The sequence below is a fragment of the Gossypium arboreum genome, chromosome 3, assembly GCF_025698485.1.
Source record: "Gossypium arboreum isolate Shixiya-1 chromosome 3, ASM2569848v2, whole genome shotgun sequence".
NCBI lineage: Eukaryota > Viridiplantae > Streptophyta > Magnoliopsida > Malvales > Malvaceae > Gossypium > Gossypium arboreum.
In genome coordinates, this window is record NC_069072.1 from 123,063,198 (window position 1) to 123,135,286 (window position 72,089).

At 33.0% G+C, this 72,089-nt stretch overlaps 2 protein-coding genes and 2 long non-coding RNA genes across 4 annotated transcripts; 1 reads left to right on the forward strand and 3 right to left on the reverse strand.

Moving 5' to 3' along the window:
- The first annotated feature begins 16,289 nt into the window (after positions 1 to 16,289).
- On the forward strand, positions 16,290 to 17,871 carry LOC108475734 (uncharacterized). Its single transcript, XM_017777723.2, has 3 exons — positions 16,290 to 16,751; positions 17,356 to 17,480; positions 17,559 to 17,871. Exons 1-3 carry the CDS (start codon positions 16,353 to 16,355, stop codon positions 17,713 to 17,715), a joined length of 681 nt encoding a protein of 226 aa, XP_017633212.1. The 5' UTR covers positions 16,290 to 16,352; the 3' UTR covers positions 17,716 to 17,871.
- A 1,004-nt stretch (positions 17,872 to 18,875) lies between these two features.
- On the reverse strand, positions 18,876 to 21,949 carry LOC108474617 (UDP-galactose transporter 1). The gene is made up of 5 exons (XM_017776599.2): positions 21,404 to 21,949; positions 20,583 to 20,832; positions 20,282 to 20,489; positions 19,551 to 19,782; positions 18,876 to 19,285 (listed from the first exon to the last, which is right to left on the reverse strand). Exons 1-5 carry the CDS (start codon positions 21,512 to 21,514, stop codon positions 19,061 to 19,063), a joined length of 1,026 nt encoding a protein of 341 aa, XP_017632088.1. The 5' UTR covers positions 21,515 to 21,949; the 3' UTR covers positions 18,876 to 19,060.
- An 11,718-nt stretch (positions 21,950 to 33,667) lies between these two features.
- Positions 33,668 to 34,943, reverse strand: LOC128290092 (uncharacterized). The gene is made up of 3 exons (XR_008279734.1): positions 34,816 to 34,943; positions 33,856 to 33,897; positions 33,668 to 33,775 (listed from the first exon to the last, which is right to left on the reverse strand). It is a non-coding gene; the product is annotated as an uncharacterized LOC128290092 (long non-coding RNA).
- A 14,860-nt stretch (positions 34,944 to 49,803) lies between these two features.
- On the reverse strand, positions 49,804 to 50,160 carry LOC128290093 (uncharacterized). Its single transcript, XR_008279735.1, has 2 exons — positions 50,098 to 50,160; positions 49,804 to 49,933 (listed from the first exon to the last, which is right to left on the reverse strand). It is a non-coding gene; the product is annotated as an uncharacterized LOC128290093 (long non-coding RNA).
- Positions 50,161 to 72,089: the final 21,929 nt, after the last annotated feature.

The following is a 72,089-nucleotide window of genomic DNA, read 5'->3' on the forward strand; positions in this document are numbered from 1 at the left end:
ACCTCATTTTCGATTCTAATTATTTTAATATATATATATTTTAGTACACTATTCACTATTTCAAAATTTTTCTTAACTTCACATTTAACTTATACTAGCTAAATTAATAATATTTCCTACTCATTTTTTTGGATTTAGTGATCTCAATTCACTGTTCCGACACTACTAAAAATTAGGCTGTTACATTAGGTATTAACATAACATAGAAAACATAAACCTAACGAATTAAAATATTACATGTATTTGAATTAAAGTTTAAAATGTAGCACCCCAAACCCGGCCCAGACGTTATGGCTGGATCCGACATGCCACATCGAAGCGTTAAAAACATTTTATATTGTTGATCCGAAAAACCTACTTAGTGTTTTAAAAGATAATTTCATTATAGGTTAAAGTGAATGGAAGTCGGCACCGTAGGAAACCGGAAAGAGGTGGTGAGTCCATCTGATCGCTAAGTACCAAGCTCCTTCGGATCCAATCCTAGACATGCATACCGCCATTGCCACACCTTAACGTCATGGATATTTCTAGAAACCGATTTGATTAAGTCATTTTTAGGAAAAGTGATTAATTTTGGAAAATACTTTCATTATGGAAGCTTTGCTTGTTGTCGTGTTATTTTGAAATCAACTGTTGTTTTTGAAAACGCGCCTAAAGCTATCCAATTTCAACAGTTAAATATAAGTATTACCTATCTTAGTAATACATATTAAAACCATAAAATAATTAAGCGGCCTTATTACATTTAAAAGCCCCAAAACTTGAAACGTAAATAAAAGGATGTCCAGCTCACCGTAAGAAAATCAAACTTTCGAGCGGTGGCCACTCCAATTCCCTTACGACTCCAAGCCCACTATGGTTGGGGATTTCTGCGTGGATGAAAATAAAAGGGTGAGTTTGGGGAACTCAGTGTGTAAGGAAAACCCATTCAAAGCCCAAGTCACTCAAGCCTATTGGGCCTAAGCCCATTCAGTAATAATGGTATGGGCCGAGCCCTTTCAGACATAATAAACCGGGCCTTAGCCCCTTATTCAGATAATGATGGCCCATAGGCCCATTTCAAAATACATGCAACATCAATAACATATGCAAACCCATTTGGGGAGACTACTCAACCCACCAACCACTACACTCCATCCGTACCATCCATACACTCCATGTGGGATAGCTCAACCCACCCAAATTTAACACTCCACAATTGCAAGATTGCCGCTTTCGATTATCAAAGAATTGAGGCAAAGCCTCCAAGACGTGGACAAGCCACTTTCAGTACTTCCTCCGTCAATATCCCAAATCCATGCATCGATAATAACAACATGGCATGCAAGAAATAACAACAATCAAACATGCATTTAAGTCAATTTAACCTAGGGGTATTTGGTAATTTATCTCCTAGGGGTAAACCGTAAAATTTCTACTTTTAAAGGTATTTCAGTAATTTATCTATTTTAGGGTTTTTCATGCATATTCCTACTTTTCACGTACTAATGTAATCACGCATCGAGGGTTCTTATCGAATTGGGCTCATTGGCCCATCATTCCAATTTTGGCCCATTAAGCCCAAAAATATCGAAGGCACGTAAATCATGCACTTTGCAGTCCAAATTTTGCAGCTTACCAAAAACATTAATCGATTTACCTCACGAGCATTCGCTTTTCTCGCAAATCTACAAAATACCGGTTTTCGGCATTTCGCTTTTCGACTTTTGCCGATCAAGACTAAGAAAGAGGGTGTTAGTTACACACATGCTTATGATTTATATCTTGACGAGATCCACACACGAACCGCCTACAATTGGATTACTAACACGTTAATCTAACTATTCAAATACAAACTACGAATTAACCCCTTACAATATTCGGTCAACCACACCTACAGATCATAGTAAGCTTATAAGAAATCAATAAGCAACTCATTAACAAATTTTTGTCAATGTTTACCACATAATCATAATTTCACTGCAAGCTGTCTTTCTGAGCAACAGTCACTAAATCATTTATAACTAGAGCTACGAAACTCCAAATCAAGTGCCGTTAATTTTCCCTGAAAGTAGACTCATATATCTTCTATCCATAAAATTTTCATAATTTTTGGTATGGCCAATCAATACCAGATTTTTCTTAAAGTTTCCCATGTTTCACTGTTTGACTAATCTGACCACTCTTCATTACGAATCAAATTTCTCATTGTACAGAATTAAAAATATGTTCTAGTTTATTTCATTTGAAACTAGACTCATTAAGCTTTAATTACATAATTTATGCAGCTTCTAACTCATCTCCCACAATTTATGGTGATTTTCCAAAGTCACGTTACTGCTGCTGTCCCAAGCAGATTTATTACCAAATCACTCTTTCATACACCTATCTTGCATGCATGTTATTTAAACATGTATATCACCAATCAATCATCACATATCTATGATTTTTACTTAAGCATAATCTCCATTTCATCATTTTAAAGCACAACATGTTAGGCGATTTTTCCCTTTAGCATCTAAGGCACATGCATGCTCATTTGTTTGGCTCAACTTCACATATCTTCCATTTTTCATCAAAAGAACATGAAACAACAACCATTTCCTTCATTTTAATTCATGACCAAATGCTCACAACACAACTAAAAATCAAAATATACTTCAAGAGTTAAGGTAAAATCAAGAAGAACTCATGAACCTCAAAATAGAAGCAAGGTACCAAGAACTTACCTTCAATTTTCCTCCTCCTAATGACCGAATCTTCAAGAGCTTTCTCCTCTCCTTTCTCTTCTCTAACTTTCAGCTATGATGAACAAAGATGGACAAAACTTTGTTCTTTTCACCCCTTTTCTTTTAATAAAACTTCATATTTCATCCATTTAATTCTTTAATACAAAAGACATGAATTTCTTATCATGAAACATTTACCTAAACCATTATCATGAAACATTTACCTAACCCATTATCATGGAATATTTACCTAATCCATTATCATGGAACATTTACCTAACCCATTATCAATTTGTATCAATTTGTCTACAACAACATGATGGTTGGCCACTTCATGTAAAATGGGAGGTTTGTCATGCAAATCCTCCTATTTTGCACTCCTATTTATTTGGCCACTTCAATTTAGCCTATAGCATTTTCAAACATTTTCACATAAGTCCTATTTCATAATTTCACTCCCTTTTTCTTATGGAACAAAAATTAACTAAAATTACCGGGTTCTATCTTAAGCTTGGGCTTTCTAGAGGCCCACTAACATAATTAAACCTATGCCAACATTCACGAAATTCCCAAAATTGGGGCGTTACACTAAATCACTCAACCCACGAAATAGAATAAGTTGGCCTTAGCCCGAATGTAAATTCGAATAAAGCCCATAGGCCCATAATGAAAAAAACAGATATTACATGTTTATGCGTAAACCCAACCCATTCATCCATAACACCCCTGCATCACCCTTTACACCATGTGGGAGACTACTCAACCCACCCAACCGCTACACACCACGTAAATAACAATGAGGTCCAAATATTGTGACGAAGTCACCAGATACAGATATTGTGGCAGAGCCACCAGAACAGATATATGTGGCAGAGCCACCAGATCAGATAATCGTGGCATAGCCACCAGAACAGATAATTGTGGCATAGCCACCAGAACAGATATATGTGGCAGAGCCACCAGATCAGATAATTGTGTTATAGCCACCAGGACGCTTCCTCCATAATATAACCCATGTCCCCATGCAATAGATATATAATCATGGCATACATCATACAAAATCAGATGTCATGCTTTTCAGTCAAAATTAACCCTAGGGGTATAACGATAATTTTGCACCTAGGGGTATAACAGTAATTTTCCATACATAGGGGTATTATAGTAATTTAGCTGCTTTTAGGGTTTTCATGCATATCCTAACTATTTACGTACTATCGAACACTTATCACAAGATACTTACGCATTGGGCCGTTGGCCCATGAACCCGATCTTTGGCCCATTAAGCCCAAATTATCAAAATGTACTAAATCGCGCATCGCAGTTTATTACTTTAGATTACAAAATATACAAACCCAACTATCTTACGAGCATTCGCACACATCAAGAAATTCCCAAAATACCGACTTTTCGGCATTTCGCTTTTGCCAATCTAGTCTATGAGAGGGTGTCGGTTACACACTGCTTATGCGACGATATGTTGATTTAGATCCACACACTAACCGCCTACAATTGGATTACTAACACGTTAATCTAACTATTCAAATACAAACTACGATTAACCCCTTACAATATTCGCCAACCACACCTACAGATCATAGTAAGCTTATAAGAAATCAATAAGCAACTCATTAACAATTTTTGTCAATGTTTACCATATAATCATAATTTCACCGCAAGCTGTCTTCCCGAGCAACAGTCATTAAATCATTTATAACTGGAGCTACGAAACTCCAAATCAAGTGCCGTTAATTTTCCTGAAAATAGACTCATATATCTTCTATCCATAAAATTTTCAGAATTTTGGTTTAGCCAATCAATACCAGATTTTTCTCAAAGTTTCCCATGTTTCACTTGTTTGACTAATCGACCACGCTATCGTCTTTGTCCCAAGCGATTTATTACCAAATCACTCTTTCATACACCTATCTTGCATGCATGTTATTTGAACATGTCTATCACCAATCAATCATCACATATCTATGATTTTTACTTAAGCATAATCTCCATTTCATCATTTTAAAGCACAACATGTTAGCCGATTTTTCCCTTTAGCATCTAAGGCACATGCATGCTCATTTGTTTGGCTCAACTTCACATATCTTCCATTTTTCATCAAAAGAACATGAAACAACAACCATTTCCTTCATTTTAATTCATGACCAAATGCTGACAACACAACCAAAAATCAAAATATACTTCAAGAGTTAAGGTAGAATCAAGAAGAACTCATGAACCTCAAAATAGAAGCAAGGTACCAAGAACTTACCTTCAATTTTCCTCCTCCTAATGACCGAATACTCAAGAGCTTTCTCCTCTCCTTTCTCTTCTCTAACTTTTAGCTATGATGAACAAAGATGGACAAAACTTTGTTCTTTTCACCCCTTTTTCTTTTAATAAAACTTCATATTTCATCCATCTAATTCTTTAATACAAAAGACATGAAATTCTTATCATGAAACATTTACCTAACCCATTATCATGAAACATTTACCTAACCCATTATCATGGAACATTTACGTAACCTATTATCATGGAACATTTACCTAACCTATTATCAATTTGTATCAATTTGTACCATAAATTGTGGATATCAAGTGCACATTTTGTCTACAACAACATGATGGCTGACCACTTCATGTAAAATGGGAGGTTTGTCATGCAAATCCTCCTATTTTGCACTCCTATTTATTTGGCCACTTCAATTTAGCCTATAGCATTTTCAAACATTTTCACATAGGTTCTATTTCATAATTTCACCCCCTTTTTCTTATGGAACAAAAATTAACTAAAATTACCGGGTTCTATCTTAAGCTTGGGCCTTCTAGAGGCCCACTAACATAATTAAACCTATGCCAACATTCACAGGATTCCCGAAAATTGGGGCGTTACATAAAAAATGGGTAATACTTATATAACAAATATAAATATTAAAAATTTTACATTAACATTTGCACTTTAAAGTGAATTCATTAAATTAGAAGTTATAGCATCTCTTGTTAATTTCATTTCAAAACCACTTGAATTGTTTGACTCATCATCATTAGCATCATTTTCTCCATCATGCACATCTTGTGGATCAATAATATTCTCATATGTTCTGTTAATATTTTCGTATTCCGTAAAATCCACATCATTTCGATAGACATGTTTTCGGATAAAATTGTGTATCGCCAGTGTAGCAACAACGATCATCGTTTTCTTTTCAAAACTATAATTTGGCATATCCCTTAAAATGACCCATTTTTTTTCAAAACACCAAAAGTTCGTTCAATCACACTACATAACGATGAATGTGAATGATTAAATATTTCTTCTTTACTAGCTATAGGTTTACCTCTATGAAAGTTAGGTAAATAATATAGTTGTCCTATATGGTCCAAGATAACCTTTCATTTGAGGATATCTAAAATCAATAAGATAATATTTTCCTACATGTCGAAATATGATAAACAATTAATTCAAGAGTTTTTTTTTAATTATCAATTAAAGAACTTGCACTTTATTAGTTTAAAAAAAGAAATAAATGAAATATCTTACCATTTGGTGGGTGCGGAAATTTGTATTTTGGATCTCTAATTTCATCAAGAAATATTCTAGTGTCATGTGTCGATCCTTCCCATCCAACCATAACAAAAATGAAACACATACTACTATAACATTCTGAGTCGAGACACCTTTTCTTCCAATGTAGGAAATTTGTTCATTTGGTAGAATAATGGAGACAATATGAGTACCATCAATTGCACCTATCCAATCCTAAACAAATAATCATATTAGTCTGATGCATATTTTTAATCAACAAAAAATATTAAAATATAATAATATAATTTTAAAATTTAACCTTAAAATGCATCATATATGTAGAATCATTACGTATTTGTTTGGGTATTGAGCTAAAAAAATGATTATCAGGAGCAATTATGGTCATCCTTGAAACTTTCTCAAGCACAATTACAAAGTATCGACTTATTGTTGCTCCAGACCTTTGAAATCTTTCTCGATATTGAAAAACTTTTACATTGGTGCCCAAGATGTACAAAAAAAATTCCAACATTTCACGAGAAGATATGTGTCTTGAAGTTTGCAAATTTTTTCTTATCTCCAAAGCTCTCAACAAATTGTGAATACAATTTTTGAAATCCTAAAATTAATCATACAACGTGATTCATGACCATCAAGAATCTCTAGGATACATGCCTCACTTGACTATTTTGAATCCATGCATGGTTGCTTCAATATATATTTCTCATAATATAATTGCACAAAAGAAGATGCAACAACAAATAACTTGTTAAATTATTCCATGAGTTGTAAAATCTCTTTCTTTTCCCTTTCACATCACCTGTTAACAAATTTTATATCTAAACTCAAACATAAAAAACTATTGATAAAACTAGATTACACATAAATAAGTAGAACATAAGTTCAATATCCAAAAATCAAACATAAACAACTATTGATAAAACTAGTTTAGCATTGTTGTTTAGTCATATAGTAGATATCTCTAGACCCTAGAAGACTAGAAAATTTTCAATTCTCCTCCATTTATGTCTTAAGCCACAAAGCTATAATCTTGGGATTAATTGATAAAAACATAATTCACTTGTCTTTATTGGAACTTCCTCCGACATGCTATCAAGCACTATGACTACTTGTAGAATACCATATGGATGCATAGCATAAACCAAACTACATGTGGCCTGACTCATATTGTCAACTACATTGCATAATTTTTCAATTTGATCGAATAATCTTGTAACCCCTCCAATTTGCTTTAAGGATTTCTTCCTTCCCATTTTAAAATGTAAAGTAGATATATTAGGTGTTTTTCTTTTTTGACCGTTTCTATCAATGTGAACATCATTTGCAATGTTTCTCTTTAATTATGTCATTGTTAACATCCTCAAAAAATTCACTACAAAGTGTACTAGAAGAAGGTGTCCATGCTTTATCATCGGTTGCAACTACCCCCATGAACATCTAGTCCAAACTCCTCTTCGAGTTCAGGATTAATGCCTGATGTTCTAAATTTTTGATCTTCAGGCACAACCTATATATAAATTGGAAGTTTAATAAGAAATTATCAATAATCTCATAAATAAGAAAAAACAAAAAATGTTAAAAGTTATTAATGTAACTTTAGCATACTCTTTTTCCCAATCTCAAGGCTTGTCTCTACCTCCAGCGAAGGGCATATTTCCTTCAGGTGACCATAATTTCCACATGAAAAGCATATGGTTGGCGAGGGTTCATACTCCACCCGTATCAGCTCTCATTTTACCAATACTTGGGACACCAATGGTTTGTTAAGATATACAAAAACGACCATTCTAGCAAATCAACATTTAGTTTTACTATCACTGGTGAAATCAAGTTTGGCCACTTTGCCCACCAATTTTCCCATAGATTCTAAAATTCTCTTCTTGTAAATAAAACCCAGTAGACCTGTCATTTTGATCCATGCCAAAACTACATTGTAAAACCCCTAATCTGAGTTTGTCTCCGGAATAAGGTTACAGAGCATTACCGGAGTTTACAAATTAAACAAATAAAAAATGCAAATATTTCATATCATATAACATTCATATCAAAAACCAATCAAAATTATTCATATTTTCCCTTATACAAGCCCTCGAGGCCCAAAATACACATTAGAAATAAATCGGGACTAAATCGGAAACTTAGAGAATTTTTTGGAAACATTTAAAATTTTCAAAATTGCAGGGATCACACGATCGTGTGGTCAGGCTGTGTGACTCACATGACCAAGTGACACGTCTGTGTCTTAGGCCGTGTGGGCATTCGAAATAGGGGCAGACGGATGTGTCCCAGCCCGTGTGAGTATATTGACTTGGGTCACACGGCCAAGTCACACGCCTGTATGCTAGGCCGTGTAAACATACTGACTTACAAACCTTTACAAGCTACAGGGGACACACGACTGTGTCACTTAGCCGTGTGTCGCACATGGCTGAGACACACGCCCATGTCTCTGCCTGTATGGACGAAAATAGGCCATTTTACAAGCCATTTTTATCATCCAACAAGGCATGTACCTACAATTAACATTATGCATATAAACAAGTCATATTATAGCATCCAAAACAGATAAAATCAAGCCTTAAACATGTAGTATATTCACATACAACCAGTATGCCCTTAAGCACCTCAAATGAAAAATATAAACATGTTTAACCATATAATCCATGTAACCAAGTAATCAACCAACTTTTATATATAATTGCATTAATGCACAACCTATAAATCATTTACCAAAACTTACCATTTGGTACCAATTGTACCTCTTATTCAATAGCATCAAATACATATACACTTACTATAGTATAGTACCAAATCACACCGAGTTATAGCATATACCATAAGGCACATATACCATATACATACTCAACTATCATTTCATCTTCTATCATTCAAACAAACAAGCCAAACATTAACCATAATAAGGCTACTCACATAAATGCCAAACTTTGCCATTATATTATTAAGATACCAAAAACCCAACCAAGTCAAATGGCCATTTCAACATTCAAACACATAGACTGACATTAACCAGAATACCTTTATATGCCACTATAACCAAAATCAAAACATCCGAAAGTACTGATAGAACAGATGGATAGTGTGATGTAGCTTCGACAAGCTTCCAACCCGATCAAGCTTGCGATAATCTGTAAAGTAAAGGAAAAACAACTACGTAAGCAATGAATGCTTAGTAAGCTCGTATAAACTTTAAACATAACATTCCATTTCATCAATGAACTTTATAGATTAAATATAAACCTATACCAATGCCTCAAGATTTGTCAACTACATAACCATCAACTTATAAATGAGTAAGTATATCAACATCATATATATATATTTCATTCCTAACTTAATAGGATTTTATAAACATTATACACCATCATTAACCTTTTCATAAAACTATGAATTACTTCCTTTACTTACATAATTTCCATTCCATTCAAGAAGCATAAACTTAAATAACAACATCAACTCATTGATTAGTATATTTATTCACATCATAGGTAAGTTCATCCATAATATACGTAATTTCTCATATATAAGTACATTATTCAATTCATCAATCCCTTTTTCGACATATCATATTTCAATAATAAACTTACCGTTTCATTACCTTTTTTACCCGTTTCATTTGTATAATATTAGATATAAGTATAAACATCAATCATGATCTCAAGCTTGACATAAGCCTAATCATCATTATCAATACACAAGTTAGTGCATTTAAGTATACAACTCATTTGGAGTCCAATCACATGATAAACCATTTTATAAGAAAATTCACCTTTTGAATGATACCAACTTTTCATGAATACAAGCATATTCTCATTTTTTTTCATTTACCATTTCATTGTATATCATTATTATTAAACATGATATAATGTAACCATAAGCTTACCATAAACCTAAGCATAATCTACAACCTCAACTATTGAATTCATTTATGTTTAGATCAATATTAAATAAATAACAAATCTTTCAAAATTCATTAAACAAATTACCTTAACGGGATTTTCCATTCAAAGAACGACTTAGGATAAGATTACATCACCAACAGAAGTTCATAGAGCTGGTCTACCAGAACACGCCAATAGAAGCTCGTGAGAGCTGAACAGATGCTTGTAAGAGCTGATCCACCCAAATCACTCCAAACAGAAAGTAAAACGTGAGAGTTCACAACAAATGCTAAACCCCGGTTCATTTGGGTAATATGTCGATATCTCCCTCAAATACCATCTCCACTCCAAACCTTCGTCATACACCAAAACGTAAATGTACTCAAATCTCGCATTTAATTCAAACCGAATATCCAATTTAATATTATAATTCAAACAATATTTCATTTCCAACAATAGAATATATATATATATAATACCAACCACCAGTTAATACAAATCTTAAATTTAACCGTACGAACTTACCTAGCTAAATTGCAAAAATGTCAAAATATAGAGGCATTTTGGTAATTTTTCATTCTCCTCGATTTTCCACTCGACCTTGATATGCACTATAAAAAGGATGGCCGAAACTTGAAACTTCCATGTGTTTTTTTTTTCTTTTTATTCGTGAAGAAGAAGTCACCGTAATAAATGCAAACATTTTAGTTTTATTTTAATTTAATTTAATTATCAAATTACCATTTTGTCCTTGATTAAATAAATAAATAAACACCAAAGTCATGTCCATATTTTTCCATCACATAAATATATGGCATAATTACCATCAAAGGTTTAATTTCACAATTAGTCCTTCAATTTAATTAAATTCTAACCAAATAAACTTATTTACAATTTAATCCCAAACTAATTAGGACTAAAAGAACAATTAATTCAAAAGCTCGTGGATTCAATCATAATACCACCGCTTGGAAACTTTAACCATGGTTTAGTTACCATTTAAGTCCCTTTTACTTTATTCAATTAACCATTTAACCAAATAGTGATTAAATTTTATATTTTTTTATAATTTAGTCTTTTTTATTAATTAACTATTAATACATTAAAATTTTTCAATGAAACTTTAATACCACCTTAATGACATTCCGTAAATATTTATACGTCTCGGTTTATAGAAACGATGTCTTGATACCTCATTTTCTAAAATCCCTTGACATTAGGGTTTTGCCACTTGAACTTAATAAATCGCTTATAAAACAAAAATCACTATATCAAAAATCTTTTCAAAATCACAATTAACTCGTAAATATTAAATACAATATTTACGAACTTACACGTTAGATTTAGTGGCCCTGAAACCACTGTTTTCGACACCAATGAAAAACAGGCTGTTACATACACTTGGGTAAGGTTTCTTGGGATTGAAAAATTTTGTCCATGGCTGAACAGTGAGATATTGACCATAAATTATCCATGGTCATTGCGTAAGAACTTTATTATAATCTTCAATGTACTGAAATTTAACTAAGGAATATCCATTCTCAATATCCATTAGATGGAAAGGTTTACAAGGATGCCATAGGTTATTGACTCGATTAAACAAGAAGGTGTATCCAATATTTTTCCCCAAAAGCTTCACCACAACTGTTGTTCCATATCCTTGAAAAGGAGCTGTTGGATACGATCCGAAAACTCTATCGCCGAAATTCCATTCACTATGGATTTTTTAACATCTCCTTGAAAAAAATTCCAAATCTTCAACGATATCAATTGTAGAAGATCGAGACCCTTCCTCATGAACTGAACCCCTTTCCCCATTAACATCTGTTTCCAGGATACTTTTGGTAGGGAATCCAGATCCACGACCATATTAGCATGATCTTCACCATCACCTTCTTTAAATTGGACTTTTTTCGTTTCTCGGTCATCAGCTGACCGAGATTTAGAGAGCTTATCATTTTCTAGAGAAATATCCATTTAAATATATTCAAATTTTCGGTCTTGTTTTTGAAATTTGAATCAATATAGCTTCGATGTTTTAAAACGTCTCATGCTAATTTAATAATATGTTAAGTTAATAAACAACTTACCAACACAATATATACAGCATATTCTTAAATATTCATAGGGGCGAAGTCAGAACAAATTTTTAGGGGGGTCGAATAAAATTTTAATTTTTATAGTATCTTTTTATAATTATTAAAAGATTAAATAAATTTTTATAATTTTAGGAGGGGCCAAAGTACAATTTTACTTTTAATAATTTAAATTTTAAAAAAAATTCAAATGCTTAAAATGAAAATTTTCATTTTAAGGGGGTCAGGGCCTATGCCAACCCCTATATCGGCCTCTGAATATTCACGAGGGGTCCGATCCTCCCACGTTTTTCTGCCGTTTCTTTTTTTTCTTTGGGTACAGGAATTAATGGCTGTTAATTTATTTTAATAACTACAAGTAAATTATTTTTTAAATTTATTGGAAACTAGATTTATTAATTATGGCACAGGCCATTGACCGACGTCTGGAAAAATACTAATTAAATTTTCGTTCGTTTTACAATTTTTTTTTAACAAATGTACGAGTTTCTTTCTTTATAAATTAGTGCGTAAAGATATTTTAAATTATTAAAATACATGTAGAAAATAAGATATATAATTATGAGATTGTTTTTGCCTTTTTACATTCTATAAATTAATTAAAAAAATCAATCATTATATGATTTGAACACACGGCATCAAGCTTGTTAAACCTTCACGGCTAAATGATTCTGCTCTCGTAATTATAAAAAATTATAATTTCCTCGACCTGTTTAGTTGATTCAGTATAATTGTATCTCAGTTTTCTATTTTATATTTAGTAGTATAAATTTTAATTATACAATTACATAATTTATATTTTTAAAAAGATTAATTATTATAAAATTATTAGTATGATAAAATTATTTTTAAACAAGTAACAAAAATTAAAATCAAATCATCATATGCATTATGTTAGTCTAAAAAATAGTTGACAATATGATTACTAATAAAAATAACAAGAAAAATAAACATAATATGCAATTTTATCTAAATTTTCTAGTGCATGTTGGATTATTACCTCTTTAATATTTAACGTATGCTCCTTATCATTATTTGTTGGTCCTTGATGGAGTTCGTCGTTATCTAAATTTGAATCTGCATCATTATAATATTCATGTTCTCATTCTTCTATGGAGTTTTCGAAGTATGGATCATATTAATTTCACCTATGATGAAGTTATGAAATAAGCAACTTGTTAATTTGATCAAACCTTGTTTTTTTATGCTATACTAAAGTGATATTAATATGGGAAATATATTTTTAGAACAACAAATGTCTTCTCAACCACATTTCAAGTTCTTGAATATCTCAAATTAAAAAGTTTGCAAGCTGTTTATGGTGTTTGTGTCTGACACCATTCTTTCAAATTGTATCCAATCCCATGATATGGTGTAAAAAATTCTTTTGTATTTTGCATAATTATCACCGACCTTATAATATTTTGGTTTGCAGTCCAAATAATTTGTAGTTTTAATTACGAAAAACTTATATAAACTTAATTTGGATAAAGACTTATGCTAGATTATATCATTTTTATAACACATAAATTAAGTAAAAGTAATATAAAATTTATAAATAAAGTTTTATAAAATTGTCCGATAACTTTTATAACATTTCTTATAAATAATATAATTTTTGTCGTAACTTTATGAAATTATTTTTATAAATAAGTTATGATAAAAAAAACTATAACATTTTCTTTAAATAAGTATATTATTTTTATAATATATAACATGAATATATAAATAAGTTATGTACATATTTTTTGTCATAATTTTTTATAAATAAATATATTATAGTACTTTTATAACATTTAAATTATTTTTATAATAAACTTTTTAGTCATAAATTTAGAAATTTGTTAGGATTTAAATGATAATTTTTGTTATAACTTTATAAAATACATACTATTTTTACAATATATTTTTTAGAATTTATAATATAAGAAATTTTTATTGTAACCATTCTAAACATTCATTCATGTCATGCTTATAATATAATTTTTATTACTTGTATAGAATTATTTTTTAAAATTGGATTTGGATATAATTACTTGCATAATTACTTAAATTTTCACCATCCCCTTAAGAATTGAAAAGTGTAATTAGGGTGCTCCAATTACACCAAATCGGTAGGACTCACCAATTATAATGGTTACCCAAATATGTCATTCTCATGTAATTACAAGCAATTATGCCTAAATCCAATTACTAGGTTGCTTTTCAAACACTACCTTAATTTTATCATTTAAACCAAATCATCATTTGGTTTTATATAAACTTTTAATAATTATATTTGTTACATAAATTTTTTCACTTACATTATGGATATGCTAGAATTTAGTACTTATATTAAGCCCTTCTTTCTGTGTCAATTAGGTACCAACTCAATTCAAAAATTGATAAAATATATTGTTATATATAAAATAAGTTATACTATTATGAAAGTGTTTTTTTATATAAAATAAATAAATAATTAATCATAGTAAAATTTGAACTCAAGACAAAATAGATTTTAACTTTTTAACTCTAATATTTCAGCTAAAATTTTATTTATTTTTAATATAAACTTTTAATAAATATATTTATTACATAATTTTTTCACTCATATTATAAACATGTGTTTATATAAAAAAATAATGTTTCGTTTGAGGATTAGAAAATTTATAAAGGTTATTTATATAAAAAATACTAAATTTACGTTATTTATAAAAAATTATTATTTTGTAACTCAACAAGATATAATATATTAAAAATAATGAAATAATTTGTAATTAATGTATCACAAAACAGTCATTAACCAAGCAAACTACTTATAGTACTGGGTTTGAAATGATTAAATTAATGTTGTTTATGAGGTTCTTTAAAGAGTTAAATTAGTTGAGACAGTCCATATTTTTTAAGTAAATAATGTAATTTTGTCCTTTTGCTATATAAATGATAAGACGGGTCAACTTCAAATTTAATGCTTTATATATAAAGATTTTGATGTAATTTATAAATATTAAATTTAAGTTATAAAATATGTTTAGTATATTACTTAAAATTAAATATAGAATATATTTAGATTGTTCAATAAAAATAATATAATTTTAAAATAAATAAAATAAAAATAATTGAATTTATTCTCTTTTAAGCCATAAGTAAGTCTCTATCTACTTATCATTTTCTACACTTTTTTATAGAAAAAAATTCTATTTAGCAATTTTCATTGTGGGTTATCAAACATATATATTTTTAAATATTAATTTTCAATTAATTTATTTTTAACACTTTATCAGTAGCTAGTTAACTTTTTATTTATTTATTAATATCTTAGTTGTATTAGCTTTAGTCCGGTCGGGCCCAATCAAAATTTTAAACTTGTTTGTTAGGCCCAACTTGCCCGTATTAATTTTTTATATTATTTATTATACAAATTTTCTTAGAAAAATATAATAAATCAAACATATTAAAAATATTAAAATAAATATTTCTCAACAAATTAAAAATAAATTTATATGTATACTTAAATAAAACTAAGATATGTGTAATTTAACAAGCAAATGACTCTAAAATAGTAACAAAATAACAATACAATAAGAGTTATACAATATCTAAACAATAATAACAAAATAGTGCTAACATATTACTGAAATGATAGTAAAATAGTGAAAAATAATAAGAAAATAGCAAAAAAAAAAAAGTAAAAAAAAGCAAGGAAAAGCAATAGTATTTTTTTTGGCATATTTAGGCCGGGCCAAACTAGATCTAGACAAAAAATCTTACTCGAGACTCGGCCCATTTTCTAAACGAGTATTATTATTTTGCCTAAACCCAATTTTCAAACTTATATTAGTCTACTTGGGACTAATGTATTTATAAAAAGAAAGATAATTAAAATTGTACATGTAATCTTTTAGAAGATTTGTTAGAAGAATGGATCCCTTTTTTAACTCTGAAATTTTATAAAAATACGTTTACATATTTCTGATTGCAATAATAATAATTGTCATAAATAAATACTTTAACAATCTTCTCTCAATATTAAAGGCCCCCAACTTCACCTATAACTTAGAAATGACCTGTTATTTGTAATCACTAGTCATTGCCACCCAATTTAAGGTGTTTGAAGTGAGAGGAAGATGGCAAGTTCATCTTCATTTTTTAGGCAGCTAAGTGGCAAACAAGGTTGGAAATCTAAATCCTTGCGTTGGGGAGTGAACAACAAGAACAATATTTGTGGTGGATGTGATACAAGCTTAAAAGCTCATCAAATGGAAGGTCTTGACATGTACGGCAATGGTGTTGCTGGTAGTGGTGATGATGGGTTGGTTTTAAGGAAGAGAGTGATGGTTTTAGTGGACAAAAGCTCACATTCTAGGCATGCAATGATGTGGGCACTCACTCATGTAGCTAACAAGGGTGATTTGCTTACTTTGCTTCATGTTATCCCTCCAACCCCCAACTGTTCACACTCCCCTTCTTCTTTTACTTATCTTGCTAACTCTCTTGGCTCACTCTGCAAAGCTTGTAAACCCGAGGTACCTCAAACTATTCTCACTTCTTGGGTTGTTTTGCTTCATTTCTTTTCTTTTTAGAAAAGGGGGTGCATCCCTCTTCTCTTCTCTTCTCGTTAAGGGAGACAATAGGGTCGCAATGAAATGAAGCAAGTGGATATTACTAAATTTACCATTTTCCCACAGTGAAAATACTTTGTATCGCCATACTTTGCTCAACCATAGGTATATCCATCCTTAAAAATCACTATCAACAACGCATCCATCTTTATTTCGCTCCACTCCACTCCAATTTGATTTTTCTTTTTTTAATAATTAGACTACACATTTATTTATTTATAATTCTTGTTTTTAATTAATAACTTTTTGGATAAAATAATAAATATAGAATTATATGAAGAAAATGTACTGTTTCATTATATTAAATATATTTTATTCTTTAAAAACATTAACGATATATATTTTTATATACCAGCCTTGAGAAAAACAACCCCCCTCCCCCGTCTCCATTGTTCAAAAATGACCAGCTTTATTTGGAGTAGAGCAAGTCTAAAATTTATTTATTTTTATAGTATTCGGTGAAGATTGATTGGATTTTCCATGGGAAACCAATACGAATGAAAAACAGGTAGAAGTAGAAGTATTGACAATCCAAGGGCCGAAGCTGTGGACAGTGAAGAGCCAAGTGAAAAAGCTAGGGGTTTCAGTGTTGGTAGTGGGTCAGAGAAGGCAATCTCCATTGTTAACCTTGTGGTGGGTCTTTATAAACCCCTGTTTTGAAAATTACACATTTCTCCATCTCACTCTCATCTTTCATGGTTGGGTTTGCAGTCTAGGTGGGAGCAGGCAGAATGATGAGTTTGTTGAGCAATGTATCAAAACTATAGATCGACATTGCCTTACCATTGGGGTTAGGAGGCAGAGGAATGGCCTCGGTGGCTACCTTATCACCACCAGGTGGCTCAACAACTTTTGGCTTTTGGCTTAGTTTCACACAACGTTTGCTCAATAAAATATGATTTGTTGCTTATGTTCATGATTTATAATTGGTTGATTTCTTATTTATTGTAATGAATTTTATGCTATTTGTGACATGAAATATATAATATCACATTTCTAATTGAAATGGTCAAATGTGATAAAATTTTGAGTGATTCTGTTTGGAAGATACATTAAAAAATCAATTTAATGAAATAATTTTTAATTATTAAATAGTAATTTAGATTCAGTCATATTTTCATATAAATTTGTTAGTCTTGTGTTTGATTTTGAAATGATGCTTTTCAATTGTTTTATTCAATATTATTTAAAAGTATGTGAAGATAAAAATACTATAATAACAATATTAATTACCTTTTAAAATAAATAGTATTTTAATAATTTTACAATTGAATTGATATCAAGTCGACTCATGACACTAACTCAAATGAACCATTTTATATATAATATAGATATATACCAAATATTAAACTAATTACTCACGTTAATACACTAACTTTTCCTCCTATGGTATAATATATATTAGAATGATTTAAGTTTTAAATGTTTTCACGCTATAAAAATTAATAATTTACATTCACTAATAATTAAAATTAAGTTAACTATATATAAAAATAGAATTTCACACATAATATTTATATTTTAAAAATCAAAATATTGTTTATTTTTTCGTTCACAATTATTTAAATTCATTCTAATATTAATTATTATATTTTTAAATTTAAAGTTTTAATTTAGTAACTATATCGTTAATGAAATATTACAAATTTTATTAAAATTTTAAAAATAATTAAATGTAATTTAATTAATACATACAAGTGAGACTCAACCTTACTTAAAACTCAATTAAGTTTTGAGTTTGATTAAAATACAAATTAAACTGAACAAGTTGATTTGATTAAGCTTATTTATTACAAAAATTAATTTAATTCGCGTACTTGATTATTTTTGTTTAGTTTGAAATTATTTTTAAATAATAATTAAAATAAAATTTAACAAAATAATAAATTTCAATTAAACTCGAAAACCTTTCGAAGTCAAGTATTAAAATCAACCTAGAACTCAACGTTAACAGTAATATAAATATATATATATATATATATATTGAGTAAAATCCAAAAAACTTGCAAGGAATCAAATAAAGAGATGTATGAAACTTTATGATTTTCAGTTCATTGAGATGAAAACTACGTTAAAAATTTTCCAACTATATGAGAAATCAGAATCTAATGTAAATCCTCACATGGTGACTCAGAGCATCCTCTGCAAACTATGCCATATTTCTTTTATCCCTTTCTCCAAAACCCAACAACCCCAGGTAATAACATACATAATCAAACCTTATCATCTAACTTTTCATTATTTACAAGGGGAAGTAGTTCCATCTTCTTCCTAGGTGTCCGAGGTGTCCGGGGTGTTCCTGGAGTCTGTTGAGAGAGCATATGCCGCACGTATCCGTAAAATGTACATCCCAACAGTGTGATACCACAGCCAACAGCATTAAGACCCGAGATTGGGTTCCGGAATATCAGCCATGAAATCAACACGGCAACTGCTACCTGTATATGAAAAACATAAGAATGTTGAATGCTGAATTCGAAATGATAAACCGGAAATCTTTGAGGTGCCAGAGGTCTGCAACTATATAATACAAAACAAGATTTTCCAGATACTAAATGATATATGCAACAATTAGACAATGAATTTTGCATAAAGTTCGGTATAGGACAACCACAAATGGGCTCGAAAGATAGAGTGAGAGTAATGAGTAATATAACAGAACCAGAACGCAAGATGGATCTATTTTCACTCTACAAATCTCACCTTGAGGTTTCCGGCGACGTTAAACGTGACAGCAGTAGTTGAGTGAATCACATAAAAAATGGAGAAGTTAAGACAGAAAGCCAGCACTCCTGAGCTGAAAATAATGATGAGGGCTGCCCACGGGGCAGGGTGAGCATGAAACCAATCCATTACCCCATTTCCTTCGAGTAACAGTGCTGGTACTGCCAAGATCATGGTTGCAAAAGGTGCCATGTAGTAAACCGTGTTTATGCTACAAGAGTGAACAAAAAACCAAGGCCAGAAAACATGAGTTAATATATTCGACCGAAACCTTCTCCAGCAGTAAATAAGACAAGAGTAGCTATGATTCTTAAAGATACAAAGGGTTTATACTGCAATCAAGGGAGACAAAGGGTTGTGTCATCCATAAGTGAAAATCCGGGCTATCAGATGTTATGACGGCCAAAGTAATGCCAGTCATTCTATTAGTTAGCCAAAATAGCATAACAAAATGAGAAAATAGGCATGGTTGTGTGAAATGCAAACAGTGGACCAAAGGATGACCGAGAAGTATCATAAAATTATATTGAAACAACACTCAGTTAAATGCAGAATTATCTAAATTTATGTGTTAACATTATAAGAATTTCCAAGCCTCTATACATTGAATCTGTCCTTAACTTCAACCTAGTTTTTCTTAATATAACCTTTTTGAAACTATCAAAGATGATCAAAAGGACAAAAAACAATCACGAGAATAACATAATTACCTGTCGAACTTGTATCCGTGCAGTAGAGATTCAGCAAGGATAGTCTTTGTAGAAGTAGCTAAACATCCAAATAAGGCAGCACAAAACCCAAACATGTTAAAACTAAGTTCTGTAACAGATGTTAGCAGAATTCCTCCGACAATAGGAACCAAAGAGGCCCAAATTCGCCTGTCAAAGTACTTTCTCCAAACTAGCCACTGCAGAAAAACTGGTAAAATGTACAAAGATCAGATATGGTGATGATATGCAGTCAGTTGTAACAAGGTAAGGTGCCCAAAAGTGTATAATCTATAAATCTCACCGGTGGTTGCTGGAGTGAATGATTTGATAGTCTGCATGAAAGAAACCGGGATATAGCGTAAGCTAACATTTCCCAACACTATGTTGATACAGAACACGAAAGACATAGGAAATATCCGTTTCCAGCGATCTTCAGGATCAACCGCTATTAGAGGTTTGAGCTTTAGCACTTTGATTACCAGATATGCTCCGATCGACGAGCATATGAAGTGAACGCATGATACTGAAAGGGGAAACTTGAAATCCAATTTCTGTGAAAGAGGGGAAAAAAAAAAGCCATGTCCTCAGACCTTCGACTAAAGTACAAAAAATAATCAACCAACTCAATCAAAATGTAATTGTCAAGACACAAATTGAAGGTTAATGTTCAATCCACACTACATAAACGAAATAAACATTATAATACCAATATATGAGGAACCATACATATATATGTATGTATGTTTGTATTCCTAGATCTGCTATAATGCACCTAGACAGAACTCAAAACTGAATCCAAATTCCTCTAACATGAACAAACTGGTAGACTAGTCATGACTCATGAATCTTTCTTCTAAGATGCATCATCTAAGTTCATAAATAATTGAAAGAAATGATAGAGATGGATTGTTGATATTATTTAATTCACAAATTAAATTATAACATTTAACCCTGGAAGCCTGTTCAAATTTTAAAACTTTTATAAAACGTATTATTAGCAAATTATTGAGCTTAGCAACACAACTAAACAGAAATCTGTACTAATGAAATAATTAGATTAAAGAATAAGAGAATTCAGCTAAAACCCAATGTCAAAATCAATAAATGAAGTTAGAAACAAACCTGAAAGATCCATTTGTTCATGATTATAACAGTAACATTGAAACCCCACCATTGGAGAATCGCTAGAAGAGATCTGAAAACACCCCACTGGAGGAATCTCCCTTCTTCCATCACTCTCCCCCACCCCTCTCTCTCTCCCCCTCTGTCTCTCTCTCTCTCTGTCTCTAGCACAGAAAGAACAAAAGCCCAGATCACCAAATTCGAAACCCAGCACAGAAATTTTGCTCTTAGATTATTGAAAGGTTTATATAAATAGAGGGAGTTTAAAAAAGAAAGCTAAAGAAACTGAGAGAGAGGTTGTAACGGTGGAGAAAGGCCTTCTTCCATGTGATTCTCTCTCTCTCTCTTTGCCTGGATTGAAGTTTAAACGTTATATATTGCCATGGAAATTTCGTTTATGATTTTGAAATGAGGGTACTAGTCTTCATAAGAAAATGGGATAAGAGCAGCCATTCGATGAATATACTTTTATTTTGACTTGTGACGTTGACTAGAGTTTCTTACATCCATATATTGTCTAATCATACAACTGGTCTCACTTTGATCAAACCTCGTATCAAAAACCATTTGTCAATTAAATTTATTATTACCATAAACATCACAAATGAACTCTTTTGCACGTAATTTTACTTAAATAAATTAAAAATGAAATTAGGTGTGAAGTAAGTAAAGATGTATCTCCTTTAATGCAAATTAAGTTTATAGATATAACAGTCCTCCCCTTAAAACTATTAATGAATATCCTTTTACTTTTCATTTTATTTTCTAAAGGAGAAGTAAACAAATATGAAACTCTATATTTTATTTTTAAATGAGAATAAAATTAAATTACTCCCTTTTTTTAGACAAAATATTCCTTCGAATAACCCAATTAATTTAATTTAATTTATTTTGAATAATATCCGAAAAACTTACCTACACATGTCTCTTTTATACCATAATCTGAAAAATTATGACTTTTTATGCTCTATTCGTATCTCTTATAGGTATTTATTTATTCCTTTTCTATTATTTGTTTCATATTTCCTTTTAAATATCAATCCAAAAAAGAAATTTCCCATTTTAGAGATAATTCAAATAACAATCCATCAAAAGGAATTTTCCATTGAGATAATTCATTGGAAATTTAAAAGATAATTACTATTTTTTTAAACGAGAATTTGTTATATATATATATTTTTAAAGTATTTGTTATTCATTGAAATATAGGTTTAAATTGCAAAGTGGTATTTAAATTATATTTTTTCTAATTTTTTTGTCTCAAATAGTATCTAAATTGTATTCCATTATTTAAAGTGATATCTAAATTATACTCTATTACTCAAATTAATCCAACTGTTAAAAATTTCTTAACTAATCATTTCATGACATGTGATACTTTTATATTAAAATTAATTTAATAAAACTTAATTAAATTAAAACTTTTCTATGTTTTTTATCCTCTTTCCCTCCTCACGATTCTTTATTATCTTTTAATGCATTTTTTTTAACTGTTAGATAACGGTTTTTGCAATTCTCTTGCTCTTTTGTCTTTTTCCTACTTAACTTGTCCAGGTATTTGGATTTCATGTTTTATCAAGTTTTTTCTTTTTTTAATAATAGAGGATCACTCAAAATTAAGATGCAAACTATATAGAAAAGAACGAAGAAAGTTATTTTTAAGAAAAAAATGCGTAGGTTTTGAATTTGGGTGAGAAAAGTATTGAAATCAAGATTTAAAAAAGAAAAATAAGCTTGTTGAAAGTAGGGTTTGGATGAGTTTTTTAACAAGTTCTTGAATTTTCCGTCATCGGAGTTCTTAGATGAAGAATAAAAGAGATGAATCTGTTTATAATTTTTAAAAAAATTTAGAAAATAATATTTAATGTTTTTGAGTTTTTTAAGTTAAAAATTGTTTCGTGTCACAAAATGATTGATTAATTTAGGTAACGAAGTATAATTTATGTATCACTTTGAATAACAAAATATAATTTAGGTGTCACTTTTGACCAAATAAAAGTTCAGATTCCAACTTGGGAAAAAGTGAATAATTTAGGCACGACTCTGAGTAACGAAGTCTAATTTAGGTACTACTTTGATAAAAAAAAAATTAGATATCAATTTGAGAAAAAAAGGTATCGATCAAATACAATTTTGTGATTTAAGTGTAAAATATATAGATGGTAGATTAAATACACGTTTTGTGATCAAGTACATGCAAAGAGTGTTCTCTCTAGCCACTTCAACCTCCCATCCAACTCTATTGTTTTTGCCTCTAAGCCCTTGCAACTCAGGATTCTTGGGAAAAAACAAATTCTTTTTTATCCTCCCCATCTTTTATATTAATACATGTTCCCATCCTGTAACACCCAAATCCACCCTAGAAGTTGAGATCGAATCTGGAGGTGTTACACCAACACATTGAAAAATTGCTTTCAGTAAGTATTCAAAAAACCTTCAAAAGATTACTTGATTAGTAGGGAAAACCTTTTCAGAGTTTTAATTTTGAAAACTAAAATCCATTTTTTCAACTTGAGGAATTTTGCAGTTTCACGGTTGAGAATATCCGTTACCAATGAATTAATAACAACCTAAAAACGAGTTCAGAAACAGATTACAAATCTAAAGTTCAAACTAAAATAATTACGAAAATGATCGCATTTTCATACTTGCGAAAACAATCTAAGCTCCCACATGCCATCCGTTCCTAGTCAAAGGGTTACCTAAACAACCAAGAACAAACAAAAGAGTGATCTATGATGCTCAGTGAATAACCCAAATCAAATGAAGACCAAACAAAACACAACATACAAATCAGAATGATGCAATGAATTCAAAATGATCATATAACCAGAGCGAAACAAAATAGAAGATCACAGAGATTTCCATAACAGTTTTATAACTGAATAGAAGATGTATGAGTATGCCAATCCAGTATTCTTCATAAAAACATAATGCAAATTTTTCAGAAAATATCCTACCCAACTCCGCTACACACCAAAGTAGAGTTTCCCTTGAACTCATCCAACCAAAACACACTAAATAGGTTAACCCGAGTTGTCTGGCAATGATGACCCGCTACCCCAGGTTGCCCAAAAATGATGACGCATCACATTGCAGTTAAACTGTCATATTAGATACAAACGTGGTCAAGCCATTATGTTATAGCCTAGTTGCCAGAATAGATATTATGGATAACCTACCAAATAGTGCAAATCATTAAGCTGCTAGAGCTATCTCCTTTCACATTATCCCAAACCCCATGAAACGTGTCATGGCATACAAATACAGAATCAGAGTGATAAGTATATAGGTCATACTATCATACAATAACATAAACTGAAGGCATTGGAGTCCATGCTTTGTACTATAGATTTATCAAACCTCAACAGACCATATTAAATTTGCCATGAAGTCAAATGCATGGTTATAAATAAGAATCAGTACCAAACAATTGAACATATTCAGATATCACATACTCTTAAACAACAGAGTAATGCATAGGTATACCATCAAACTTAACATAATACGAATCATACTTGGATAATTCAAATACCTTAAGCAAGAACACATTACGCACTAATGGATCATACTTACTTGGGTTAAAACATATCAGACATACGTACTATTAACAGGTTATTCATTACCAGTTCATCATATATCAAGTTATATGGCCTAATTTAGATAATACGGACCCTATGGTAGGCTTACGTTCGATTCAAACAACGAATAAGACTCTAGGGAAAATTTTTAATTTTTGGCCCACACGCTTGTGTGGATTCACACGACTTGGGTGTTTGGCCTGTGTGGTTCACACTGCCTAACACACGCCCGTATGGCCTTCTTAACATCTTACACGGCCTAGCACATGCCCGTGTAACCCAAAACCTAAAATATCTCTCACACCGCCTGAACACACACCTGTGTCTCTAGCCCATATGACCCTATTTCTAAAAGAGTGAGTTACATGACTTGGACACACACTTGTGTCCCTGGCTCGTGTGTCTTTAATTGTAAAACAATAAGTTACATGGTATACGACATGGCCTACTAGACGGCTTTGTGGCATTGACAACCATGTTTTTCGATGTTCAAAAATCATAGAAAATTAGCTGGTATGGTTTCAATGCAGAAGCAACACAGACGATTCTGAAACCGACAAAAAAATTAAACTTAGAAGGAGAAGTCAGACCCCGTACAGAACCAATTTAACATAAGATAGCAAACAAAAAGACAATTTAAAGAGAAAAAATCAAAACGAAAAGAAAGAAAACAAAGGAACAAAAATAATAAAAATAAATAAATAAAAAAAGTCAAGAACCCCAAAAGTTTTTTGAAGAAGTTTAGGTAACTTAAAAAGAAATAAAACTACCTCTCAATGCAGATAAAAAGAAAAGAAACTTTCACAAGGATTCAAACACAAGACCAAAGGGTATACAAAAGTTTAACCATTGAACCAGCAGGCTCATTCTTTTCATTAATTGATCGAAAATAACTTATAACCTAAATGTCCCAAGATAGGGGTTTAATCAAATAGCAAAAATTCAAGAGGCATGATTTGAACCCAGAACCTCACACCTATAAACACAACACTTAAGCACTGAATCAAAACAAATTGCTTGCAAACTTTTCAAAATCGAGAGACGGCACTCTTGGTTTCATTAACTCAATTTCTTCTAACCCGATTTTTGGGATGTTACACATCCCCTAATTTAACATCCTAATTTTTTTTTCTTTTTTCTTGTGTGTTGAAATTTTCAAGTTTAAAGATTTATTTCTCTCTCGCTTTGAGGGAGGCATAGTCATAGTTTTAAGTTGTGTTTGGGTTCATGGTGATATCATGGAGCTTGGTAACTTATAAAATTCACTTGTTGTATGAGTATGGCGTCATCACTCAAGAAATTAGGATCTCTTTGTAACTTGAGATCCAAGTTGGAGATGATTATATCGTCTATGGTTGAAGTGTAATTAGGGCTTCAAGGTTACAAAGCTTATGTAGTCAAAGGATGGAGCACAAAAAGGTATTAGTTTACGGTGGTTATATGGGCACGATAACGAGTTTATCCTCGTTAGAGAAGCATGCTTTATAAAACCCACATGGAAGTGTGAGGAAGAAAAATACAGGGGCTTTCCAGTATAATCAAGTAATTCGTGTTGTCCATGTCCACCAAAGATAATGACCCTGTTAGTAAAACCTTTTACACCTCAATTATGTCACAAGTTATAATAATGTGGTCATCACCTTTGGTGGACATTGATAAAATGAAATACTTGATTATATTAAAATGCCAATCTGTTTTTCTTCCTCATACTTCTGTTTGGGTTTTATAAAGCATTCTTCTCTGATGAGGAAAAACACGTTGTCATGCCTATATAACCACTTCCAACTGGGCCCCCCTTTATGCTCTATTTTTTGATAGCATAACCTTTGTAAACTTGAAGCCCTAGTTACACTTCAACCCTAAGTCAAATAATCACTGTGAACTAGGACCTTGAGTTACAACGCGACTCGGCTTCTCGGGTGATTGTAACACCCCAAATCTGACCTAGACGTTATGGCTGAATCTGACGATGTCACATGGAATGGAATTTGAAATTGAATTTATCGAGTTAAAACTGTTTCTATTTATTAACTTCTTTCTATCTTTCATCAATCTCAAAACTATTTTCCCGTTAATTAGATTCGTTTAAGATCATATTCTGTAGCGGAAGCTTTTAAAACTGTGACATTTAAAGAAAATCATTTGCATTCAGGAAAAACTTTGTTTTGAATTAAACCAAGTTTTTATTGAGTTTGCAGTCTAAAAATCCATGAAAACAGTGAAAATCCAAAGTAAAAGCAACAGTTCAAAAGTTCAATTTACATCAAAAATTACCCCAGAACAAATAGGAATTAAAACTATAAATGAAACTAAACCGTTTAATAGACATGTGGTTACCGTTGAGTCCTCTATCGCACCGATCCGTCTAAGTCTGGTGATTACCTGTACAGATAAAACAGAAAGGGGTGAGTTTACGTAAACTTAGTACGTAATTCCCACAGAAGACATGCATACGGTCAAACAACAGTAATCCGTCAAATGCAGTTTGGGCCTAAGCCTCTTTACAGATTCAATTTCATATATAAATTAGGGCCTTAGCCCATCTCAGATATAGTATGCATATAGCAACAGAAATCAGAGTCTTACCCACCATCCTCTACATACTATTTTCGACTATCCTTACACACTATCTCCGAGTATCCCTACACACCATGTGGGGTTTAAAACACCCACCCAACCCTACATACCAAGTCATATCGAATACGGCACATATCACTAATATTGTAGTTGAGCTGCTAGATAATAGGCATGAAAGCCTTTCAGTACACTTCTTCCAATAATCAATCATCCCATCCTAATGCAGATGCAACTAAACATGCTCAATGCAAATATACAGAATATATGCCAACATGCTAAAATTCAGTCATCAGTCATACATACAGATCAGTAAACATGTCTAGATTTAACATGCTCAATACATAAATTATATATTCAGATCACACGACTTAGGGTCTAGATTTAATATGTCTAGATTATATATTTCAATCATACATATAGATCAGTAAACATGTCTAGATTTAACATGCTCAATGCATAAAATTCAGTAGGTTCACAGTCGACTTAGGTAACCCGTGCAACCTTAGGAAACATTTTAGCTAAATGGGCCCACATGCCCATGTGGCTTGCCTATTTGGGCTTACATGCCTGTGTGGCCAATACGCCTAGATTGGCCTTGGCCGTGTGGATCACACGGCCTGGCCCAAATTCCACACGCCTGTGTGGACTACCCGTGTGGGCTTATACGCCTAGATCAGTTTGCCTCGTGTGGCCCACACAACCGTACCCCAGCCATCACACGGTTGTGTCTTGCGCACGGCCTAGCCTTCATCGATCACATGGCCATGTTGTCACACACGACCTATCACACAGGTGACCACACGCTCGTTTGACGTCGACAGTAGCCTTTTTCGACTTTTGTCGAAAGCTTGATTTCTGCATTTCGGATACACACCTATTATCGTTTCGCTACGAAAACTATCCCGAGCCTTTCACAACCTAAAATTGAGAGGTCCAAATTTATCAATTTTAACAAAACTCAAGCGAAAATACTTTATGATTACAGCCTTACAATATCACTAAACGCACTTGAATACTTACCGCAATCGAGCCAAAGTCTCCAACCCTTCAATTGCTGTTGAATCCTCAGCCAAAACTTGTCATTTGCCTAAACCGAAAGCAACATAAACAAACCCCTCATCAAACACTTAACCAAAAACATCAAGATTAAACAGAATAGGACTTACCGAACGAAATGAGTAGGAAATTGCACCCAAAGGGAAACTAATTGAGACCGAAAAGGAAAAGGGGAAGAAAATCAAAAGAAAATGGATGAGGAAGATGGAAGCACAAGAAGGTAACAAAAAGAAAAGAGCTTTTGGGGAAAATAAAATAAAAATAAAAATAAACTTTGATAACCCTTAACTCCCACTACTCAGGTTTCTTAGAAAAATTGAAACACTATAAGCCAACGGAGCAAAATATTTACAATCCCGCTTGTTTCAAGATTCGAACACAAGGCCTCCAACAACCCACACCACCTAACCACTAGACTAGCAGGCCTATTCTAAAATTTTCCTACAAATAATTAAATATAAGCCCACACTTCAAACGCAAGGCTTAGAACAGAAAAACATCAAAATTTTCCAAATACTAGGCTTGAACTTGGGACCTCACACACACACACCTAGAACACTTAACCATTAGAGCAGATACACAGTTGTCACCATTTCACAAAAGCCGAAATAGAAATTTTGGGGTGTTACAGTGATAGTCATACTCACATGACAGATGAGATTTGTAAGCCACCTAGTTCTACGATACCACTGTAAATTCAAACATTCATTGGAACTATAACCATGTCTATCTCAAACAAGAATAAAAATAAATTTACAAACTTCTAATTTCCAATCGTAAGAAAAAAAAATAATTTTCACCTAAGTGAAAACGTGCCCTACAGATAGAGCAGTGAAAACGTACCCTGTAGTAGAGGTGTATAAAATTCGGGTAAAACCAAAAAATTTTGGTTAACCGACCGAATTCGGTTAATCGGTCAGTTAATCGAATTAACTCAGTCGAGGGTTGATTAATAATTTTTTAAGTTTTCAGTTAACGATTAATTCGGTTTGAAACCGGTCGATTAACCGAATTTTTTTGGTTTAACCAAAAAAATTAATAAATAAAATTATAATATATAAATAGCCCACTATTCATCCAAACCCAATCCAACATAAACCCAATTTAATATGTATAAACCCAAGTACCCAACCCAACCCAATTACCCAACCCAACCATAAAAATTACAAATAATTTAATAAATAAAAATAAAAATCTAAAACTAAAAGTAAAAGTCTAAAGTAACAGATGACAGAAATAAAAAAAATCCCTGAATAAGTCCCTAACCTTCAAAATCCCTAATTGAAATCTCCTAGAATCTTTCTATTGTCACTGCTAAGCCAACCACCTTCGTGAACCGTCTGGCGTCTACCAGGTCACTATCACCGGCGAGTTGAGGTAGGCTTTTACTCTTGAAAATTTGGGTACTATTTTACTACTTGCTTATTTTACATCTTGACCAAGTGTCTTGAATTCCTTCCATCGCATTTAATCTAGTTCACATCGCCGGATTTTCCCTATGTTACCAGTCATTTTTGGGAATGCCCTTATTTGTTTTTTGAGAAATGTCTCTTTTATCTAGGAGTGGCAAGTGTATATATAGTAGTAGTAGTCTAGTAGAGAATTCAGTTTTATGAAAATGCCCTTATTTGTTGCGATTGCGGTGCATTGGTGTCTGTAAAATGCTTGTTTACTCATGCATTCCTTGGAACCTTGGGTTTGAAGCATGCAGTTATAACTCCATTAATAATAGGAGTAAAGAAGAGTTATTAAGAAAATTTAAAGTATCCATTGTGATATATGTATGAAAGCCCATTTTTATCTCAGTTTCTTTGTAAGAAGCTCATGGTATAGAAAAAAAAAACCAGAAAAAGGCTTAAACCTAGTAAGACATTTGCTGAAATATTAGCACCATGAGAATAGATATGATAGCAGATAAAAGACAAAGAAAGCCAGATGTAAATGGCTGTTGTCAATTTCTAAGGTTTTTTTTTTTTTGGTTCAAACAATTCCTAAGCTTTTGTATGTTTTAAGTAAAATAAAAGGAAATATCTCAATCGCTTAAAATAAAGGTTTAGTTAATTTGGTTCGCCAGGTTAAAAATCTTGACTTGCAAAGTAAAGCACAGCCATTGAAACCAATTAAGTCTTTAATATTGTAAAGCAAAACATTAACACGGAAGCAAACTGACCAAGAAACTACAGTTATTAACATATTGGATATCTCTTAAGCTGATGAATACCAGAAGTAAACTATCTTTTTTATTTTATTTTATTTTTTCATGATTCCAATTTTGAAATGTTGTAATTTATTGTTTGGAATCATGGAATATCTTAAACTATAGATTGCCTATTAATCTCCTTCATACACATTTCTTGAACCTACAGTCTTGATATATTCAATGTCAACTATTTGGATAATCTATATTGTTCAAGTACAAGTTTGAAGTTGTAAGTTATATAGCTTCTTTCAACCCCTCTTATCCTATCCACCTCTTTAAAAATGAAGTAGTGAAGCTTTGCACAATAAAGATTGTCTATCATAATTTTTAAATGACTACAGTTCTTTGACTTAACTGCTTTGATGCTAACTAATCATCTGGTGTTATTACATGCTGGAAATTAGAGGAATTTGCATAAGATGTAGTTCCAAACTTAGAAATCTGAACTTAACAGAGAATGGATGTGATTCTTTATGATGCTATGAGAAATTTTCTTAGGCTGTTCCAAATTTATTTTGTCCATTTGCATGAAGTACGATTATAATGCATCTAATCTAATCATTCTCATAAACTCTCATTCACCTATGTAACAATCTGGATGAAGATTAAGAGGACCAAAAATATACATTAATTGAGTTCTCTATTGCATTCTTTTGGTCATTTTATTTTATTATATAAACAAAATAGATAAAAAATGATGACCAAATTGCTATTGGTGTGAACTGTTTTGGCTCAGTAGTATGTTAGTGCATGATAGTAATGCTTGTGACTTTGTTAGCTAAATTTTAATACATTCAGATGGAATTTAAACACTGTTTCTTCATCATATTCAAATAGGGAGGCTTTGAAACACTACTTATGTTGGATAAAAGCAAAATTTATTTCTCTAAAAGTCAATATCAAAATATGTTTAATATTATAAATGTATTTTAATTTATTATATAATTTTTTCTGGCAGAATGTCCACCGAACCAACATTTATTGAGGGTAGTGTTACACCTCCTACTTCGATAGATTCTGAAAATTCGAGAGTTGGAGTTTCAAGCCAGACAAATGGGGCTACTGGGAAAAGAAAATCCACTATTCAAAGGTCAGAAGTTTGGTCTCACTTCACTAAGATTATTAATAGTGAGGGTGCAAGTAAGGTTAAATATAATTATTATCAAAAGAAATTTTGTTTTGATATGAAAAAAAATGGTATAGGGTCATTGAAATATCATATTGGTTCATGTAAGAAAAATCCTAGTAATGTTGTTGACACTAGTCAAGGACAACTAGTTTTACCTAAAACGGGAGTAAAAGGGGGGAGGACATCTTTCAACTTGGAGATTTGATCAAGAAGCACGTAGGAAAGGATTAGCACAAATGGTTGTGATTGATGAATTACCTTTCAAGTTTGTTGAAAGTGAAGGCTTTAAGAAATTTATGTTTGTGGCATGTCCTAGGTTTCATATTGTAGCACCCCAAACCCGGCTCAGAAGTTATGGCCGGATCCGGCATGCCACATCAAAAACGTTAAAAAAATTTTCCATTCTAAGTCCAGAAAATCGTACTTGATGTTCAAAAGATTAATTCCATGCCACATCGAAGCGTTCAAAACATTTTATATTGTTGATCCAAAAAAAAAACTTACTTAGTGTTTTAAAAGATAATTTCATTATAGGTTAAAGTGAATGGAAGCTGTGCACCAGGTAGGAAACCGGAAAAGAGGTGGTGAGTCCATCGGACTACTTAAGTACCAAGCTCCCTTCGGATCCAATCCTAGACATGCATACCGCCATTGCCACACCTTAACGTCATGGATATTTCTAGGAAACTGATTTTGATTAAGTCATTTTTAGGAAAAGTGATTAATTTTGGAAAATACTTTCATTGCGGAAGCTTTGCTTGTTGTCGTATTATTTTGAAATCAATTGTTGTTTTTGAAAACGCCCCCTAAAGCTATCCAATTTCAACAGTTAAAATAAGTAATACCTATCTTAGTAACACATATTAAAACCATCAAAAATAATTAAGCGGCCTTATTACATTTAAAAAAACCCAAAACTTCAAACGTAAATAAAAGGATGTCCAGTTCACGAAGAAAACCAAACTTTCGAGCGGGTGGCCACTCAAATTCCCTCACGACTCCAAGCCCACTATGGTTGGGGATTTCTGCGTGGATGAAAATAAAAGGGGTGAGTTTGGGGAAACTCGATGTGTAAGGAAAACCCATTCAAAGCCCAAGTCAGCTCAAGCCTATTGGGCCTAAGCCCATTCAGTAATGCTGGATCTTGGGCGAGCCCTTTTCAGATTACAATAAAGCGGGCCTTAGCCCTTATTCAGATAATAAGATCGCCCATAGGCCCATTTGGAAATACATGCAACATCAATAAACATATGCAAGCCCATTTGGGAGACTACTCAACCCACCAACCACTACACTCCACCGTACTAGCCATACACTCCATGTGGGGAATAGCTCAACCCACCTAGCCCAACACTCCACGATTCTTGCCTTTGTCACGCTCGATTAACGATAAATTGAGGCAAAGCCTCCAAGATCGTGGACAAGCCACTTTCAGTACTTCCTCCGTCAATATCCCAATCCCATGCATCGAGATAATAACAACATGGCATGCGATAAATAACAACAATCAAACATGCATTTAGGTCAATTTAACCTAGGGGTATTTCAAGAATTTATCTACTAGGGTAAAGCGTAAATTTTCACTTTTAAAGGTATTTCAGTAATTTATCTATTTTAGGATTTTTCATGCATATTCCTACTTTTCACGTACTAACGTAATCACGTCGAGGGTTCTTACGAATTGGGCCGATTGGCCCATCATTCCAATTTTGGCCCATTAAGCCCAAAAATATCGAGGGTATGCAAATCATGCACTTTGCAGTCCAAATTTTGCAGCTTACCAAAAACATTAATCGATTTACCTCACGAGCATTCGCACACTCGCAAATCTATAAAATACAAGTTTTCAGCATTTCGGCTTTTTGGCTTTTGCCGATCTAGACTAAGAAAGAGGATGTTAGTTACACACCTGTTTGCAACGATATGCTGACGAGATCCACACACGAACCGCCTACAATTGGATTACTAACACGTTAATCTAACTATTCAAATACAAACTACGTATTAATCCCTTACAATATTCGGCCAACCACACCTATAGATCATAGTAAGCTTATAAGAAATCAATAAGCAACTCATTAACAAATTTTTGTCAATGTTTACCACATAATCATAATCTCACTGCAAGCTGTCTTCCTGAACAATAGTCACTAAATCATTTATAACTGGAGCTACGAAACTCCAAATCAAGTGCCGTTAATTTTCCCTGAAAATAGACTCATATATCTTCTATCCATAAAATTTTAAGAATTTTTGGTTTGGCCAATCAATACCAGATTTTTCTTAAAGTTTCGCATGTTTCACTATTTGACTAATCTGACCACTCTTCATTACGAATCAAATTTCTCATTGTACAGAATTCAAAATATGTTCTCGTTTATTCCATTTGAAACTAGACTCATTAAGCTTTAATTACATAATTTATGCAGCTTCTAACTCATCTTCCAAAATTTATGGTGATTTTCCAAAGTCACGTTACTGCTGCTGTCCCAAGCAGATTTATTACCAAATCACTCTTTCACACATAACTTGCATGCATGTTTTTTTTTAAACATGTATATCACCAATCAATCATCACATATCTATGATTTTACTTAAGTATAATCTCCATTTCATCATTTTAAAGCACAACATATTAGCCGATTTTTCCCCTTAGCATCTAAGCACATGCATGCTCATTTGTTTGGCTCAACTTCACATATCTTCCATTTTTCTTCAAAAGAACATGAAACAACAACCATTTCCTTCATTTTAATTCATGACCAAATGCTCACAACACAACCAAAAACCAAAATATGCTTCAAGAGTTAAGGTAGAATCAAGAAGAACTCATGAACATCAAGATAGAAGCAAACTACCATGAACTTACCTTCAATTTTCTTCCCCAAGTGACCGAACATTCAAGAGCTTTCTCCTCTCCTTTCTCTTCTCTAACTTTAGGCTATGATGAACAAAGATGGACAAAATTTTGTTCTTTTCACCCCTTTTTCTTTTAATAAAATTTCATATTTCATCCATTTAATTCTTTAATACAAAAGACATGAAATTCCCATCATGGAACATTTACCTAAACCATTATCATGGAACATTTACCTAACCCATTATCATGGAATATTTACCTAATCCATTATCATAGAACATTTACCTAACCCATTATCAATTTGTATCAATTTGTTCCATAAATTATGGATATCAAGTGCTCATATTGTCTACAACAACATGATGGCTGGCCACTTCATGTAAAATGGGAGGTTTGTCATGCAAATCCTCCTATTTTGCACTCCTATTTATTTGGTCACTTCAATTTAGCCTATAGCATTTTCAAACATTTTCACATAGGTTCTATTTCATAATTTCACCCCCTTTTTCTTATGGAACAAAAATTAACTAAAATTGTCGGGTTCTATCTTAAGCTTGGCTTTCTAGAGGCCCACTAACATAATTAAACTTATGCCAACATTCACAGAATTTCCGAAAATTGGGGCATTACACATATTCCTTCATGAACTACTATGACTAGGGATGTTTATCAATTGTATTTATATGAAAGGGTCAAGATAAAACAACTTTTGAGAAGTTCTTGTTCTAGAGTTTACTTAACTGCTGACACATGGACTTCTTTGTAAATAGTTAATATTTGTGTACCACTGCTCACTTTATTGATAACGATTGGAAATTGAATAAAAAATTTTAAACTTTTGTCCAATTTCTAGTCATAAAGATGAGTCCGTTGGGATAGTGATTGAGAAAAGTTTGTTGAATTGGGGGATTGATAAGTTGCTTACTGTTATTGTTGATAATGCAAGTTCAAATGATGTTGCTATTGGTTATTTGAGAAAGAAATTTAACCCTCGAGGGGATTTAGTTTAAAATGGTAAATATCTTTATATGAGATGCATGACATACATTGTGAATTTGATTGTTGTTGAAGGTTTAAAGGAAATGAATAAATTTGTTGAATGTGTTTGAGGGCTGTTAGATATGTGAGACAATCTCTAGCTAGATTACAAAAGTTTAAGAATTGTGTTATGGTGGAAAAGATAGAGTGCAAGAAGATGTTGTGTCTTGATGTTTGTATTAGGTGGAACTCGACCTACTTAATGTTAGACACTGCTCAGAACTTTAAGAGAGCTTTTGAGAGATTTGAGGAGCAAGATACAAATTTTAGGGCTGAACTTGAAAGGGGATAGGGTTGGCCTAGTGTTGGATGCTTGGGCTAATGTTAGAAACTTGAGGGATTTCTTGGTACACTTTTATGAAGTCACTTTGCGTATATCTAGCACTTCATATGTCACGTCCAATAATTTTTTTACGAGATGCTCAGTTAAATAATAATGTTGATTTCAATGTTATGGCCATCAAGATGAAAGAGAAGTATGATAAGTATTGGGGTGCTATTGGTAAGATGAATTTGCTTATGTTTGTTGCTTGTGTTTTAGATCCTAGACAAAAACTAAAGTATCTTAAATTTTCACTTAGTGAAACGTCTAGTGCTAAAAAATAAAAAAACATATAATTTTCGGTTAATTCGGTTAACGGTTAAAAGTTTTGAAGGGTTGGTTAATTCGATTAATGATATTTTGGGTCGGTTAACCGATCGATTAACTGACTGAACACCCCGACCCTGTAGGACACGTTTTCCTTTCTCTCTCCAAAAATAATATAAATCAATAAACTTTTAAAAATTCAACCTAATTTCTCAAATAATTTTTTTCACCATTTTTATATAAATTAACCTTTAGGAATGTAGTGTCTAAAAATTTCAAAGTTAGGCAATTCATTAGCTCAAGTTAGGCGATTTATAAAGTCAACGCATTGGCTCCTCGGTTGATTTTGCAGAAATGGATGGAACAATGTAACGAAGGCGTGTTTTACAGGTGAAATTCCAATTTTGATACATCAACTAATAATTACTTTGTAAACTTAGTGAAATTAATAAAGAAATGAAGCTGCCTTTTCTGTTTTACTATTTTCATATAATTTCTAAAAAAGTTCAAAATTTTAAATAACAATTATATCATATTTGGTTAGATGGAATTCCCTATGTTTTGGCCTGTGCTGAATACTGGCTTATTCAGGCCATGACCGTAATAAACAATTAGCCTATCTTCCAATTTTACCCTCACAATTTATTACATTTTCAATTTTAAACCAGAGGCCATTCATTTTTTTCTATTTTTATTATTTTCTCACATTTATAACTAGACTTGATTATGAGTTGGGTCGGACCAATGTAAAATTTTAAATTCGATCTCGATCTGAAAATGAATTTAAAATTCTACTCAAGCTCGACTTAGATTGAAAAAACAAATCTTGAGCTTAACCCAGCCCACTAGTATTAATTTTTTTAAGTTACTTTTTCTATAGAAAATAAATTTAAAAAATATAGTTCATCAAATACACTAAAAACATTAAAATAAATATTTACCTATAAATTGAAAATATATTGAAAATACAACTATTATCGACTCTATTTGTAACCTCCAACTTAAATTAATGTTTATGATTTAGGATTTCATATTTATCTTCAATAATAAACGATTTCTTGATGTTGTGAATGGATTTGAGGTCTTGTACCTGTTTCTTCCGTTTGGTTAGGGAAGTGTGGGAGAAAGAAATTTTGTTTTTCCTTGAGGTTTAATGTTTATTTCCTCCATTTGAAGGTGTAATCAACTTGTTTGCTTCTTTGAATCTTCAACAAATCTCAAAGCCCTGAAATTTCATTGTTTTCCTATTTAAACTTCGTATCTTCTTCACTTTTGAGTATTGCTCGTTTTGTTAAATTTTAAAGTAAAAATGTGAAATCGACTTCGGAGACTTTCTGCACATAGCTCCTTTTTATGAAATTTTGTTAAATTTCTATTAAATAATGTACAAGATGAGTGCATAACGAGAATGATAAATTCTTTGGAAATGAATTTGTTAACTTCTAACGTAGCTGTATGTGCTGGAGAATCTCACAACAACATTTCCATGTTCAAACAGAACACAAAAACAAAACTGCAGAGGAAATAGGAAAATTTCTGAGTTTAAACTCTTGAAGACTGATACATGTTATTTGACTAAAATCTAGTGATGGCAACCGACTAGGGCCGGTTGGATTTTTAGCCGCTTCAACCCTCGTCCAATCTCGACCTATAAAAAAACAATCTGCCTCGATAATTTTATAAAGAACTTGACCCGAATCATCTATATATATATATATATATATTCTATAGCAAAGTATACTTGCAAATTTAAAAAATTTTGTAATTTGGCATAGTTATTTGAATGCTTGAATTTTAAGTATTTCATTTGGGTTAAACTATTAAAAATTTTACGAACTTTTTGTTATTTGGCATAGTAAAGTTGAGGAATTTTAGGTTATTTGGTATATTTAAAAGAATGCATTATTTATTTATTTTTTCTCTAAGCCGTTTGTTTCTTATCTTTTATTTTGTTTAGTTGCAGTGTCAACTTCTGGGCTAGCTATCGCTTGGTTTTTTTCCCTTCCCACCAACTCTTTCTTTCTTTCTTCTTCTCAATCACTTCACATGTCTTCTCTCTTTTCAGTTTACAGATATATTTTGTAGGTATTTTTGTTGTCTTCACAAGTTATGATAGATAGATGACGATACTTGTCGTTTATTAAAACTCCACCGACCACTAGTAATTTTTTTGGAAAGTGGGTGACTATTCGTTAATTTCTTAATTTGTTTATGTTTTGAGAATATTTTAGAATAATAAATAATTTCATGAGTCGATTTGGACTCGTGTTGTTTTAAGTTTTATAATTTTTTATGTTTTTTTTTCCATTATTTAATAAGTCTTTAGTTTTAGAAGTTTTTGTCTACTCTTGTAGCATGGTTTTTAGTCTTACTTATGCATGTAATCTTAGTTTTACAAGTGATTTTAGGGATAATTTTGTTGTCGTTATCTATAGTTCGGTGAATGCTCCATTTTTTTGTCGATTTTTGCTCGCCGCTTTGGACCATCCAAGGCTAATTTTCTTATCATGTTAAGTGCTTGCAGTCACTCCAGATATGTCGTGCTTGAGTTGTGACAAAGTTAATTGCTAACGTGTCAGAATGTTCTATTGATTTTGAGGCTAAAGCCTTTGCTGTGTTAATGGAGTTTGTTCTTCCCATCTAAGACCAGTGTTTGTTATTTTTTCCCCTAAATTATATGGTTCCATTCATTGAATGAATTAATGAATTTACCATAAAAAAGTATTATTTTCCTTAGCAATATAATACCCGATATTTTAGGTTTAAAATCACAAGGTTTAAACCATTAAATAGTCAACTTTGCATTGTTTTCCCTACCAATATAATATTCAAGATTTTAGGTTTAAAATCTCAATAATTTTGACTTTAACATTACATACCAACTTTATAATAATAACCATTTAATATTTTCAATGTTAAAAACTTAATATTTAATTTCATATTATTTTGCATAAAAAATAATTATAAATTCTATTTGCCTGCACGAAACCCATATTAACACTTAACCCTCATACTCTCTTCAAACATCCAATCATTCATCCTCAACATATCATTTTTACTTTCTTTTTCATAACATTTATAAACCATCACCATGGAAGGAGGCTCTTCATCTTGAAACTCAAAATCGGATTGGTTTGGAGGAAGACAATACAAATAACATGTAAATTAGAAATATATTTTCGTTTTATAACATTTAAACTAATTTTATTACTTACACATATTTATTATATTTTAGAAAGTTTCTCCAACTGCATATTCGAAAAAAGTACAATGAAAGTTTATTCTGATTCTTATGAAAAAAAAATTATTTTAAATAAGGAAAAACTTAAAAAGAAAGATAAAATCCAACAAAGGTAAAACAACTTCATTGCTTAAAATTACCATTTTAATATTTTTTTTTACTATTTATCGTTCACTATTTTTGGAAAAGAATCAATCGTTGAGTCACAGAAGCAATCTTTCTTTGAGTTATGCATACACGATTTTTGGAAAAGAAGAAATCTTTCAACAACATGCAAAAAAACATTCAATTACATAATGATTTCCTTCTTTGAGTCAGAGAGGAATGCAAGAATGCAACTACTAGATGGAAGGATGAGGCCAACAAAAACATTGATATTAAAATATCCCACTATTTATCAATAAAGGTTGCTACATAATTTACTATTACGAAAAACATGTGTTGGAGAATTCTTTGAACCTTGGAATTTGTGTTCGATCTGGTGTCTTAAGTATAGTATTTTCGTTTAAGTAAATCTGTAAAATTTTGAATAGGTTGGTTAATAAAATTATTCATGAATTACATTAATAATTTGTATATTGTCCTCACATGGTTTTTGCATGTAAAGCAAAATGAAAGCAAATGTTGCTCACTGATTGTCTAATATTTAACTAATACTAAGCGGTATTACGTGGTCGGATCGTAATACGAAAAGACAATTTGTATTAGTAGACGAACCTAAACATGTCTTTAGTCTAATCGAAAATGAGCAAACCAATTGAAAGACTAATATGTCTTCTGTCAAGTCCAATTGAGAGATGTTTTGTCTTGGACATTAGAGTGGATGACTTTAAAAAAATAGAAACGTAGATGTGACTAACTGGACTGACAGTACATCAGACAAGACCAAAGTAGAATAGATCCTAAATTTGTTTATGGATTTATTCACTTCTGACGTTCATCGTATGACATACCTAAATCCTGAGTGGGTAACTGACTATGTATGCGTGACTCGTATACTTTGATGTAAGTAAAAGTCTGAGTTTGATTAGATATGGAACCAAAAGCTAGTGTGCTAGGTGTATGACTTCTGCAGTATGTAGTGTCATTCACAACAGTGAAATTCATAGCTCAAAATGTGGGTAAATGATATCCTCTCATTGGCATTACATGTTTGATGAAAAGTAAATATGGCTACGGGTCGTTCATCTTTGTGATGAATGACTTAATTACTATTTAATAGTAATTGACTTTTCATGAAGGAAGATGTAATGGTTACCATGAGATAAAATATGATCATATTTGGAGAGCGGATACTATTCCAAAGAGATTAAGGATACCCTATGAGGGTAAAACACTTATGACAATGTCATTGGACGAGCACCAAGTAGATGATTTCGTAATGGCATGTCGTTAGGGAGAGCTCAGTCACGATACTATAGTGGAATGACTTTGTGACTAAATGAGTTTATAATTAATAGGCAAAAAGCCAAAATTTAATTATAAATAATTTGATTCCTAATTACATATATCTAATCGGTCCCTCTACTAGCTCGTTGAATGAATTGCGTGTTGAATTGAAAATGAACAAAATGAATAGAAATATAGAAATAAAAAATATTTGGAAATAATTATAGTTTTCTCCGAAATGGAGAAATGAAATAATTTGGAAATGAATGTGGTTTTCTCAAAATGGAAATGGAAATAAAAATGAGAAATGATTCATTTGCAAATGTACATGGATTATTCAGAAATAACCGAAAGAATGAGTTTATGTTTTTTAGTAGACTTAAAGCCCAAAAATGAAAATAAACCATTCAGTCATAGTGAACAAGTTGAGCTGTGAAATATTGAATATATTTTCTTGGAAATTTTATTAAGGGTAAAATTGTCATAATTTTACTGGGGCGAAATTGGAATGAGAAAACTAATTAATTTGAAAATTAATATTTACTGGGTTGGATTAAATTATAAAATGCTTGATCAAAAGTCTAGAAAACACATATAATTGGGCCCAATACAATGAGATGCCCGAATCCCCATAATAATACATATGAGGGGAAACTCACCCTATTAGCCCATCTCCCTCTCCTAGTTGGACTAGGAAGTTGTTTTTCTAATTGAAATAAACCTCTATAATTCAACAAAGGTTCTACCTTCTCTCCCTATAAATAGATGGCATTGGTAGAGATATTTGCACAACTTTAGGAGATTGTTACTTTACCAAAAATAGAGAGAATTTATTCTCAACTATTAAACATATTTTTCCAGCATAGCAATCCTACCGGTTTCTATTAAAGAAGAGAAATTTTTCGATTTCACCCCAAAAGGAAATGAAAACTTTTTCTAGTTTTGTATTTTAATTCAATTGGTTCGAGCCCACACTTGAAACAGTTCGTGGTATGAGAATAGTGGAGAAGACCGTTTGATTGAAAGTTGGCAAACATCAAGAATCCACTTATCTAAAAACACATGTATAGTTTTGGTTCACGGTTTATTGTTATAAATATCATAAATTGAGTCAATTTTTAAAATTCTAATTTTTTACTATGCAAGAAAATCGTTTTCAAATTAGGTTTTTTCCATCACTTTGGAGCACCAACTTCAGTTTACCGTAATTGTGGTTCGGTGATATGGTATGAAGAACAAATCACATCAATACAAGACAACCTTGATTTATGTTATGTTGCATGGATGGAAAAGTTGTACTGTCACACCCGGTTCCTAGTACAGTTCAGAATTAAGGAAAAGTTTAGAGTTAATTGAAAAAGATAGTAAGTTCGATGGCCTCTACTGAAAAATATGGAAATTCTAGTGGTTGAGAGGTAAATACTTAGATCTTAATCCTAGTATAGTTTAGTTGGAACCGTCTAGTTTCTTAGTGGGATATAAATTGATTATTGATGGATGGCTTAAGTAGGGCTTAGGTGATCGTGCGAGATGGGTTATATATATATATGAGAGCCTTATTCAACATATAGAATTCTTATCAATTTTGTTTTCCTTCTCATCTGCATCATCTTCTTTGGTTGCTTTGAAGAAGATAAATTTAAGGAGAGTCTTGTATGGGACAGTGATCATGAGGTTTAAGTTTGGAATGTAGTGGATCCAGTGAACTGGTAAGCTTCTCGATCTTATTGTATTCATGAAATTGAGAAAAATAAAAGTTAAGGGTTTATGAAATCTTGGGAAATTTCTGTATAAAATTGGATTTTGGGATTTAAAGCTTGAATGCCTCCGATTTAATCGGTATATCTAGTTGTCATGCTTAGCTGCTAAGAAAAAAAAGGGCTCTGGCATTCGAGCAAGCTAAGCTGGCAAGGATGAAGGATAGCAAGTGAGTTTATGTACTCCACTTTGGGTGTATTCTTATTATTGTGTTGTTGGAATGCTTTGCTTGTTTGTCTACTCTAAGTTCAGTCTGAATTCCATAGTTGTACATGGCTGCGGTGAATGAGTAAGTTATGCATGCTTAATGCTGTGAAAATATATAAACGATTGCGAGTATGTTTTTTGAATGCAAGATGTGGTTGTGTATTAACATATTGATATATGGTGTACTACATGTTATAATAATAAGTGAACATGGTTAGCTATGGCATAATCCAGTGGTATTGAAGACCCATTTTGATTCTTCAGAATTAAAACTACATGGTTAGCCATGGCATAATCTAGTGGTAAACAGGTACACCTTATGGTGAAAATAAAGTCTGCCAGGACAGCAAACAGGAGAGCCTTTCAAGGAATAAAAAGGGAAGTCACTGTATGACTCGCGTGGCAAGCAGTCTAACATGATAATCATGGTATGTCTGAGAATGCTGGCAAGTGTATTAATAAGAGTACCCACCAAAATGAAAAGGTAAGAGAAACCAATAGAAGCATCTTAAATACGGGCATATGTGAAAGGAATGAGTATTTTCTTCAAAATATTTGCAAATAAGTATCTGCCATTAAGAGTCCACTAGTGTTGAAGTATAAACCATAATTGGATATGAGGTAACGATATGATTCTTTAGGTTTTAGATTCTAAGGATTCTTGGGTAAAGAGGTTGCCAGAAAATGGGGGGAAGTTTGCCAATGACTCTTTTAAAAGGGAAATCTGCCAAAGACTATCTTAGGTGAAATGTCCATAAAAAATTTACAAGGGAAGTGGATATCCATCTGGACTATCTAGCGTAGGGAAGTCCACTTAAGACTATCAAGTGTGGAAGTTCACCAAGGATAATCTAAGAAAGAGATAGTCAACTAGGAACCAACTATTGTTGGGAATATAATAGTAGATGGTCTGAAGTGGGAAAGTCCTATGAGACTATCTTGCAAGTATGAGTCTGCAAAGAAAGATGGGTGCTTATCTATTAGCCAAATCTAATATCAAGGCCACAAATGAGGATATTAGAATAGGTCTTCCTTTAAAGAAGGGTCTATGTATAGGCTAACTAGTAAGAAGAAAATCATTTGGGTAACATGGTAATTCTATATTGAATTCATTGTGAAATGAAGGGATCAGAGTAAAGATCCACCATTATGGCGAAGACATCTGCAAGTTCACCAATGGTAGTCGTCAATCTGTATATTCGTGTTTATGGTTACCTTTGATGAGTCGAGCCAAGAAAGCAAAGTGAAAGCATGAGTTGGAGCTAGACATGGTTAAGTCCTAGAAAATGGTTGTTTGAAAGAGTAAATCTATGATTAAATAGGTCAAAATGGCCACCAATGATTAGTTCAGATAACGTATAGGCATCAACTACACCGGTCATACTGCGAAATCTCCTAAGTCCATCAGAGAGTTTTAATTTTGTGCTCTTATCCTTATTTACCCAAAAATTAAGAGTCTTTTATGATTATTGCTACATAGAATGTCACTAAGTTCATATAAACTTACGAATGTATTTCCTTGTATGTAGGGTATACAAACTAAGTTCATATAGAGGGGCACCCTTAGAGGCCACGTCTCAGGGGTTGGATAAGTGTATTATTTTGTATTAAGTATAAAGTCGTAGTAATTGTAAATATCTAGGCCTAGCATGACAAAATGATTGTAAAAATTTTAGTACTTATATAATAGAGAATTTGTTTGAAGTTAATTATTAAGGCGAGTTGTTAATCAAGGATTTAGAATAAAGTTGAATGGTAAATGTGGGTTTACAATTTGACGTTGTCTACGTCTATAAATAAAACAAGATAGAAAGACAGTTAAGTAATAATATCTAATTGTAACATTTGGTATCCAGATCCGGCGTTCAGGTCAAGTATAGTGTGTTAAAATTTAGTGGTATTAGAGCCTAGGTTTAGTCAATCCTTTAAACATAGGAAATTGAGGAGTAATGTAGCAGCTTGTTTTCAGTAAAATCAGAACAATGGTTTTAGGGCCACAAATTTGACATCGTAAAATTTCTTTTATTATTATTTTACGGTCTACAGCATGTTATTAGTGTCGTATAAAAATTCCGTGAAGAAATTTTATTGTTTGCATGCTTAATTTGATAAAAAGGATTGAATTTCAAAAGGTGCAAAACATGAGTTCTATAAACTAAAGGGATTAAATTGCTTGAATAATAAAAGGTTGGAGGGCTTATGTTGTAATTAAACCATCCATAATGTGAGTGGACAAGTATGGATACTTTTTAGGTGATTTTCAAGTCTATTAATTAAGGTTAATTTAGTAATTTAGTAAGAATAATATAGTAAAATAATTAAAACAGAGATATCATCTTTGTTCTTTCTTCTTTACACTGATTTTCAAACTAAAAAGAAGCGATATTTGAAGCTTAAAGGTTAGACCATAGCTCATCCTTGCATGTGAGTGATATTTTATTTTGTTTTTAATGATTTCTATGTTTTTGGAGTCGTTGTAGCTTAATTTAGCTAGCCTAGGGACTAATTTGCAAAACTGTTAAAAGTCTAGGGTTTTGTGAATGTATGTTAGTTTTTTTTTTATGTTTGATGGATGAAAATGAATGCTTGATGATAGTTGAACAACTTTTGTAAAGGAAATTTTGATGAATTTGTCAATTAGGGGTTAAATTAAAAAATAGAAAAATATTCAAGGTTAAATTGTGAAATAAAGGAAATTTAAGGCTTGCTAAGGGCATTACTGATATTCAGCTATAGTCGGATTGTATTAAATTGAATGAATTTGCATTTTTATGAGCTAGGGACTAAATTGTATTGAATTCAAAATTTATAGGGCAAAAGTGTAATTTTTCCAAAACATGATTTTTGGATTAAATTGAATAGAATGAAGTTTGAATTAGTTAAATTTGGTTATATAGATCAAGAAAAGCAACGTAAGGATTTAGATCAGGGAAAAGAAAAAGTATTGGATTAATTGATTGTAATTCTCTGTTCGTGTTTGATAAGTTCGTATGTTTAATTAGCATTGAATTATGTTTGATTTAAATGCCTTTATGTTATATTCTTGATATTACAAATCTACGAAAACATCCAACGAAGTTTCGACGACTTTTGTATCTCGTTTGAACCTAAGGAATATATAAGATACAAATGACATCTCATTAGAGGTTACCGTGTTTTGGGTGCTGGTCGTACGTACTATCGGTGGCTGAGTTTTTGGCCTGTGTTGTGGTTACCTGACAGCTTGAGTGAGCAGTACCGTGTAGCTACGTCTTGACTGACAACTTGTGTGAGTAGACCTATTTCTGGCTCGAGAGAGAGCATTGATATGATATATGAGTTAGTAGTGCTTTCGACTATATGTGGGCACTTAGTGTACGAGATTCCCGCGTATCCAATATTATTCTAGTGGTTCAACAAGTATGAAAAAGGGAAGGTTTGACAAATGCTCCAGTAAGTGATATTATGAAAGTATAAAAAGGTATGAGTTGTTAATGATTGAAATATGTTCATCCATTTGTTGAAAGTATGAATGCTTTGAAGTAATATGTATAAAAGCTACAACGTTATGAGTTGATTTTCTATGCTATGTCATTTGCTAACTTGAAAGGTTGTTGTTGCTTAGGCTAATGCCAAACCATGTTGGATAGTTTCAAGTTGATTATTATGCTTATAAGTTGAAATGGTAAGTTTTGTTTATGAATTACGAACTTACTAAGCAATGCATTCTTGCTTCGTGTTAATTTCTTTGTGTTTCTAAATAATTGGAAGCTCGTTCGAGTTGGAAGTTGTCAAAGATTTCATCACACTATCCATTGGTTATATCGGTATATTTTGAAGATTTTGAGTCATGGTTATAATGATATGTATAGGTGTTTTGTTTGATAAATTCTAGCCATTAAGTGTGGATTGTATATATATGACATTATGGTTGATGATCTATTTTGTATGATGTATATTTATGTGGTATCTTGTGTGGTTGGTAACTTGATATTGTGTTGGCTAAAATAATGATATGAAAATGTTATAATATGAGTTGGTGAATGGTGAAAAAAAAGGTAGTCCATAATGTTGCTAATGGCTTGATTTGGTAGTCTGAAAGTGATCATCTTTTGGTCAATTTGGTATGGTATAGGTTAGTTGTGAATATGACTATTTTCTACTGATTATGTATACATATTTGGTTTATGAACATTGTGGAAAATATAGCGTTGGGATAATCCAATTAGTAGTTTAGATGTAGAATGAAATGGTTAGGTGTTTAAGTAAAATTCATTTGTTGAAATTGAGGTGCCATTTTGACATATTGGTTGAATGGTTAGTTTATAGATTATTTAATCTGATTTTTTCATTTGTTAAGTGTGTTTTGGATGTTTGATTTTAGGTGCATTTGGCTTGTGTATGAGATGGGAAATTGGGTGAGAAAAATGACTTGAAAGTGGCCTATTTTTTGTTCACATGGGCAGAGACACGAGCGTGCGTCTTAGCCGTGCGTGACACACGGCCAAGCGACACAACTGTGTGTCCCCTATAGCTGTCAAAGGGTTTCAAGTCAGGCTGTTACACGACCTAGCACACGGCATGGCATACAGGCGTGTGAGGTTATTTCGAAAGGTACATGGCCCGGCACACGGGCGTATGGCCTAAGTCAGTGAGTTACACAGGTACGGACACGGGCTGGGATACGGGCGTGTGTCCCTATTTCGAATGGCCACACGGTCGTATGACCTCTGCAGTTTGAAAAAAATTAACTTTTTCCAGAAAATTTCATATGTTTTTGATTTAGTCCCGAATCGTTTCCAATGTTTGTTTTGGGCCTCAAGGGCTCGTATAAGGGATCGTATGTATGTTTTTGATTTACCTTGTGATTATTTATGAGTTAAATTGTTCGTTGTATGACGTTATGCTTTGGTAATGCTCTGTAGCCCTAATCTAGCGTCGGATACGGGCTAGGGGTGTTACAAGTAACCCCTATATGCATGTTACTTTATTTCTGGCTTAGCCTTTTAGATTTAAAATAGAGATATCATATGTGTTATGTGATTAGGTACAAGTTGGCGGATCATATTAAGTTGATATTAAATGTTTTGGAAACCATATAAAGAAAGGTAAAAACAATGAAAATAAAATACAAGTGATGAAATGAAGGAAATTCTATCAAAGAGAGAATTAGTACAAATTTAGAATAGATAAATTCTAATTTTCCCTTTGAGTAGGAAAAGTAGCGACATCTCTTGGGTTTTCATTTTCTGTGTCAGCATCTTCTAATTTGGAAAACTTTAATTCTTGATCATGAAAGAGTTTATCAGATTCCTTCCATTTCCTCTGAAGTTTTTCCCATTCAGCCCTTTAGGATTTAGAATGTTGAAGTCAAGGTAGGTGTTGGTGAGTTTTCACATGTAGTTAAGGTTCACACAATGCAAATTGAAGGGACCTATAGTGGCTTGTACATTCGGCACTAAGTTGGACCTTAAGCTAGGCAGAAATGATCAAATGTTTACGTTGGTATTTGCTTTACACTTTTCTAAAGCCTCTTTATTTTACCTCTGCACCTGATCTTTCTCGACGCGATGTTCGTCTCTTCCAACTCTTTTGCATAGAATTTTAGAGATTGGTACTTATCCTCCCAAGTGGAGATAAAAAGTGTAAGCTCATGATTTTGATAAACATTGGCTTCATAAGATTGGCAGAGATGGTTAAGTGATTGCTTGCCAAAATGGATGGTCCTCTCAAACTCTACTTAGCCTCGTACTCAGCACAAGTTTTTCGGAGAGTGCAGCTCATGAGCCCCATTCCACTGCCAATATGGAAAAAGAACCCACCAACTCTAGAAGTGTGGGTTTATGAACATCACTTGATTAAGAAAAGGGGTAGGTGAACTTTTTTAGCTTCAAGGGCAAATCCTTGTTTTGTTGGACAATAAAGGAAGAGAAAGGATATTACCTCGCACTAATGTGCTTCTTTCAAAAGAAGAATGTCTAGACCTCGCTAGAAGAAGGAATGTAGTAGAGAGCGCTAATTGGGGAAGTATGCAAAGCTGGACGAGTGACGTCCAAGTATGGAAACACAAGAAAGATGATGAAATGTGTGTCAGAAGGTCTGCATCATTGGCAGGCTCAGTGTTGACTAGGGAGGAACAAAGGTTCTCTTTCCAAGATTATTGGTTTCTTGCTAGGCCTGTGGTAAAAAAATATATTCTCGTTACTTCCTTTAGCACTGGAGGACCTTTTTTGCAACCTCTACTTTTTGCAGCTACTATTACCTACCCGTGCCATAGCTTTAGTTGCCTCCACAACCTCTTACACACTCTACATGAAGGCCTCCACATCAATGTTTTTTTGATTACGAAAAGAACTAAGGAAAGTGGGAGAACCTACAGTAGAAATAGAAGGGCCAACAACAGTATCAACCAAGGTTCTACATGATGAATCATCCCTAATGCTCAGTGTTGAGGTAGACCAGTGTCGAGGAGGTATATTGTAAACTATATAAAAGAAATTAATAGACTCCATATTTCTTCCAACAAGTGCCCAGGCTAACTCGTGTGTAACACCCCAAACCTGGCTTAGACGTTATGACCGAATCTGACGGCGTCACATGAGAGTGTCTTTAGAAAATCTTAGCAAGTTAAAAATCGTTCAGTTCATTATCATTACTTAAGTCGTGAAATCTCCGATCTGATTATTAGGTGAACACATTTCATTATCGCGGAAGCTAAACATCATAAATTCATTAATCAATAGCTTAATAGTTTAAAATCCTGGAATAACTTAAAAATAGTTCAAGTTCAAAGACATTTTAATCCAAAAAATAAATATTTAGAATAAAGCAGACAAAATAGAATGTTACTAAAAAATCCATAAATGTCCAACAGTGGGCACCATCGGGACCTTCCGTCGCACCAATCCGTCTACTGCTGAGGATTACTTGATAGACAAATAAACAAAGGGGTGAGTTTTTGCAAACTCAGTGTGTACATGCCCACAAACAGCATGCACACAAACAGATAACAGAATACAGACAGTTCGGCCTTGGCTATGCAGGTATCGCATGCATAACAAATCAGATATAAAAAAATATGCCCACCAACCTTGCACACCATCTTCGACCAGTCCAACACACCATGTGGGGATAGAATCGACCCACCCAACCCTACACACCAAGTATAGGGATATAATCAACCCATCCAACCCTACACACCACAAGGTACCATAAAACAGTACATAATAGATATATGCAGTGTAGCTGCCAGATAATAGGCTAATCGCTTCTCAGACTTCCTTCTCTTCACAACAATTCCTAACCCAATGCAATGCAACATACATATCATGACATGCTTATATGCAGATATCATATCTTATCAAAATCATGGTAGAACAGATATACAGAATCAGATAGATACACATGCTTAAAATAACATGCTTTTGCCTACAATTCAGTAATCAATCAGAGTATGGGGTTTAAGTAACGCTTACCGCCCTTACAGTCAGGTCACAGTCGACTTAGGCGACCCGTGCAATCTTACAAAACATTTCAAACAAATTGGGCCATACGCTCGTGTACCCTACCCGTATGTGCCCACACACTCATGTGGCTCACACAGCCCAACTTGGCTTTGCCCGTGTGGATCACACGGCCTGGCCCAAAATCCCACATGCCCGTGTTGTTCACCTGTGTGACCCACACGCTTGTGCGGTCTACACGATCCAATTCGTCAAGCCCGTGCCTCGCACACTAGCCTCACATGCCCATGTCTGTTGTGCCCGTGTGGCGCGTGCACTGCTTGGCTCGTCAGTGACACGCCCGTGTCCCGCGATGCTGTAGCACCCCAAACCCGGCCCAGAAGTTATGGCCAGATCCGGCATGCCACATCAAAAACGTAAAAAAAAATTTCCATTCTAAGTCCAGAAAATCATACTTGATGTTCAAAAGATTAATTCATTAAGGGTTAAAGTGAATGGAAGCTGTGCACCAGGTAGGAAATCGGAAAAGAGGTGGTGAGTCCATCGGACTGCTTAAGTACCAAGCTCCCTTCGGATCCAATCCTAGACATGCATACCGCCATTACCGCACCTTAACATCATGGATATTTCTAGGAAACCGATTTGATTAAGTTATTTTTAGGAAAAGTGATTAATTTTGGAAAATACTTTCATTGCGGAAGCTTTGCTTGTTGTCGTGTTATTTTGAAATCAATTGTTGTTTTTGAAAACGCGCCCTAAAGCTATCCAATTTCAACAGTTAAAATAAGTATTACCTATCTTAGTAATACATATTAAAAACCATCAAAATAAATAAGCGGCCTTATTACATTTAAAACCCAAAACTTCAAACGTAATTAAAAGGATGTCCAGTTCACGGAAGAAAATCAAACTTTGAGCGGGTGGCCACTCAAATTCCCTCACGCTCCAAGCCCACTATGGTTGGGGATTTCCTGCGTGGATGAAAATAAAAGGGGTGAGTTTGGGAAACTCGGTGTGTAAATTAACCCAACCATAGCCTATATCGCCTAAACCACGAAATAGAATAAGTTGGCCTTAGCCGAGCAATGTAATTGAATAAAGCCTATAGGCCCATAATGAGCAGTAATGATATTACATGTTTATGCGAAACCCAACCATATCCAACCGTATACACCCCGTTCCAACCTTACACCGTGTGGGAGACAACTCGACCCACCCAACCGCTACACGCCACGAATTTGCAGCATGGCTGCGAGCAGAATAATGTGACAGAGTCACGGATCTGAATAATCGTGGCGAGCCACGGAATCAGATATATATGGCGAGCCACTAGATCGATATTTGTGGCATAGCTACGAACGCTTCCTCCATAATATAACCATGTCCCCATGCAATGAGATATATAATTATGGCATACATCATACGTAATCGATCGTCATGCTTTTCACCAAAATTAACCCTAGGGGTATAACGGTAATTTTGCACCTAGGGTATAACAATAATTTTCCATACATAGGGGTATTATAGTAATTTAGCTACTTTTAGGGTTTTATGCATATCCTAACTATTTACGTACTATCGAACACTTACCGCACATACTTATTGAATTGGGCCGTTGGCCCATGAACCCGATCTTTGGCCCATTAAGCCCAAATTATCAAAATGTACGAAATCGCGCATCTGCGGTTTATTACTTTAGATTACCAAATATACAAATCCAACTATCTTACGAGCATTCGCACACTCATAAATTCCCAAAATCTCGACTTTTCGGCATTTCGGCTTTTTGGCTTTTGCCAATCTAGTCCATGAGAGGTGTCGATTACACACTGCTTCCGACGATATCTTTGACGAGATCCACGCATCGAACCGCCTACAATTGGATTACTAACACGTTAATCTAACTATTCAAATACAAACTACGTATTAACCCCTTACAATATTCGCCAACCACACCTACGGATCATAGTAAGCTTATAAGAAAGCAATAAGCAACTCATTAACAAATTTTTGTCAATGTTTACCACATAATCATAATTTCACTGCAAGCTGTCTTCCTGAGCAACAGTCACTAAATTATTTATAACTGGAGCTACGAAACTCCAAATCAAGTGCCGTTAATTTTCCCTGAAAATAGACTCATATATATTTTATCCATAAAATTTTCAGAATTTTTGGTATGGCCAATCAATACCAGATTTTTCTTAAAGTTTCCCATGTTTCACTGTTTGACTAATCTGACCACTCTTCATTACGAATCAAATTTATCATTGTACAGAATTCAAAATATGTTCTCGTTTATATCATTAGAAACTAGACTCAATAAGCTTTAATTACATAATTTATTCATCTTCTAATTCTTCTTCCACAATTTATGGTGATTTTCCAAAGTCACGTTACTGCTGCTATCCCAAGCAGATTTATTACCAAATCACTCTTTCACACATACCTTGCATGCATGTTATTTAAACATGTATATCACCAATCAATCATCACATATCTATGATTTTACTTAAGTATAATCTCCATTTCATCATTTTAAAGCACAACATGTTAGCCGATTTTTCCCTTTAGCATCTAAGGCACATGCATGTTCATTTGTTTGGCTCAACTTCACTTATCTTCCATTTTTCATCAAAAGAACATGAAACAACAACCATTTCCTTCATTTTAATTCATGACTAAATGCTCACAACACAACTAAAAATCAAAATATACTTCAAGAGTTAAGGTAGAATCAAGAAGAACTCATGAATCTCAAAATAAAAGCAAGGTACCAAGAACTTACCTTCAATTTTCCTCCTCCTAATGACCAAATACTCAAGAGCTTTCTCCTCTCCTTTCTCTTCTCTAACTTTCAGCTATGATGAACAAAGATGGACAAAACTTTGTTCTTTTCACTCCTTTTTCTTTTAATAAAACTTCATATTTCATCCATTTAATTCTTTAATACAAAAGACATGAAATTCTTATCATGAAACATTTACCTAACCCATTATCATGAAACATTTACCTAACCCATTATCATGGAACATTTACCTAACCTATTATCATGGAACATTTACCTAACCTATTATCAATTTGTATCAATTTGTACCATAAATTATGGATATCAAGTGTACATTTTGTCTACAACAACATGATGGCTGGCCACTTCATGTAAAATGGGAGGTTTGTCATGGAAATCCTCCTATTTTGCACTCCTATTTATTTGGCCACTTCAATTTAGCCTATAGCATTTTCAAACATTTTCACATAGGTCCTATTTCATAATTTCACTCCTTTTTTCTTATGGAACAAAAATTAACTAAAATTATCGGGTTCTATCTTAAGCTTGGGCTTTCTAGATGCCCACTAACATAATTAAACCTATGCCAACATTCACAGGATTCCCAAAAATTGGGGCGTTACAGATGCAGGCTACCACACGGGCAGACCACACGCCCGTGTGGCATCATTTAGCTTTTAGCGAAACTCGTTTTCTACACGATCGGAGTACACACCTGATTTATTTTCGCTGCTAATCCAACCACGAGCACTCCAAAACCTAAGATTGACAATACCGAGCCCAAATCAGTCACTTAAATCGACCTCCTTAAGAACTGTCAAATCCCGAAAGAGAGATCTACTTACCTTCAATGAAGAATGGTGTTTCCTTGCTGTTTAGAACTCGATTACTGATCTACAGAGCCTTGAATATCCCCTAAACAGCCAACAAAAACCCTCTTAAATGATCTCCAAAGAAAATCACACAACTTGATAAAGCGATACTTATCAAATCGACAGAACCGCTAATGATACACCTAAGCTTATCGAAAAAGAAGAAAAACGAAGGGAAGAAGGTAAAAGAGAAGGAAATTTTCGGCAGCAAGGGGTTTTGGGAAAAAGAAAATGGCAGAGAGCAAGAACTTTTGTTAAAAAGAAAGGAATAAGCCCTACTTATCCCTAAACCCCAATTCAGATTTCTGATAAAGCCCAACTCTTAGCCAAAACTTGCAGCAAAAATAATCCCATCGCCACTGCAGGGAATCGAACTCCAGACCCTAAGCGTAATCCCTTGTCACTTAATCACTAGACCAGCAGGCCCATTCTATTAGGTTTTTACCAACAATTCCTTATAAGCCCACTGACCTAAAGTCAAGCTTTATTCAAATAAAAACCCAAAATTTAGCCCAAGTTAAAGCTTAAACTTAGGACCTCCCAAACACACCCTAAAGTACATAACTACTTAAACCAATACGTTTAAAGCCAAAAATAACATAAACCTAGTTGTTCAGTTATTTCCATGCTCAACAATTACAAAAGCCGAAATTAAAGAAATTTGGGGCGTTACACGTTGTTGGCGCCAAATGGCCACACCTCTTTAGCGGACTACACCACCCTAGGGTTTACGCCTAGATAAAGATCAATTGTCTGCCAACCATTTGGGTTTCTTCCCTATAAAAATTAGCGAAAGACATTCCTAACTGTGAGGAGCCTTTGTGTACAAGGGTTAAAATTGGAGGCAGGTGGATTCCTTGGGAATTGACCATTTAGTGGGGAAATCGAACTCACTAGGGAGCTTAATTCTCACCAAGATGAATTTGTTGCAGTTTAGGTGAAGGTTTGAAGCCCAATTCTTGAGAAGAGGATCTTAGCCTTGGCAAACCCTGAAAATTCCAAGTGAGGGCCCTTGAGTTTGGACCTTCAAATGATAGAAGTGTTAGTAGTCACCAAGCATGGGTGGCTTATTTTGAATGCTACAGTTTAATAAGTGCGCCACCAAAGTCCACTAGGATAGACCATACAACTGCCTTGGCGCAATACTGTACTCATCAAGGATTGTGAAGAATGAGGGGTGCAATGGAAGGTTGAAGCCAGTCTCTAATAGATAGAGAGACAGTATGAGACCTTCACTAGAATCATTTAGACATCTTTACCCGTAGACGATTTTGAAGTGAGAAACGAAATTTGGCAACCGAATACCTCGGGCTACCAAGTAATTCACCATTTCCTCTCAAGTGGATAGGCAACTATATAGTGGAGACATTGTTGAAGTACAAGTGTCTTGGAACTGTGGTTTATTATCACTTGCAACCATTGAGTTTCCACAATAAACTCTTCGGCTTTGGTGCTCGTAAACCTTGACCCTCCCTCTTGACGCTAGTACAATTCCAAACAACTAAAAAGGGAATAAGAAATAGGTGTAGAAAACTAGAGAATTCCCTTGAAACTGAATAATGTTTATAAGGGAATTATAAACTCTAGCAACAAAATTAGGAGAAGAAGAAAGAAATAGGAGAAAAGAAACTTACAGCACGTTTGGTTGGATGGAATCGCTATTCCATTCCTACCCAATTCGCGTGCTACAGTAATTTTTTGCTATTACATTGTTTGGTTCACCGTTTACATAATTACGCAGCTTTGCTATTACAATCATATTCCCTCAGATGCTGTAATAGGTATTCTAGGGTGGGGGCTCTAAATTGCTATTCAACACCACACGCGTAAAATTTCTCCCAAAATAGCCTGCTTTCTTCTCCCTTGCTCCAGATTTCTTCCAACATTTTTCCCCAAATCAACAGCACGTTCGCCCTTCATCTTCATCTCTGGTACGTTTTCTTTTTTTATTTCATCTCCTGTTTTCTATTTCTCCTTCCTCATAACTTCATAACTCTTCTTGTATAAAACTTCATAACTCTTCTCATAGTCATCTTTGATTGTCAAAATTTGTTATGGGTCTCTGATATATTTATTTGTTTCTTTGGCTTATGAAACTGAAGGCACCAACTGTTTTTTTTTTGTTTGATTCTTTGATTGTCAAAATTTTTTATGGGTCTCTAATATATTTTCATCTTCTGATCTCCCATTCCAGGTTGGGTATTTTTCCTCCTATAAACCCTTTTCTTAATGAATATTTTTCATTTGATCTCTACAAATGTTAGTTCATTTGGTGCTACGGTTCTTTATTTATCTTCAATTTTGTATTTGTTCATCTGGGTATTAAGTAAGTTATGTTAATTTCACTCAGTCATTGGTTTTGGTTTCATAGGAAGTTGGCTTACGGTCAATTGTATTTTTTTTAGGTAACGATGGAATTGGATTTATTGTAGGCATTTTATATTGGTGTTTAGAAATTTATGTTATTTTTAGATTTATAGGAAGTGAAGTAATGGTTAATTCAAGTTATTTTAGGTTAATTATATTTATTGGGAATTTCTCTTCAAGTTCTTACGATGGAGTGAGAAACTATATGTAAGGTGGATTTGCCATGTCAAATAGTTTTTCTTTTTCTTTTTGTGTGTGTACGTGTATGTATTCTCTTTAGCTTTGAAGGATGTACCTAATAATTGTACCACTACAAGAAAACAGACTTTTAGCGGCCCTTTTTTTAGCCTTCAAGCGCCGCTAAAACTATTTGCGGCGTTTTCACAAGCGCCGCAACAAAGGCTGCTATAGGAAATGCCGCAAAAGTTTGCGGCGCTTATCTCAAAAAACGCCGCTAAAAGTCAGCGCTTTTAGTGGCGTTTTTATCACAAACGCCGCTAAAAGCCCTAACTTTTAGTGGCGCTTTTCCCAAAAACACCGCTAATTTTGGAAAATTCAATATGCACATTTTTCACCAATATCTAGCCCTTCCTGCATTAAATCCAACCAAAATCAACAAATGTAGCATGAAATGCTACCAAAAATAGCAAATTTAGCATAAAAAATACAACCAAAAACATTAATTCTAAATGATACTTCAAATTTAACGAAAGATATATGATGTGATTAATAAATAAAGTATAACTTAAAATATTTTTACAATAATGTTAAATGTGAAAAAGTTAAAAACATTCTTATAATGAGAAAACTAATGTCTAAGATGGCGGCTTTTGCGACTGCTGAAACATCTGCATCATCTGCTGAAGCTGAAGCTGGAGCTCATCATACTTTCTGCTCGCCTCTGCCTCCCTCGCTGCTGCTGCTGCCTCCCTATCTGCTGCCTCCGCTCTAAGTTGTTACTGGAGTTCTTCATATTTTCTTTGAACCTCGGCAATTTGCTCAACCGTGTTCGCTTGCATCTGAGCTATCTGGTTTCTTAACCTATAAACTTCAGCTTGAGCTTGACTCTCGAAAGGCATGTATTGCTGGGAGCCGGATCCAAAATATTGGGTCAGGGAAACACCAGATCCTTGAAATCAAACCCGACCGTATCTTTTAGGACCCAAAACTTCAGTGATAATTCTGTTATCAATGTTATCAAGATTAACAGAACTATCAGTCGAAGCAATCGCTTCATACTCTGCCTTCTTCTCCTTTAGTTTCTCCTAATAAATCAATCAAAGAGTTAGAAACGGAATATATAATAAAAAGGAATGCAGCATAACTTAACATGAATTAAACCATTATAATTAAACATTATAAATATTTATAATAAATCAAATTTTATTAAATAAATATACCATAATTTCTCCAGCTTCGGATGTCATAGGAGATCCATCTTTCTTCCTATGCGTAATCTCAAAAAGCTGAAGGCGTCCAACTTTTTGACCGGACGAAACTTCCTACAATATAGTAGTAAAAATATTATTTAATAGTAGAAAGTCATTAATATTTGATAGAATTAATAAATTCATAATACCTCGGCCTCAGCTACAGAAGCAAAACTTCTCGACCCTGCCATGTGCGTGAATTTTTGTTTTTGTCTGCTGCTTGTTCCAACTCGCTCACGGTCCTACATAATGAAATTATTATTACGTATTTAGTAAACAGTATATACCGAAAAATTTATAAGAGTTTGGAATTACGTAATACCTCTCATTTCTTTGAATTCCAGAATCTAACCGCATCTTCCCATTGGTACCTCAGCATTCTCGACGGGACATTTTGTAATTTTTCCTCGAGGCTTATATCTTTCTTAAAATATTGTTTTTTCAAAGTGCTTTTATTGTCTCTCCATTTTTTACCCAATGCCTTCTTAATATGGTCATCGAATACCTCTAAAGCAAATCTCTCCTAAAAAAACACAAGTTTAGAATGTAAATATAAATGAAACTTAAACCAAATTATTATAAATTACATTCACATTTTGTTACCTTAATATTAGCGAGAGCCTGATTTTTGTTGCTATCAGGCATGTGATGCCATGATTCGTAGTTGATGGGCAACATATTGGCATTTCGTGCTAAAATGCCCAAATAGCCTGCTAAAAGTCGAGCTTCAGATCCAACAGGCTGACCATGACTGTTTCTACTTACTTTGACATGCTCAACAGGATCTAAGGCGTATAATTCTTTAAGCAGCGTACGTCCTCGACCTCTGTGCGTCGCACCACTTTCAACTGAGAAATGATATACTATTATTATATTAAAATTGAGAAATAAATCAATAATAAAAGTCAACACATGTAAAAACTTAACATTACTTTGAAATTCTCCAGGCTCGTCAAGTGTCTCCGCACATTCAAGATCCAACAACTCTCATTGCTCACTATTTGCTTCTTCCGAATTTTGAGTATTCGGACAATACTTAAATCTCGTAATCTTCTTCTACGCATTTTTCCTGCAATACACATAAAATAGTTGAAGTTTTAGTAACAAGTTACAACAATAATAGTACATATAAAATAGTTAAATTATATAACATGACTAAGATTAAAATTATAATATTACATATAATTAAAAAATCGTAAAATCTTACTACATCATTATTCGTAAATATCCTCATCCACATCATGTTGAACCCATTGATGTTGTGTACTAGTACTAGGGATATTTTCATCTAAGTTTTGTTCAGGAAAATGTAATGTTTCTGATCTTTCGACGATGTCATCTCTACTTCCATTACCCATGTCAAACAAGTCTCTAGTGGTGTTCTGGAGTACAACATACCAACCCTTATCAGTTGGATCTTTCGAATAAAAAACTTGTTTCACTTGAGAGGAAAATACATATGGCTCATCCATCAATTGTTGTCCAGTGTGAATAAAGCAAGAGAAATTAACCATTGTAAAACCAAATTGATCTTTTTTAATTCCGCGAGCAGTATTAACATCAGCCCAATCACACCGAAATAAGACAACTTTCCATCTTCCATAGTAATCCAACTCAATAATGTCGGTAAGAAGTCCGTAACACTCCATATTACCCTCAACTGGATTACTGTCCCTAGCACTAGCATAACTTGTAATTGAAGAATTAACAACAATTCCACAATTTTGAGTTCTCCTCATTCTCTCGCGATATTTTGTATGAAATCTGTATCCATTGATGAGGAATGCACTATATCATTTTATTACTTTGTTCGGACCTTGGGAAAGCCATTTAACTTCGTCATTGATGTCCTTCCCACTCCAAACCTATTGAATCAAAAGTAAATTGAGTAATTATAAATGTATTATGTAAAAAAAATTTATTTAATTAACTAAATTTCACAATTATATGTAACTTATTAACTTCAGTTACATACCGTTTGGCTTAACCATTCATGAAAAGATTCTATGAATAACTTATTAATCTCTCGATGTTGTAATCTTCGAGAGCGTGCACGAGATCTCAAAATTTGTTTGTACTCACTATGTTAAAAAAAAGTTTAATTGGTTAGAAGGTAAACAAATCAAAACGACGAATATCTGAAGAAATTTTAGAACTTACTTGCGTAATGGTTCAATTGAATCATGGTGAAAAAGTACATATCGATGTGCTTGTATCCACGATATATCATTTAATTCTGCAATTTAACTTTGCCGATTGCTTCTCCATAACTTTGGAATAAATAAGTGTCGGCCAAGTTATGATCATTGAGCCCAGCATTTCTACTTGGTTTATTCAATCGTGTTTCAACATCTTCTAAATATCTAGAATAGAAGGTCATACACTCCTCTGCCAAGTAGCCTTCAGCAATTGATCCTTCTGGATAATGCTTATTGTGACAATACGACTTCAATTTCTTAGGAACCTAAACACGATATACAATATTTATCAAAAGCTGTAACTAAATGTATAGAGGTGAATGAATGAATACTTGAGAAATAAATTAGCACCTTTCTATAGGATACATCCATCGATAAAAAATCGGTCCACCAAGTATTGCTTCGTAAGGGAGATGGATTACCAAGTGCACTGTAATAGTGAAGAAGGAAGGTGGAAAGATCTTCTCCAAATTGCATACAGTCAAAGCCACTCGATCATGTACTTTCTCAAGTTCTTCAACATCCAAGACTTTGCCACAAATAGCTTTCAATATAGTGGATAGTTCAATTATACAGGACGTTACGTTTTTTGACATACAACAACGTAAAGCAACTGGGAGTAAATCTTGCATCAAGATCATATGTCTCAACACCCGACCATAACTGTTTTAACTTTTCAATAAGTGGCTACAAATAGATGTCAATATCATTTCCGGGACCTTTCTCTCCAGGGATAATCATTGATAAAAGAAATGAAGATTGCTTCATGCAAATCCATGGAGGCAAATTGTAAAGAACAAGCACTACAGGCCAAGTACTGTATGAAGTACTCATGATTTTAAATGGATTAAAGCATCAACTGCTAGCCCAAGCCTCACATTCTGAGGATCGCTTGCAAAGCTTGGAAATTTACTGTCAAATGATTTCCAAGCTACAGAATCTGCAGGATGTCTTAATAATCCATCATCGGTCCGTTGATCATTATGCCACCTCATAGATTCGACCGTCTTTGACGACATGAAAAGCCTTTGAAGTCTTGGTATTAGGGGAAAATATCGCAAAACCTTGACTGGCTTCTTTCTTACCTGTGCCCCACCTTCATCCGAATTCACATCTTCTACATTCCTATCCATCCAACGAGACTTACCGCAAACATGACAAGACTGTTGGTTTTACTGATCACCCCAGTACAACATGCAGTCATTTAGGCAACTATGAATTTATCGTACCCAAGGTGCAAATCTTTTATGAGTCTCTTCATATCTTGACAAGATTGGGGTATTTTTGCAAATGGAAACATCTCTCTCAGAAACTCTAGCAGCATTGTAAAATAGTTTCCGGTCCACCCTCCCAAACATTTTAAGTGAAATAGACGAATACAGAAGGACAATTTTGAATATTTTGATCCCTCGTAAAGTTCTTCGTTCATTTCACTAAGTAAATTGTAGAACTTCGCCGCTTCTTCATTTGGCTCCTCATCAGTTGCACTTGTTCCCGTTTCGCAAAAAAACATTTCCACCAATATTACAATCATCGGATGCAATAAAGTCAGGTGGAAACGATTGCTCACCATGACTGTGCATATTAAATGCATCCTGCAACATACCTTTCATGTCATCTTGTCTAACATAATCGTTGAAGAAGTTCCACTAGATGTACACTCACCATGAAAAATCCATTTTTTATACCCCCGAATAAAGCCATCAACAATTAGATGTTCACAGACAACTTCACGAAAATTCCAATTGATGTTGCCACACTTCTTACACGGGCAAAAAATCATATTCTCTTGGCTTGCATTTTGAAATGCAAAATTTAAAAAAGTTTGTACTCCATTTTGATAGGCGTTGCTTACCCTTGACAAATTTATCCAACTCCTATCCATTTCGTAGTTCTTGAAATCTAAAGTTTACAATAAATTACACGGGTAAGTTGTTTATTTATAAGTATAATTAAGTTATGTAAGTCATGTATTATGTAAGTTATTTATTATGTAAGTTATTTAAATTATGTAAGTTATGAAATTTGATCTTTAAATTATGTAAGTTATGTATTATGTAAGTTATGAAATTTGATCTTTAAATTATGTAAGTTATGTATTATGCAAGTTTTGAAATTTTGATCTTTAAATTATGTAACTCATGTATTATGTAAGTTATGTAAATTATATAAGTTATAAAATTTGATCTTTAAATTATGTAAGTTATGTATTATGTAAGTTATGTATTATATAAGTTATGTAAGTTATGTATTAAATAATATTTAAAACTTATCTTGAGATGGGATTTGGATAATATTGCAACTAAAGCATAAACTATTCAATCAAGAATGATGAACCTAAATTGAAACTTTGTTTAACTAATTACATTGAACTTGCAAATGAGGAAATAGATGAAACCCAACTTTATTACAAGTTTTTTTTTGGGAAAAAGAATAGTAATTTGATTTTTATATTAAAATAAATTTAAATAATGGTCAATATTATTATATTGATAAAAAATATTTATAAGTCTTAAAAACATTTAAAAATATTAAATATTAAAATCAAACATTATTAATATAAAAATTAATCAATATGATGTATTACTTTGATGTTCTACTTATTATTAGAAATATATACAAGGCATGGGATATAATTTGATGAGTAACAAAAGTAACTTTTCATTTCAAAAGCTTTTAAATCATTTTTTTGGAAAAAAAGAATAGTAATTTGATTTTTATATTAAAATAAATTTAAATAATTATCAATATTATTATATTGATAAAAATATATTTATACGTTTTAAAAATATTTAAAAATATTAAATACTAAAATCAAACATTATTAATACCAAAAATTAATTAGTATTAAATATATACTTTTAGTCAAGAAGACAATATTTAATCATATAATAAATTAATATTTTTAGTCAATCTATTGAAAAATCATGTTAATATTTAAATAGCAAAATTACATTGAAATTGTGCAACTAATTGATTGCAAAATAAAAATAAAAATGCACAAGTTCAAAATGTACAGTAATAAACTTGAAAATTTAGAATCTAAGATGAACATTTATTAAGAGTTATATAAATAATTATAAAAAATTGTATATAATTTTTCAACCGATAAAGTATAATATAATTATAACATAAAAATTTGATACAACCATAATGGTTAACCAATCAATCACCATTTTAAAAGATGTGTTATTATCTAATTCATTGACAATTTATAGATTCATTGAATTTGCCTTCCAAATTTTCGTTTAGATGCAACTAGATAAACTTACTACTAGTTATAAAATTAAGATGAACACTAAAATTTTAGTTACATAGTTCAGAAACTTCCTACATCTGTGTGGCCTTACCTAGAATTCGGTAACAGAATATAAAACTGAACCAACTGCATCAATTGCTAATGCTGTAACAGCACATTCATTTAAACTCAAACATGACACAGCATCTAAATGATACAGCATCAATTGCTAATACTTCAATGTAATCAATTGCTAATACTTTTCTACTACTACTAAGAGTCTAAAGGAAGTACAAAGATTGGAAATTGACTAAAGTTGAAGACAATCTTTGAAATATACTTAATCAGTAAAAATCTTTAAATTCTTTAAGATTTTTCCATACACGTATGTTCTTTCTATCAGAACCCTAAATCAAATTTTGAAATTTCAAAAACCCAAACATCTCCAAAACCCCGAAAAGAGAGAGAAGCACAACAATTTAAGATTACCAATGTCAGCATGCTAAAGTTTAGGGTTCAAAATAATAACGAAATGAGAGTACCTTGATTTGTTGGACTTGCAAAAGCTAGCCTTCAGTCGGGTTTGATTTCGAAATGAAATCCCTTAATCTTTCTCGCTTGCAAAAAATAAAATGTATGAAATCGAAATGAAAATGAAATCGAAATGAAACAAGGAGCTTCAGGTTTGATTAGAAATCAAAATGAAAGAGAAAATTTGGGTTGGAACAAAAACCATATTTAACCCAGTGACAATAGATTTAAACAAAAATGAAATAATAATAAGCTGTCGAACCAAAAGAAAAAGGGAGACGACAAATGGGTTTGATTTGGGGAAAATTTGGGGTTTAGGGGAAATTTTAATTTGGGGGAAAATAAAGGTTTCAGGTTTGTATTGGGGGCGAAATGGATGAAACAAAAACAGCGCCATTTTGCTAAACATAATGACGTCAGTAAATTGCAAAAGAAACGACGTAGTTTTAATTAAGCTTTTAGCGGCGTTTTTAAAAAAAGCGCCGCTAATTCTCTATTTTTAGCAGTGCTTTTTTTAAAAACGCCGCTAATTCTCTATTTTTAGCGGCGATATTTTTAAAAACGCCACTAATTCCCTTGGAGACATAGAATGACGTCGTTTATGCTAAAGTGAATTTTTTTTGTGGCGTTTTTGACAAAAACGCTACTAATGCATTAGATAGTAATAAATTTTAATAATTAATTTGTTTTCTTTCAAACAATATGTAACGCCCCAATTTTCGGGAATTCTGTGAATGTTAACATAGGTTTAATTATGTTAGTGGGCCTCTAGAAGGCTCAAGCTTAAGATAGAACCCGACAATTTTAGTTAATTTTTGTTCCATAAGAAAAAAGGGGTGAAATTATGAAATAGAACTTATGTGAAAATGTTTGAAAATGCTATAGGCTAAATTGAAGTGGCCAAATAAATAGGAGTGCAAAATAGGAGGATTTGCATGACAAACCTCCCATTTTACATGAAGTGGCCGGCCATCATGTTGTTGTAGACAAAATGTGCACTTGATATCCATAATTTATGGTACAAGTTGATACAAATTGATAATGGATTAAGTAAATGTTCCATGATAATGGGTTAGGTAAATGTTTCATGATAATGGGTTAGGTAAATGTTCCATGATAATGGGTTAGGTAAATGTTCCATGATGGGAATTTCATGTCTTTTGTATTAAACAATTAAATGGATGAAATATGAAATTTTATTAAAAAAAAGGGGTGAAAAGAACAAAGTTTTGTCCATCTTTGTTCATCATAGCCTAAAGTTGGAGAAAAGAAAGGAGAGGAGAAAGCTCTTGAATGTTCGGTCACTTGGGGAAGAAAATTGAAGGTAAGTTCATGGTAGTTTGCTTTTATTTTGAGGTTCATGAGTTCTTCTTGATTCTACCTTAACTCATGAAGCATATTTTGGTTTTTGGTTGTTGTTTCATGTTCTTTTGATGAAAAATGGAAGATAGGTGAAGTTGAGCTAAACAAATGAGCATGCATGTGCCTTAGATGCTAAGGGAAAAATCGGCTAACATGTTGTGCTTTAAAATGATGAAATGGAGATTATACTTAAGTAAAATCATAGATATGTGATGATTGATTGGTGATATACATGTTTAAATAACAAGCATTCAAGTTAGGTGTGAAAGAGTGATTTGGTAATAAATCTGCTTGGGACAGCAGCACTAACATGACTTTGGAAAATCACCATAAATTGTGGGAGATGAGTTAGAAGCTGCATAAATTGTGTAATTAAAAGATTAATGAGTCTAGTTTCAAATGGAATAAACGAGAACATATTTTGAATTCTGTACAATGAGAAATTTGATTCGTAATGAAGAGTGGTCAGATTAGTCAAACAGTGAAACATGGGAAACTTTGAGAAAAATCTGGTATTGATTGGCTAAACCAAAAATTCTGAAAATTTTATGGATAGAAGATATATGAGTCTATTTTCAGGGAAAATTAACGGCACTTGATTTGGAGTTTCGTAGCTCCAGTTATAAATGATTTAATGACTGTTGCTCAGGAAGACAGCTTGCAGTGAAATTATGATTATATGGTAAACATTGACAAAAAATTGTTAATGAGTTGCTTATTGATTTCTTATAAGCTTACTATGATCTGTAGGTGTGGTTGGCCGAATATTGTAAGGGGTTAATACGTAGTTTGTATTTGAATAGTTAGATTAACGTGTTAGTAATCCAATTGTAGGCGGTTCGTGTGTGGATCTCACAAGATATCGTCGCAAAATGTGTGTAATCGACACCCTCTCATAGACTAGATTGGCAAAAGCCGAAATGCCGAAAAGTCGGTATTTTGGGAATTTACGAGTGTGCGAATGCTCGTAAGATAGTTGGGTTTGTATATTTTGTAATCTAAAGTAATAAACTGCAGTACGCGCGATTTCGTACATTTTGATAATTTGGGCTTAATGGGCCAAAGATCGGGTTCATGGGCCAACGGGCCCAATGCGTAAGTATGCGCGTAAGTGTTCGATAGTACGTAAATAGTTAGGATATGCATGAAAACCCTAAAAGCAGCTAAATTACTATAATACCCTATGTATGGAAAATTATCATATACCCCTAGGTGCAAAATTATCGTTATACCCCTAGGGTTAATTTTGACCAAAAGCATGACATCCGATTTTGTATGATGTATGCCATGATTATATATCTATTGCATGGGGACATGGGTTATATTATGGAGGAAGCGCCCGTGGCTATAACACAATTATTCGATCGGTGGCTCGCCACATATATTCTGCTTCGTGGCTATGCCACAATTATCTGTTCTGGTGGCTATGCCACGATTATCTGATCTGGTGGCTCTGCCACATATATCTGTTCTGGTGGCTCTGCCACAATATCTGTATCTGGTGACTTCGTCACAATATTTGGCAGCCTCGCTGTTATTTCTGTGGTGTGTAGCGGTTGGGTGGGTTGAGTAGTCTCCCCACATGGTGTAAGGCTGGTACAGGGGTGTTATGGATGAATCTGGGTTGGGTTTCTGCATAAACATGTAATATCTGTTTTTTTCTGTTATGGGCCTATGGGCTTTATTCTGAATTTCTGTTCTGGGCTAAGGCCAACTTATTCTATTTCTGTGGGTTGAGCTGATTTAGTGTAACGCCCCAATTTTTGGGAATTCTGTGAATGTTGGCATAGGTTTAATTATGTTAGTGGGCCTCTAGAAAGCCCAAGCTTAAGATAGAACCCGGTAATTTTAGTTAATTTTTGTTCCATAAGAAAAAGGGAGTGAAATTATGAAATAGGACTTATGTGAAAATGTTTGAAAATGCTATAGGCTAAATTGAAGTGGCCAAATAAATAGGAGTGCAAAATAGGAGGATTTGCATGACAAACCTCCCATTTTACATGAAGTGGCCAACCATCATGTTGTTGTAGACAAATTGATACAAATTGATAATGGGTTAGGTAAATGTTCCATGATAATGGATTAGGTAAATATTCCATGATAATGGGTTAGGTAAATGTTTCATGATAATGGTTTAGGTAAATGTTTCATGATAAGAAATTCATGTCTTTTGTATTAAAGAATTAAATGGATGAAATATGAAGTTTTATTAAAAGAAAAGGGGTGAAAAGAACAAAGTTTTGTCCATCTTTGTTCATCATAGCTGAAAGTTAGAGAAGAGAAAGGAGAGGAGAAAGCTCTTCAAGATTCGGTCATTAGGAGGAGGAAAATTGAAGGTAAGTTCTTGGTACCTTGCTTCTATTTTGAGGTTCATGAGTTCTTCTTGATTTTACCTTAACTCTTGAAGTATATTTTGATTTTTAGTTGTGTTGTGAGCATTTGGTCATGAATTAAAATGAAGGAAATGGTTGTTGTTTCATGTTCTTTTGATGAAAAATGGAAGATATGTGAAGTTGAGCCAAACAAATGAGCATGCATGTGCCTTAGATGCTAAAGGAAAAATCGGCTAACATGTTGTGCTTTAAAATGATGAAATGGAGATTATGCTTAAGTAAAAATCATAGATATGTGATGATTGATTGGTGATATACATGTTTAAATAACATGCATGCAAGATAGGTGTATGAAAGAGTGATTTGGTAATAAATCTGCTTGGGACAGCAGCAGTAACGTGACTTTGGAAAATCACCATAAATTGTGGGAGATGAGTTAGAAGCTGCATAAATTATGTAATTAAAGCTTAATGAGTCTAGTTTCAAATGAAATAAACTAGAACATATTTTGAATTCTGTACAATGAGAAATTTGATTCGTAATGAAGAGTGGTCAGATTAGTCAAACAGTGAAACATGGGAAACTTTAAGAAAAATCTGGTATTGATTGGCCATACCAAAATTATGAAAATTTTATGGATAGAAGATATATGAGTCTACTTTCAGGAAAATTAACGGCACTTGATTTGGAGTTTCGTAGCTCTAGTTATAAATGATTTAGTGACTGTTGCTCAGAAAGACAGCTTGCAGTGAAATTATGATTATGTGGTAAACATTGACAAAAATTTGTTAATGAGTTGCTTATTGATTTCTTATAAGCTTACTATGATCTGTAGGTGTGGTTGACCGAATATTGTAAGGGGTTAATCGTAGTTTGTATTTGAATAGTTAGATTAACGTGTTAGTAATCCAATTGTAGGCGGTTCGTGTGTGGATCTCGCATCGACATATCGTCGCAAAAGTGTGTAACTAACACCCTCTTTCTTAGTCCGGATCGGCAAAAGTCGAAAAGCCGAAATGCCGAAAACCGGTATTTTGTAGATTTGCGAAAAGCGAATGCTCGTGAGGTAAATCGATTAATGTTTTTGGTAAGCTGCAAAATTTGGACTGCAAAGTGCATGATTTACGTGCCTTCGATATTTTTGGGCTTAATGGGCCAAAATTGGAATGATGGGCCAACAGCCCAATTCGAAGAACCCTCGATGCGTGATTCATTAGTACGTGAAAAGTAGGAATATGCATGAAAAACCCTAAAATAGATAAATTACTGAAATACCTTTAAAAGTAGAAATTTTACGCTTTACCCTAGGAGATAAATTACCAAATACCCCTAGGGTTAAATTGACTTAAATGCATGTTTGATCGTTGTTATTTATCGCATGCCATGTTGTTATTATCGATGCATGGACCGGGATATTGACGGAGGAAGTACTGAAAGTGGCTTGTCCACGATTGGAGGCTTTGCCTCAATTTATCGTTAATCGAGCAAAGAATGCTGCAATTGTGGAGTGTTGAGCTGGGTGGGTTGAGCTATCCCCACATGGAGTGTATGGATGGTACGGATGGAGTGTAGTGGTTGGTGGGTTGAGTAGTCTCCCCAAATGGGTTTGCATATGTTATTGATGTTGCATGTATTTTGAAATGGGCCTATGGGCCATACATTATCTCTGAATAAGGGCTAAGGCCCGCTTTATTGTAATCTGAAAGGGCTCGCCCAAGACCACTGTTACCTGAATGGGCTTAGGCCCAATAGGCTTGAGCTGACTTGGGCTTTGAATGGGTTTTCCTTACACACTGAGTTCCCCAAACTCACCCCTTTTATTTTCATCCACGCAGGAAATCCCCAACCATAGTGGGCTTGGAGTCATGAGGAATTCGGAGTGGCCACCCGCTCAAAGTTTGATTTTCTTCCGTGAACTGGACATCCTTTTATTTACGTTTCAAGTTTTGGGGCTTTTAAATGTAATAAGGCCGCTTAATTATTTTTATGGTTTTAATATGTATTACTAAGATAGGTAATACTTATATTTAATTGTTGAAATTGGATAGCTTTAGGGCGCGTTTTCAAAAACAACAGTTGATTTCAAAATAACACGACAACAAGCAAAGCTTCCGAATGAAAGTATTTTCCAAAATTAATCACTTTTCCTAAAAATCGGTTTCCTAGAAATATCCATGACGTTAAGGTGTGGCAATGGCGGTATGCATGTCTAGGATTGGATCCGAAGGGAGCTTGGTACTTAAGCAGTCCGATGGACTCACCACCTCTTTTCCGGTTTCCTACCTGGTGCATAGCTTCCATTCACTTTAACCTTTAATGAATTAATCTTTTGAACATCAAGTACGATTTTCTGGACTTAGAATGGAAATTTTTTTTTTACGTTTTTGATGTGGCATGCCGGATCCGGCCATAACTTCTAGGCCGGGTTTGGGGTGCTACATTTAGACTATGGTTGGGTTATTTTACACACTGAGTTTCCCCAAACTCACCTTTTTTATTTTCATCCACGCAGGTAATCCCAAACCATAGTGGGCTTGGAGCTGTGAGGGAATTTGGAGTGGCCACCCGTTCTGAAAGTTTGATTTTCTTCTGGTGAACTGGACATCCTTTTAATTACGTTTGAGGTTTTGGGCTTTTAAATGTAATAAGGCCGCTTATTTATTTTTGATGGTTTTTATATGTTTTATTAAGATAGGTAATATTTATATTTAACTGTTGAAATTGGATAGCTTTAGGGCGCGTTTTCAAAAACAGTAATTGATTTCAAAATAACACGAAAACAGGCAAAGCTTCCGCAATGAAGATATTTTCCAAAATTAATCACTTTTCCTAAAAAGGACTTAATCAAATTGGGTTTCCTAGAAATATACATGACATTAAGGTATGGAAATGGCGGTTTGCATGTCTAGGATTGGATCACGAAGGGAGTTTGGTACTTAAGCAGTCCGATGGACTCACCTCCTCATTTCCGATTTCCTACCTAGTGCACATATTCCATTCACTTGGTTAGTTTAACAAAAGTTGGCTTTTAAAACACTAAAAAGGGAACACGGGTTTTTGACTTCAATATGGCACGTCGGATTCGGCCTTAACGTCTGGGCCGGGTTTGGGGGTGCTACACAATATATCTAATTTGAAAAAAATTTAATTATATTGAATAATTATTATTTAAATATTTAATATTTAAATTTAAGATAAAATCAATTTAAAATAATTTCTAATAATTATTTAAAACATGAAATGAATTGAGATAAAAAATATATTTTCAAAATCATTTTTGATAAAATGAACAACATTGAAAAAAATGAAAATTTTTAAAACATTAGGTTTTTATTAAAAATACAAGAGTTTTCATTGATATTTTTAACTAGGTGTGAGCACTACTTACTAAAATTTCTTTTAAGAGATCATTATTATCTCATCTTAAAATTAAAGTAAGACAAGTTTAATTTAGAGTCGATTACATGCAAAGAAAGTTATTAAACACATATTAGTTTTTAGATTTTGAAATTATAATAAAATCAAATTCAATATTTAATCATGAGGCTATAAATTTGAGAATTTCATGTTAACATTTCGTATTCAATAATTTTAAGAACCACCTCGTCAAATTTCGTAAATACTAAATCTTGCGTAATTATCTGGGAGTATAAACATATATATACATCATAAATATATGTATAAACATGAGATCAAGTATTTAATTAAACCACACTCCAAGCACTCCAAATTAAAACCTAGATTCAACCAGAACATCATTTAATCAACTAACCCTTAAACCCTAATACCCTAACCCTTAAAACCTTAAACACTAATACCCTAAACCCTAAACACTTTAAAACATCAAATCTCAAATAACAAACTAATTTAAAACACTATACCCCAAACCCAAAATAACAAACCCCAAACCATAAACTTAACATACTAACACTGAACCCTAAACCATAAATTTAAAATATATACTACCATTTCAACCCTAAACCATAGGCCTTAACCTTAAATATTAAACACTAAACCCAAAAATAAATTTAATCAACTGCTTCCACAATTTATTAATATAAACATAAGCTTTTACATTATCTATGTATATACACACATAAACATCCATATGAATTTTTTGAGGGGTTTAGGGTTTTAGAGTTTATGGATTACTATTTAGGGTTTATGTTTTTACAATTTAGTTATCAATTTGTAACTTTTCATAATTAAGTAATTAAAATGAAACTTTCTCATAGCTAAGTGAATTAGTTTATATTAAATCGAATTAAAAAAAATAAAAAAATAAAGAAAATAATATGAAAATTAAATCAGATCAAATCGAAACGACTGTCGGTTACCCTACTCAAAAATGGTAGCTCAATTTTTTACGGCGTTTGATCAAAAAACGCTGTTATAGATAATTTTTTTTTGCGGCGTTTGGGCTTAAAAACGCCGCTGTTGATCAGTTTTAGTGGCGTTTGGACAAAAACACCACTATTTCTCCAGTTTTTAGTGGCATTT

Coding starts and splice junctions, on each gene's coding strand:
- LOC108475734 (XM_017777723.2), top strand. CDS start 16,353: ATGGCAAGTTCATCTTCATTTTTTAGGCAGCTAAGTGGCAAACAAGGT. Junction 16,752..17,355: donor GCAAAGCTTGTAAACCCGAG/GTACCTCAAACT, acceptor AATGAAAAACAG/GTAGAAGTAGAAGTATTGAC. Junction 17,481..17,558: donor TCTCCATTGTTAACCTTGTG/GTGGGTCTTTAT, acceptor TTGGGTTTGCAG/TCTAGGTGGGAGCAGGCAGA.
- LOC108474617 (XM_017776599.2), bottom strand. CDS start 21,514: ATGGAAGAAGGGAGATTCCTCCAGTGGGGTGTTTTCAGATCTCTTCTA. Junction 20,833..21,403: donor TGAACAAATGGATCTTTCAG/GTTTGTTTCTAA, acceptor CCTCTTTCACAG/AAATTGGATTTCAAGTTTCC. Junction 20,490..20,582: donor ATTCACTCCAGCAACCACCG/GTGAGATTTATA, acceptor ACATTTTACCAG/TTTTTCTGCAGTGGCTAGTT.